Raw genomic sequence first — 72,089 nt, 5'->3', positions numbered from 1 at the left:
TCACATGGATTTCAGGAAAGACAGCCAGAGGCAAAGTTACTCTGCAAAAGCTGTCTCCAGCATCCCATTACTCATCTTTTTGTACTATTCCCTCTCCCAACACACATCCCCTCCAAGCCCCTTTACCTTTCTGATGCTTAGTGATCTATTTTTCCTGCTTCCACTGTTATCAGGAAAGAACCAGCTATCAGTCATTTAAACCCTACTATGTTAGTATTATGTGAAAATTTTGGTAGAAATAAGTAACCAGTCTTACCAAGATTTTCTGAAATGTTAAGTGCTCAGAATCACATATTATTTAGTCTGTTCCATTTACTCTGTGTGTGTGTGTGTGTATGTCTTTCAAACTATTCTATAAATACTTTGAGAGCAGGGGCCATATTTTCTACATATCTTAGAGATATACTATTGCTGGGGGAGGGGAAAATATATGCTCAGTACTTGGTTGACTGAATAATAATGTTAATTTTTTTCTCAAGTCTATCGGATCTTTGTTTTCATCCAGTTGTATTCAGATATAATTGACATACAGCCCTATATAAGTTTAAGGTGTACAGTATAAAGATTTGACTTACATACATCATGAAATGATTATCACTTATTAAAGCTTAGTGACCATACACTATCTCATATAAATTCAAAATTAAAGAAATTGAAAAAAAAAGTTTTCTTCGTGATGAGAACTCAGAATTTACTCTTAACAACTTTTATATATAACATATACTGGGGTTAATTATATTTATCATGTTGTACATTAGATCCCTAGCACTTATTTATCTTATAACTGGAAGTTTGTACCTTTTAACTACCTTGATCCAATTCCCCTCCCACCACACCCACCTCTGGTAACTACAAATCTGACCTCTTTTTCTATGAGTTGGTTCGTTTTTGAAGTTTAACTGACCTACAACACTAGGTTAGTTCCTGATATACACAAAGTAGTTCAATACTTCTATACGTTTCAAAATGAACACCACAATAATTCTAGTTACAATCTGATACCATGCAAAGATATTACATAATTACTGACTATATTCCCCACACTGTATATTTCATAAACTGATTCATTTCTTTTTCAACCCGAAGTTTGTACCTCTTAATCTCCCTCACTTATTTCACTCATCCTCCCACCCACGTCCCTCTGGCAACCACCTGCTTCTTCTCTTTATCTATAACTCTGTTTCTCTTTTGCTATGTTTGTTCATTTGTTCTGCTTTTTAGATTCCACACGTAAGTGAAATCATACAGTATTAGTCACTCTGCATCTGACATACTTCACTTAGTATACTACCCTCTAGGTCCCTCCATGTTGTCGCAAAGAGCAAGATTTCTTTCTTTTTATGGCTGAGTAATATTCTATTCTGTGTGTATGTATGTGTGTATATATAAATACGCCTCACACATCTTCTTTATCCATTCATCTATTGGTAGGCACTTAGATTGCTTCCATATCTTGGCTACTGCAAATAATGCTGCAATGAACATAGGGGTGCATATACCTTTTTGAATTACTGTTTTCATTTTTATTGGATAAATACAGAGGACTAAAATTGCTGGATCATATGGTAGTTTTATTTTTAATTCTTGAGGAATCTTTTTATTGTACTCCACAGTGGCTTCACCAATTTACATTCCCACAAAAAGTGCATGAGGGTTCACTTTTCTCTACATCCTCACCAACACTTACTTTTTGTTTTCTTTTTGATAAGAGCCATTCTGAGAGTTGTGAGGTGATATCTCACTTTGGTTTTGATCTGCACTTCCCTGATGATCAGCGATGTTGAGCATCTTTTCATGTGTCTGTTGGCCATCTGTATGTCTTCTTTAGAAAAATATCTATTAAGGACCTCTACCCAGTTTTCAATCAGGTTGTTTTGTTTTTTATGTCAAATTGTATGACTTCTTTGTATATTGTGGATATTAACTCCTTATCAAATATATCGTTTACAAATATCTTCTCTCATTCAAGAGGTGGCCTTTTCATTTTATTGATAGCTTCCTTCCCTGTGCAAAAGCTTCTTTAGTTTGATGTTTATTTTTCCTTTTGCTTCCCTTGCCCAAGGAGACATATGCAAAAAAGCATACTAAGACATATGCAAAAAAGCATTACTAAGACCAATGTCAAACAGCATACGATTTATTTTTTCTTCTAGAAGTTTTATAGTTTTGGGTCTTACATTTAAGTCTGTAATTCATTTTTAATTTATATTTGTGCATGGTTTGAGAAAGTAGTCCAGTTTGATTCTTTTTGCATATAGCTGTCCAGTTTTCCCAACACCATTTATTGAAGAGGCTGTCTTTTCCGAATTGTATATTCTTGCCTCCTTTGTCATAGATTAATTGCCTATATAAGTGCGGGTTCCTTTCTGGGCTCTCTATTCTGTTCCACTGATCTATGTGTCTGTTTTTGTGCCAGTCTCATACTGTTTTGATTACTGTAGCTTTGTAGTATAGTTCAAAATCAAGGAGTGTGATACCTCCAGCTATGCCCTTCTTTCTCAAGATTGCTTTGGCTATTTGTGGTCTTTTTGCTTCCATGCTAATTTTAAAATTATTTGTTCTAGCTCTGTGAAAAATGCCATTGCTATTTTGATAGAAATTGCATTAAATCTGTAGACTGCCTTGGATAGTATGGTCATTTTAACAAGATTAATTCTTCCAATCTATGAAAACTGTGTATCTATCCATTTGTTCATGTTGTCTTCAATTTCTTTCATCAGTGTTTCACAGTTTCCCGAGTACAGGTCTTTTCCTCCTTAGTTAGGTTTATTCCTATGTATTTTATTCTTTTTGATGCAATGGTAAATGGGATTGCTTCCTTAATTTCTCTTTCTAATAGTTCATTGTTAGTGTATAGATATGCAAGAGAGTTCTGTATATTAATTTTGTACCCTGCAAATTTACCAAATTCATTGATAAGTTCTAACAGTTTTTAGTGGAATCTTGAGGATTTTCTATCTATATACAGTACCACATTATCTGCAAACAGTAAGTTTTAGTTCTTCCTTTCCAATTAGGATTCCTATTAATTCTTTTTCTTGTCCAATTGCTATGGCGATGACTTCCAAACTATGTTGAATAAAAGTGGCAAGAGTGGGTGTCCTTGTCTTCTTCCTGATCTTAGAGGAAATGCTTTTAGCTTTTTACCATTGAGTATGATGTTATTAGTGGGCTTGTCATATGTGGCCTTGATTATGTTGAGGTATGTTCCCTCTATAACCCGTTTGTTGAGAGTTTTATAATAAACAGATGTTGAATTTTGTCAAAAGCTTTCACTGCATGTATGAAGATGATCATATGATTTTTTTTCCTTCAATCTGTTAATATGGTGTATCACATTGATTGATTTGCAGATACTGAACTATCCTTGCATCCCTGGGATAAATCCCACTTGATCATGGTGTATGACCCTTCTAATGTATTGTTGAATTTGGTTTGTGAATATTCTGTTGAGGACTTTTCCATGTATGTTTGTCAGTGATATTGGCCAATAGATTTTTTTTGTGATATAGTTGTGTGGTTTTGATATCAGGGTGATGCTGGCCTCATATGATGAGTTTGGAAGTGTTCCTTCCTCCACAATTTTTTGGAATAGTTTGAGACAGGTAACTGTTAACTCTTCTCTAAATCTTTGGTAGAATTCACCTATGAAAAGATCTGGTCCTGAACTTTTGTTTGTTGGGAGTTTCGTTATTACTGATTCAATTTCATTACCAGCAATTGGTCTGTTCTTATTTCCTATTTTTTCCTGGTACAGTCTTGGGAGATTGTAAATTTCTAAGAATTTGCCCATTTCTTCTAGGTTGTCCAATTTATTGGCATATAGCTGTTCACAGGCATATCTTTTGATCCTTTATATTTCTGTGGTGGTGGTGTAATTTCTCCCTTTTCATGTCTGATTTTATTGATTTGGTTCCCTTTTTTTTTCTTGATGAGTTTGGCTAAAGGTTTATCAACTTATCTTTTCAAAGAACCAGCTCTCAGTTTCATTGATCTTTTCTATTGTTTTTTAGTCTCTAGTTTATTTCTGCTCTGATCTTTATGATTTCTTTCCTTCTACTAACTTTGGGTTTTGCTTGTTCTTCTTTTCATAGTTCCTTTAAGTATAAGGTTAGGTTGAGATTTTTGTTTCCTGAGTTAGGCTTATACCATTATAAACTTCCCTCTTAGAACAGCTTTTGCTGTGCCCAATAGGTTTTAGATCATTCTGTTTTCATTTTCATTTGTCTCTAGGTAATTTTTGATTTCCTATTTGATTTCTTTAGTGACACACTGGTTGTTTAGTAGCATATTGCTTAACCTTCATGTGTTTGTGTTTTTGCAGTTTTTTTCTTGTAGTTCATTTCTAGTCTTATAGCATTGTGGTCGGAAAAGATGCTTGATATGATTTCAATCTTCTTAAATATATTGAGACTTCTTTAGTGGCCTAGCATGTGATCTAACTTGAAGAATGTGCCATGTGCACTTGAAAAGCATGTGTATTCTGCTGCCTTGGGATGGAATGTTTTATAAATATCTATTAAGTCCACTTGGACTAATGTGTCATTTAAGACTAGTGTTTCCTTATTGATTTTCTGTCTAGATGATCTCTCCATTGATGTAAGTGGGGCAGTCCCCTGCTATTATTGTGTTATTGTCAATTGCTCCCTCTGTGTCTGTTAATATGTGCTTTAGGTACTTAGATGCTCCTATGTTGGGTTCATATATATTTACAATTTTTATATCTTCTTTTTAGATCAATCCCTTCATCATTATGTAATGTCCTCCTTTTCTCTTGTTACAGTCTTTGTTTTAAAGTCTATTTTATCTGGTATAAGTATTGCTACCCCAGCTTTCTTTTCAGTTCCATGTGCATGTAATAACTTTTTCCATCTCCTCACTTTGCGTCTTTAGATCTGAAGTGAGTCTCTTGTAGGCAGCATATAGATAAGTCTTGTTTTTGTGTCCATTCAGCCACTCTATGTCTTTCGATTAGAGCATTTAGGCCATTTTCAGTTAAAGTAATTATTATTATTATTTTTTTAACTAAAGTAATTATTGATGGGTATGTACTTACAGCCATTTTGTTAACTGTTTTTCAGTTGTTTTTGTAGTTTTTTGTTCCTTTCTTCTTTCCCACGCTTCCATTGTTATTTGACGACTATCTTTTAATGTTATGTTTGGATTCCTTTTTCTTTTTTATGTATCTATTATTTTGTGTATTTTTTTCATGTATCTATTGGTTTGTGGGTACCATGAGGTTTATATATAGCAATCTATATACATATATACATGAGTATTTTATGTTTCTGACCTCTTAAATTCAAACACATTTTAACAACCCTGCATTTTACCCCCCTTCACATTTACTGTTTTTGACATAATTTACATCTTTTTGTTTTGTGTATCCCTTTCTACTTACTGTAGATACAGATGATTTTACTACTTTTGTCTTTCAACCTCCTACTAGCTTTATACTTGTTTGACTTACTACCTTTAATGGATATTTGCCTTTACCAATGAGCTTCTTCCTTTTGTAATTTTCATATTTCTAGCTGTGGCCCTTTCTTTTCTACTTAGAGAAGCACCTTTAACATTTCTTGTAAAGCTGGTTTTGTGGTGCTGAACTCTTTTAGCTCTTGCTTCTCTGTAAAACTTTTGGTCTCTCCATCAAAACAGAATGAAAACCTTGGCAGGTATTCTTGGTTGTAGGTTTTTCCTTTCATCACTTTAGATGTATCATGTCACTCCCTTCTGGCCTATAGAGCTTCTGCTGAAAAGTCAGCCAATAGCCTTATGGGAATTCCCTTTTACGTAACTTGTTGTTTTTCCCTAGCTGCTTTTAATCTTCTCTAATTTTTTTTCCATTTTAATTATAATGTGTCTTGGTGTGGTCCTCTTTGGGTTTTTCCTATTTAGGACTCTCGGTGCTTCCAGACCTAGATGTCTGTTTCCTTTCCCAGGTTAAGGAAGTTTTTCAGTTATCACTTCTTCAAATATATTCTCTTCCCCTTTCTCTCTTCTCCTTCTGGGACCCCTATAATCTCAATGTTAGTACACTTGATGTTCTCCCAGAGGCATAAAACTTTCCTCATTTCTTTTTATTCCTTTTTCTTTTTTCTGTACAGCTTCAGTGATTTCCACTACTCTGTATTCCAGCTCACTGATCTATTCCTCTGTATCATCTAATACTGTTGATTCCTTCTAGTATATTTTTTATTTTGGTTATTGTATTCTTCATCTCTGTTTGGTCCTTATTTACATTTTCTAACTGTTAAACATTTCTAACTTCTCACTCTGTTCATCCATTCTTCACCAGAATTCTTTGAGCATCTCTATGATCATTACTTTGAACTCTTTATTAGGTAGATTGCTTAATCTCCACTTCACTCAGTTCTTCTTCTGGGGTTTTATCTTGTTCCTTTGTTTGGAACATATTCTTCTGTCACCTCATTTTGCCTAGTTGGCTGTTTTTACTTTTATGTATCTGGTAGATTGGTTACATTTCCCAATCCTGGAGAAGTAGGCTTTTGTAGGATGTGTCCCAGCAGCACACTCCCCTCTGGTCACCAGAGCTATATGTCTAGGGGTGCCCGTGATGTAGGCTACATAAGCCCTTCAGTTGTAGCAGGTTGACTACTGGGGGTAGTCGGGTAGGCATGGCTGTCTCCCCAGTCTGGTTGGTTGTCAGGCCCTGCCTTGTGTGGAGGCTGCTGGCCACTGGTCAGCAGGACTGAGTCATGAGGTGGCTGGCTGTGGAGACCCGGGGGTTCCAGGGATAGCGATGGCCAATGGTGGGCAGAGCCAGTTTCCAGGGTGGGTGGTTGCAGGGCTAGGGATCCCAGATCTATTGTCAGCCTGCTTATGGGTGAGATAGTTCTCAGACATGGCTGGCTGTGGTGTCTATGGTGTCCCAAATGTGGTGTTGGCCTACTGGTGAGTGGGGCAGGATCTTGGGGGTCTAGGGGTTCAGTGGTCAGCCACTGGTGGGTGGGGCCAAGGCCCATGTTGTCCTGGAGCTAGTGCCAGCTCACTGGTGGTCAGATTCAGGTCCCCAGGCCTCTGGTTGTAGTTCCTTGTAGGTCCAGAAGTTAGTTTCAGCCCACAGGTGGGCAGGCCTGGGTCTTAGGCTGATGGTCCCTGGGGCTAGTGCTAGCACATTGTTGGGAAGGGCCAGGTCCTGGGCCTCCTGATGGGTGGGGCTCAGGGGGTCTTAATGCAGCAGGCCTGCTGGTGGGTGGGGCTGTGTCCCCACCTGGCTAGCTGCCTGGCCTGAGGTGTCGCAGCACTGGTGCAGATGGGCTGGTGGGTGAGGCCGGGTCCCAGAGCTAATAAACTAGAGGGTGGATTCCAAAATGGTGCTTGCCAGCACCGGTGTCCTCATGGTAGAACAAGCTCCCCAAAATGACTGCTGCCAGTGTCTATGTCCCCAGAGTAAGCTCCAGTTCCCTCCTACCTCTCCAGGAGGTTCTCTAAGATCAGCAGGTGGGTCTGACCCAGGCTCCTTTCAAATTACTGCTATTGCCCTGCATCTTGGAGCATGTGAGATTTTGTGTGCTCCCTTAAAGAGTGGACTCTCTATTTCCCATAGCCCTCTGGCTCTTCTGAAAATAAGCCTTGCTGGCCTTTAGAGGCTCGTCTTCCCAGGGCAGGACCCCTGGGTTGGGGAGCCCAATGTGCGGCTCAGTCCTCTCACTCCTTGGGCAGAACCTCTGCAATTGTAATTTTCCTCCCATTTGTGGGTCACCACCTGGGGGTATGGGTCTAGATTATATAGCATCTACACCTCTCCTACCCTTCTCATTATGGTTCCTTCTTTATATCTTTAATTGTAGAAGATCTTTTCTGCTAGGCTTCAGGCCATTCTCATCGATAATTGCTCTGCAAATAGTTGTAATTTTGGTGCGCCCATGGGAGCAGATGAGCTCAGGGTCTTTTTACTCTGCCATCTTGGGCTCTCCCTCCATATCTGTGTTAATTTTATCCTAATTATATTTCATGGTATTCCCCAGGGAGACAAAAGTAGGTTTGACTTATGCCCTTCACCAAAAACCAGAGAAAATTATGATAATTCCCTTCTCACCATAGTTATGATTTTTAAATTCAAATTTGGCAATTATAGTTTCATTTTTATCATACCAATTCTTTATCCCTGGTATGGTCAAACTTAGGGACTTGCAGATATACTGCACCATTCCCTCTCTCAGAGAAAGGCTTCTTGTATTTCTTAAAGTCTATGCTGTTGAACTAGAGCAAATGAGTGCTGTGCCCCTTCAAGAATGCAGATCTCCATAGGTATGTTTTCTAAGACTCCCTTTAGGGGACAGAGTAGGAAGGAAACTATGATCACTGTATCTTCAAAATTCTCTTGAATAAAAAATAACTATCTATACACAGTAGGCCAAGTCCTACAGTTCTTTTTTAGGCAAAGTTCCCTTTGTGCTCAGTAGGAGCTTTCTCTGAATGAGGATTCCTAGCTTAGTAGAGCTTGAACTTAAAATTAAAAATCCTTCACCCCTACAGGCAAACCCTCAGACTCAAGGGTATAGGGAAAATTAGAAACAAGGAGTTTCTGGTGAAAAATACCCTTGCTCTGGTTGAAGATGCTGAAACTCATAATGGAAATTACCACCTTAAATATGTATACAAAGAAAAGTCCTCAACTCAGAGCTTTCCAGGAATGCCAAAGGTAAGGGAATAGGGCTTATCTGTTGGAAAGGCACAGCAGATGACCACCTGCGTCGCTTAGAGGATCATCAATTGGAACCCTTACCCCTATAACTACTTTCTACCTGGTCTCTCTGCGTCTAAAATGCTTGCAGCATTGGGTTCCTAGGAAGGAGAAATCTGTGAAGGCAGGAGTGTGATTAATATTAACTGCACATTTACCACGTTCAAGGCATCAACATTTCAGTCCTCACAACAACCTAATGAGGTACAGATTACTACCCCTACTTTTAAGATGAGTAAACTGAGGTATAAGAAAGTTCAACAACAAGTCTAAGGCCATACAACTAACAAATAGCAGGTACCACATTCAAATATCATGTTCCAGATCCTATGCTGATAACATAGAGGCCCCCAAATATCTTCAGACTATTGCTGAGAGTAAGCCCAAGAAGAGAAACGGTGAATTCTCCTATAAGTTTGAAATAGCTGATTTGGCAGGTGAAAGTGGGAAAATGAAAATAAAATATTTAACTTATTTTTTAAAGAAATATCCCTTCAAAGTGTTCTGAGCCTTAAAAATTAACTTAATGTAACCTGCTCTGCAGAGGACTTTGCGGATGCTGAGAGCTTTTGTTCATGTAACACCATAAGAAGTTGTGCCTTCTGCACATTCTATAGCTCCTGCTGACTTGCAAAGGAAATATTTATCTCATTTCCAACCTCCAATAAATATTGCTGTTAGAAGTTTCTGGAGTTTTCTTTAGAAATGACTCAGCACAGAATACTAATTTTTCCTTAAAGTTATATCAACTCATTGCCAAATGGACAATTTCAGGAAATTTGCCTGTTCTCACTTGCAAGGCAGGTATTACCTCACTTCCCATAAAATATAATATCAACTCAAGGCAGACAAATAACATTTTCCATCCATCAGTCAAGTGCTTTCATTTCGCAGTTTTATCTGCTATCCAAAAAGCTACTTGTTTACTGGGTATTCTTATCTTTTCTCTGCATGAACTGCCCTTGCAATAAAGAAAGCCTAGAATTTAGACAGTGCATGGAGATTTGGTTTTGATTTGAAACCAAGTCAAGATTTCACTTTGACTCCCTTCTCTTAGATGCTTATATTTCATACAAAGCCATAATAACAAACCTGGCCTGAACTGTGAGCATCTCTCTCTATTATGGGAAGAAGTAGAAATATCTCCTGAGTAGCTCACCAACAATAAATTAATCTCTGAGTTTGTCAAGGGATTTTCTCAGAGTAATAAATGATCTGATACGACTGCAATTGCTGACACCTAGTCAAAGCAATATAAAAAGGGAACAGTCTATTGACTCTTCTGAGCATTTCACTTTAGAAATAACACTTAATAGATGTCAAAGGGTAGAATGAAAGCATCATATTTTTCAATTGCCAAATGACAAAGATGCTCTATTTAGGAGGAACTGAAAGGCCCATCTTCCCACAAATCTCTCCCCACCATATCAGGTTTCCTGAACATTCTGCCATTACTATCTCCTCTCAGAGAACTGCTAGAGGGAGATATAGTCATTTCACTCATTTAAGTTAAGATTGTATTACCTGAGAAAGTTAGGTTATCTCTCTTCTATGACATTTATCATGGCTGTGTCATGCCTCTTTATATTCTGACTCTCACATAAACTCTTAGATCCTTGGGAAAGGGGACCAAATTAGGCTGCATTTCCAGTGCCTAGAACAGTAACCAAAGTCTAGTAAGTCATTTATTTGCATAGTAAATATTTCAGAAATACATAACCGAATGGAGAGAGGAAGAAGTAAAGAAGATATGAATTATAAATTACAATGACAGGAATATATTTATGTTATTAAGTCATTATCACCCAGAGCACAAAGCAAGCCCCTAAAACAAAGGTGGCAAACTGGTCACTTTTCAAGTTACATGTAGCCCATGGATAAGCTTTATGTAACTCATACAGTATAATCCAGAACATTCTTTTAAAAAAAAAGTGGTTGCCAGCATTGAAAAACTAGGAAATTTCATATTTTTTCCAAAAATACATTTAGTTTTTCATGACAAGTTAGTAGATCAATATATCAATCAATGTAAGGTCAATAATCCTATATGGCAATAATCTGTTGTCCCCGTTAGATGGGGCATGCGCCTTCCTTTTGTTTACAGTCCCTGTGACCCATTTTCTTTATGTTAGCTGCCTAGCCAATATAACTATTTGAGATTGTGCCCTAAAGGAAGAAGACACAAGACAAGCATGTCATCCATGAACATTAGGAGGGATAGAAGAGAATAAGTCACTAAATTAGAAGGGTATGAGTGAATAGGAACCAAAGTGAGAACCACCACCACTTCATGAGGGCACTTGGCATCTTGCACAAAGGAGCAGCAGTGCTAAAGAAAACCTCTGCATCACTTCATAATTTTTAAAGAGTCAATCCTATAAAGAGGGATGATCATAGGACCAAACGCTAAAATATCCTCTTCCTTTATAGATTATGATGTAATATTTAGAGTACCTTAGAACTTCACATGACAAACATTATTTTCACTGAAGAGAAGGTTTAAGTTAATGTCAAGGCTGAAAATAAATAGAGAAAGTGGTTCAGATGGTGTTTGCCCAATTAAAAGAGCCAATCAGTAATTTCTTTTCATGAACCTTGGAATATAATTTTGCTTTCTTACATTCACATGCAAATGCATTATTTCAAGTGCACAAAAGATGCACAAAGAAAGAAATTCAAACATTATGTATCCTAATACTAGGGGTATAACATGCCAAGTGAATTTTTTTTTATAAAGCTTTTGTTTCAGTTTTTGTTGAATAAGACAGCTGTTTCTATTCATCTAGGATTTTTTTTCTTTATTTCTTTCTTTCTTAAATTTTTTTGAGGAAACTGGTGACTGTGATCATAGTAGAATGTCTTCCTAAATCATATGCAAAATAACAAAATTTTCTTTTAAACTATCATTGACAAATGTAAAGTGTTTCTACAACAAAGTTAAATTTTATAAACCCAAATGTTTGTTAGAAGCAATGAGCACTACGGAAACCATTTCTAAATATTGGGGGTTTTTTTTTCTGCCTTTTAGGCCAAAAAATTTCACCAAAAGATGGCAAACTAAAAGACATTACAAAGAAAATTACAATAAAAGTTTGCACTAACAAGATTTTGGGATACTTCCATGTACCATTAAAACCAGTGATATTTCTAAATTATTTAAGAACTAAACATACTACTTCCAATGTGAAATGCTTTGACTAGTTTCCTCTTTACTATCAGAGGCTATACAAAACAAGAAATGTGAGGTAGGTGAATAAAAATGCTTGAGATGAGAAAATATGTATAAAGAAAAATAAATTCAAGTTATGGAAAGATTTAAATGGGTTTTAAACATCCCACTTTTTTCTGTTTTTTCCAAAAAATTAATAAGTTTTAACCTAAATAACTGAATAAAAGGCTATTCCCCACCACTGTATTTTTAGGACTTGAATAAAAAACCAGGGATACCTTTTTGACCATATTATTGTGATTTTTGGTTTTAATTTACAAGGACTTATTGATTTCAGTGAAGGACATCCTATTTGTCATGGTTGAAGTAAAGAATGTTCTTTCAAAATCCCATATGTTTATTGAATGCCACCTATGTTCTAATAATAAGAGAAGTAATATTTATTGAACACTTACTAGGTACCTTGTTAATTCTGTTTTCTAACTTTTACATAAATTAATTCATGTTCTCATGGTTCTAGGTACTTCATAGCTATCTTCTCACTATAGATAGATAGATAGATATGATTTATATCTATCTATCTCATAATGTGCCTACATACATAGATACATATCTCAAAATATGTATAGTCACAGTTTCTTAAGTGTAAAATGGGTATAATAATATCTACATCATAATGTGGCTATACACACACACATACACACACACGACACACACGAGAGAGAGCTGTACACATAATTATTATCCCCATTTTACACATAAGAAAATTGAGACAGAGCACTAAAGTAGCTAACAAAATATCACATCACTAATCAATGGTAAAAATAATATTTTGATCCACGCCTCTCAAACTCCAAAGCTCATCCTCATTCCATTTGGCTACACAAACTTACACCGTGATCAATGGCTTCCATCTTTTAAATATGAAGGTGCTGTTTTCCAAGTAATGAGACTGAATTTTAAGAGAGTCATACACTCTTTTGTTTTATTACCTTTGTGACCAAGAGAGTAACAGAATCTTTATGGAACAAATAACTATGTCAAGATACACTACTGGGTTAAGTGAGATGATTTGGATGAGAGCTGTTGGTCCATGTCTTTAAAAGGCAAAGCAAAAAGAAACGGATTTAAACTTGGGCCTTCCAGCAAGCAGAAACTCCTTATACCAGACAAGTTCAACTGACAGTTACCTGGCCAAACCCCCCAAAATTGAATCTTGGCTTCTAGAAATGTGTGACAAACCTGAATTACTCTTTCTAAAGGCAATCTACCAAACTGCATAACTGTACTGCAGTTGCCTTTTTCTCAGGCAGGTAGAGCCTGAGACCTCACCTCCTTTGTCTCACTCAGAGAAACAAACAGATGATGACCAACAGGAAAAATGAATTAAAATTACCTTAGTTAGATTCATCGACAAAGAGAGATTTGTAAATATGATGATGAGCTATCAAAGCAAAGCTTTCCATTTCTTCATTTTTCATCTCATTCTTGAGAAGATCAATATCTTCCTTCAATCATCTAATCTACGGCAACTCATAAGATTTCGATAGAACTGCATTCCCTCAGTTTGGCAGTATGTATTAGTAGGAATACATCCTTTCGAGTCTAACAGTTCAAATTCCATCTTTTGTTTGAGACTCAAGGTCACAGCTAACGATTTCCTCATCTCTAAAATTAACATAATACTAAGTTCATGGGGAAGTTATGATCCCCATAACTTAGCAAATGAGATAATGCAGTGATTTGCAAGTATTTATTTTTTAGCCCCAAAAACTTTCCTTCAAATTAAAGCTCTATGGGGAAGCCCACCTTATACAACAGATAAATGCAGAGTTGCTCTTGAAACCTTCTGGGTAGAGGAGGAATTCAAGAGGAAATTTGAAAATCATTGTGACTATGTATACAAAATTTCTAGTACTTTACATATAATAGCAAAAAATAAATGACAGCAATTATTGCTTGATCACTGTCCTTTAAATTAGCAGTTAAAAAGAAAACTTGAGTCATGGACCACTTGAGTCATGGCTATAAGGTTGGAAGCAAAATATCTTTTGACCCTTTTGCCTCACTATAACAAGTTTAGTCTGGAAAATGGTGACTTCAAACCCAATTCTTTCAAATCAGACTACAATTTGAATGCACTATGGCAGTTTACTATTTATTTAACATAATTGTATCAAAAATTTACCATTAGCACAAATTATTATCTTTAACATGTTTTTTGTGTTGAAAAACCTATGAGGTATAATGAAGAGTGTATTGGACCAAGTATTAAAGGACATGACTTTTAATGTGAATTCTGCTACTAACTACCAAATGAAAGTCTTTATAACTTCTAAATTTATTGTTTTTCTTCTATCACAGAGGTCAGCACACTTTCTCCATAAAGGACCAGATACTAAATACTTAATGTTTTATGGACCATAAAGTCTCTGTTGTAACTACTCAACTCAGCTGTTTTGGTACAGAAGCACTAATAGACAATGCATAACCAAATAGGCATGGCTGTGTTTCAATAAAATTTTATTTACAAAAACAGGTGCTGGGTTGGATTTGGCCCACCAGCAATAGTTTTCCAAAGTCTGCCTCGGAAATAACAGGGTTGGACCAGATTATTAATTTCAAACCTGGCTAGGCATCAAAATAATTTGGGAGAACTTCTGTAAATTACAGGTTTCTGCCCCACATCCCACCCCTGTAACCTACTGAATCAAAATCCCCAGGGTTAAGACCCAAGAATCTCTAAGATGCAGGCTCCTAGGGTAATTTAAACACGGGTCTGTAGACAATGTTTATTGATAACTGGATGATGATTTCTAACAACTCTAACATTCCAAACTCTAACATTCTTTGATAAATAGGGATTCTCACCAGTGGTTTTGATCAGTTTGACATACTTAAAAATACAAAGCATTATATATTGAAATAATATCACTGCTTTTGATGAGAGAAACTTTGAGAATAATTTATTAACACTTGGAAGATATCAACAGATTAGTTTATATCAGAAAAATATGTAGAAAACATGAACATGCTATAAACATTACTACTCTAAAAAAAAAAAAAACAAAACCAGAAGTCCTTGGGTTTCACTTTCTGAAATATTTTTCTTGCAGCCGTGGTTTTTAAACATTTTGGTCTCAAGAAGCCTTATCATTCTTTAAAATTACTGAGAACCTTAAAGAGCTTTTGCTTATGTGGGCTTAGGCAAAGCTTGTGCTTATCTATTTATATTTACCATATTAGAAATTAAAACAAAAATTTTAAAATATTATTTTAATAATAATAATAAACCTATTACGTGTTCTTGTCCTTCATACAGATGAAAAAATGTGTGTCTCCAAACACAGGGAACACATAAAATCCCATCACCTAGATTAATATTCATGGTGTGATATAAATGTGGTTATACTCTGATCTATAAGTGAAAATTTTAGCTGTCATCTATGTTATCCATATAAGATACTAGAGATGATTTGCATATCTGTGGTACCACTAAATACCAATGATTACCCAGGTACCATTTCCTCAAATATGAGAATAATTCAATTCCAGAATCTTATTTTGGAAGTGTTTCCTGGATTCACTTCTAGTACCAATTACTCTCTCAGTTAAGGACCCAGAAAAAAGCAGAGGACACACTTAAATTAAAGGGATAGTGCACTATCCTTAGATCCCAAACAGATAAGGGAAGAAAGTAGTAATAGGAAACCAGAAGGAAAAAAAAAATAGAGAGAGAAGGCTGTCTTGAGAGGAGTTTTGATCTCTTTTTCAAGTGATGAGACCATCCAGAGGCAATCCTACAGGGAGGGAATCAAGAGAATAACTTCTCTGACATTATTCTCCTCCCACTCTCTGCTATTCTGCTAAATCCAACCAGAAGATGTAGGACAAGGGGACCTATTGTTGTAGTCCATACAGATCAGCTTCATGAAGCAAGAAAGAGAATGCATTCAGACGGGACAAACTGAATATACTTGGCTCATCAGACTCTTTAATACTTGCCCATCAGAGGGGTTTTGCATGATATTGTTGCTTTAATTAATTACTGCCTCGCTCAGTAATTCATTCAAAAGATTTTCACATCTTTTATGGGTATTAAAGTTTGCTCATCTGACGTTTTCCCTATCTATTTTCTTTGTTCACTTTTCCATTGTTTTCTTTTGTTTTTTTGTATTAACACTCAACTTTCAAGACTCAGATCATGCATAACTTTATAAGTCTTCCTGACTTCTCACCTGCCCAGCAGGAACCCCTACCTCCTTTGTAGTCTACTGCAACACTGCAACATAAAGCAATAACTTAGAACATACAGCACTTGATTGAACTTACTGGCTTAAATCTTTGTCTTCTCAAATAGTGCTTACACAGTACCTAGAACCTAATCTACGCTCAATAAATGTTTAAATAAATGGTCAACAAATAGTCTCAGGGTATTTGTCCTCTGGTTACCCAGAGTGCAGAACTGAAATTGGAGCTAGAGATAAAAATTTTGGAGTCCAACTGTTTTTAGATCTTAATTGAATTTGTGAAGATTGAATGAAGAACAGAGTCAAGGTTAAAAATTGGGAAATCTATTACCCCAGTGACAAGAAGAGGCAAAACAAATAAAAAGGGAAGAAAAGAATGGAGAGAGAAGAAGAAAGAAAAGCAGGAGAGTGTACCGTCATGGAAGCCAGATGACAGAGGAGTACAGAGGAAGAAAGAGAAGGAGGAGGAGGAGAGGCTGCAGAGAAAGAGGGTGTAGATGGGGAGGAAGAGGGGGTAAGAAGGGGAAGAGGAAGGGGAAGGAGGAGGAAGAGATTACCAATATGAGATACTAAATACAGTATCTACTTATATAAACATTGTGATCAGCCATCCCATTCAGAAAGAAGCCTTTTGCAGAAACGAATTCTAAACAAGTGCAGAGAAAACTTATGGTGGCTACCTAAATAACTGAATCTAGATATTCATGTATAAATATGAATGAACACATTCATTAGACCATGACAAAAACCAACACCATAAAAAGGACAAAAATAAACACAAAGAACAAATGACTCTAAAGGAGATAGGCAATTCAGAAAAATAATTTGCAATTCTTTTTTTTTCCTTTTGCAAAAAATCAATTAATGTAATATACACAAAAGTGAATTAAAAACATGTACAGCTTAAAAGTTATTAAAAAGTAAATGCCTATGTTACCACCATCTGAATCAAGAAATAAAATATTGCTGGTACACTAGAAAGCTCCCTCCCAATATCCTTTCCCTGTCCCTCCTTGGAGAGGCAACCAATACCTTCATTCATATGATTATCATGTTTTGCTTTCTTTATAATTTACCATATATCCATTCATTCCTAAAAACTACAGTTTAGTATTTTTAGTTCCTGAAATTTATATAAATGGAATAATACTGTATATATTTTTGGTGACTTGTTTGCCCAATATTATATCTGGGAAATATATTCTCATTGTTGTAGGTAAGAGTAGTTATCCATTTTCTTTCCTGTAGAGTATTATAGTATATGAATACACTATGATTTGTCTAGTCTACTAGTGATAGACATATGGATTATTGCTCCCATTTCTCATTCCATAAGTTGCCTCTCACTTTGTCAATTATTCACATTAATGTGCAGAAGCTCTTAAGTTTGATGAAGTCCCATTTATCTATTTTTGTTATTGTTGCCTGTGCTTTTTGTGTCATATCCAAGAAATCATATCCATATCCAATGTCATGAAGATTTTCCCCTATTGTTTCTTATAAAGTTTTATACTTTTAAGCCTTATTTAGGTCTTTAATCCATTTTGAGTTAATTTTTGCATATGGTATAAGAAAAGAATCCAATATCATTTTTTTTTCATGTGGATATCCAGTTTTCCCAGCATAAATTTTTGGGCAAAGAACAGTATCTTCATTGTGTGGTCTTGGCACCCTGGTATAAGACCATTCAACCATATACAAGAGGGTTTATTCTGGTCTCTCTGTTCTGTTCCATTGGTCTATAACTCTGTCTTTATGAAAGTACCACATTGATTTGATTACTGTAGCTTTGTAGCATGGTTTGAAACCATGAACTGTGAAGCCTCCTAACTTGTTCTTTTTTTCAAGACTGTTCTGACTATTCCAGGTCCCTTGAGATTCCATATGAGTTTTAGGATGGAATTTTCTGTTTCTGCAAAAAAAAAAAAATGCTAGTGGAATTTTGATAGGGATTACATTTAATCTGTAGATTGCTTTGGGTGGTACGGACATTTTAAGAATATCAAGTCCTCCAATCTATGAACACAGGATAGCTCACCATTTGTTTTTATTTTCTTTAATTTCCTTAAGCAATGTTTTTATCATTTTCAGTTATACAAGTCTTTCACTTTCTTGGTTAAGTTTATTCCCAGGTATTTTATTCCATTTTATTCTATTCTGAATGGGATCATTTTAATTTCTTTCTTGAATGGTTAATTGTTAGTGTATAGAAATGCAACTAATTTTTGAGTTGTTTTATATCCTGCAATTTGATTAATTTGTTTATTAGTACTAACAGGGGTTTTTGTAGATTCTTTGGGTTTTTCTACATATAAAATCATGTCACCTGCAAACAAAGATAATTGTACTTCTTCTCTTCCAATGTGGATGCTTTTTTTGTTTTTCTTGCCTAAATGCTCTGGCTAGGACTTCCAATACTATGTTAAGTACAAGTGGTGAGAGTGGGCATCTCTGCCTTGCTCTTTATCTAAGGAAAAAAGCTTTAAACTTTTAACCACTGATTATGACATTAGCTATACGCTTCTTACATATGGCCATTATTATGTTGAGGTAGTTTGCACTTCTACTCCTAGTTGGTTGAGCCTTTTGATAATGAAATGGTCTTAAATTTGTATAATGCTTTTTCTGCATCAATTGAGACATTAATGTTGGTTCTGTCTTTCATTCTATTACATTGATTAATTTTTCTATGTTGAACCAACCACGCATTCTAAAAATAGATTCTACTTGGTCATGGTGTATAATTCTTTTAATGTAATCTTGAATTCGATTTGCCAGATTTTGCTGAGAATTTTTTTCATCAATATTCATCAGGTATATTGGCCTATAGCTTTCCTTTCTTATAGTATTTTTGTCTGGCTTTGATATCATTGTAAAGTTGGCCTCATACAATCAGTTTGGAAGTGTTTCCTCTTCTTCAATTTTGCTGAAGAGTTTGAGAAGGATTGGTGTTAGTTATTTAAATGTTTGATTAAATTCTCCAGTGAAGCCATGTGGTCCTGGGCTTCTATTTGTTGGGAGGTTTTTGATTACTGATTCATTCACCTCACTAGTTATAGCCCTCTTCAGAACAGAGTTTGTTTTTTATTTCTTCATGATTTATTCCTGGTAGGTTGTATTTTTTCTGGAAAAGTTTCCATTTTTTTCTATGTTATCAATTTGTCAGCATATTATTATTCATAGTAGTCTCCTGTAATCCTTTTTTTTCATTTGTGGTTCATCAGTTGTAATGTTCCATCTTTCATTTCTGAATTTAGCTATATGAGTCCTCTCTCATTAATTAATCTAACTAAAGGTTTGTCAATTATGTTTATCTTTTCAAAAACTGAATGCTTAGTTTTATTTTTATCTGTTTTACAATTATCTATTTCATTTATTTCTGCTCTAATCTTTATTATTTCCTTCCTCCTGCTGAATTTTGGGTTTAGTTAGTTCTTTTTCTAGTTCCCAGATGTAAAGTTATGTTGTTGATTTGAGAACTTTCTTATTTTTAATGTAAGCCTTTTCCACTATAACCTCCCTCAGTACTGCTTTTGCTGCATGCCATAAGTCTTGGTATGTTGTGTTTTCATTTTAATTTCTCTCAAGATATTTTCTAATTTCCCTTTTGATTTCTTCTTTGACCCACTGGTTATTTAAGTGTTTTGTTTCAAGTCCACATATTTGTAGACTGGCCAGTTTCCCTTCTGCTACTGATTTCCACTTCATTCCACTGTGGTCAGATAAAATGTTTGGTATGATTTCAATCCTCTTAAATTTTAACATTTATTTTGTGGCCTACCATGTGGTCTACCCTGGAGAATGATCCATGGGCACTTAAGAAGAATGTGTATTCTACTGTTTCCCTGTGGGCCATTTTTCCTTATTTCTTTGTATGCCTTGTGATCTATTGTTGATTCTAAATCTATAAGTTTTTAAATGTAACATCTGTGATTATGTCCCAGTTTTTATTCCATATAATTGTTATTTTGCTTTAACTATTTTTTCGTCAATAACCGACATTTTGTAAATTTTATTAGTCATTTTGAAGACCAAATTCTGATCATACTGATCTTCTCTATTGAATTATTATTTTCCTTTTCATTAAATACTTCTCTTAATTTTATTATTCCCTTCCATCTACTTTATTTGGTGTAATTTTGATGGTATTTATCTAACTTTAGACATGTATCCATAGATTATAACTTTGCAACCAATATTTATTCTTCTGTAATATATACACTTAAGGTGAAAAATTTCCTTTTAAATTCCAATTGAGCTGATTCTCATAATCTTTAATATAAAATAGTTTGTTTTCATTCAGTTCAAAATACTCTCTGGTTTCCACTGTAATTTCTTCTTTTACATGTGGATTTAGAATTTATTTTTAATTTCCAAACATAAGAAGTCTTTCTAGCTATCCTTTTGCTATTTATTTTTAGCTCAATTGCACTGAGATCAGAGAACATGCTCTGTATGACAAAAGTTCTTTAAAATTTGAAACATGCATTGCAGCTCATTATATGATCAATTTTAAAATATTTTGTGTATGCTTTAAAAGGTTGTACTCTTTATTAGTTGGATATAGTGTTCCATAGATGTCTATTAGGTCAAGTTTGTTAATCATGCTATACAAATCTTCTATGTTCTTCATGATTTGTTTAACCTATCAATTTAGAGAGATGTGCTATAATGTCCTATCATGACTGTGGATTTCTTCCACACACTGTTGTTCTGTAAATTTTTGCGTTATATACTTTGAGGCTATGTAACCAAGTGTTACATAACACCCTAGTGTTACTTTCCTGGTGGAAGCAAGACTTCTGTTATAGTAACTCTACCTTTAGATAATTTTTGTCCCTTTATAGATTATTTTTGGTAGCAGTGTATCACTATATTAACTCTTTTGATTAGCATTTGCATGATATAACCTATTCTACCCTTTTACTTTAACCTTTTTACATACTTACGTTTTAAGAATGTGCCTGTTATAAACTGAATATAGTTGAACTTTTTAATACATTCTAAGAAATTTAGTCTTTTAACAGGAACACTTAGTCCATTTACATTTAATGTATATCTAATTTACATTTAGTGCATATTGGGCTTATATATGACATTTATTTTGTCCTGTTTCAGCTAATTTTGTTTCTTTTTTCCTTTCTTACTTTCTTTGAAATTGATTTTTTCTTGTTGCTATGTTATTCTTTCCATTAGTTTAAATGATATACACTCCATTTCTATTCTTTTAGTGGTTTCTCTAGAAATTATTGTGTGCATATTTAACTTATTCAATTCTAAAGGGGATGAACATATCTTCCCTCCTTCTAGATCATATGAAAAATGCAGAACACATTAATTCCTTTTACCATCCACTCAGTTTGTGTTTCTCCTTCAGTTGTGAAAAATGTTTTCATTGAGTATATTCTTCTAGGCTGTGCATTAGTTTATTTTGGCCCATTGAGACTATTATTCTACTGGCTTTTGGCTTCCATCACTGTCATTGAGAAGTCAACTGTTAATTCAATGGTTGTCCTTTTCATGAATATGTTTTTTTGTTCGGAGGTTTCCTACATTTTCTTATCTTTAGTGATCTGTACTTTCATTAAGATGTACTGAGGAAAAAAAAAAGATGTACTGAGTGTTCAATTTATTTTTATTTCTCTTTCTTGGGATTTTTAAGGCTTCTTAAGTCTTTTTTTTTTTATCAGTATCTTTAATTGGTTTTGGAAAACTCTTAGCTATCATCTCCTTAAATTCTGCCTCTGGCCTTTTCTCTTCCTCCTCTGTTAGCCTCATTAAGTGACAGCACCACTTCCAAAGATGGGATGAAGAGCATTATTCTTTAAGTGAATTGGCCTTTAAACACAGCACAAACAGACTTACTAAGGAAGAGGAAAAAACAGAAGCAAACTATAATGTTGACTCCTAACCATCCTACATTTAGTTCTGATGAAAGGATAAGGTCCTTGAATCAAAAGGAAAAAAAATATGGCCACAGCTTCACTCTGCTCCAGGCAGACTATGAAAAAAGCCAATGGTGGAGAAGGTTGTTGATAATTTTTATAGCTGGCTGGGTGAATAGGGTGCTGAGAAACTGAGTAATATGTTTTCTGACTGAAGGAGGAACAGCATTATAGTAGTTCCTGTGATGATTAAAAGCAGAAGTATGAATTGCTTTTTAGGGGCTTGCTGAGTGTGGTTCTAGTTATTGGCAACTAAGGTGAGGCCTCACTAGTAAAGATATTAAAAGGTGTTCGGAAAAAAACAATCACATTCTTACATTTCAAATATCACCTTTGTAATTATATCAAAATGGCTGAATTATAATAATGTTGCATCAGCCTGTTTTACATTTAAGACCTACAAGCTTCAGCTAATTTAGGAGGAAACCACCTGATGTCAAAAGGAGAAAGCCCTACTATAAAGTGCCAGATGTAAGGGTAATACAGGTTTCAAAATGAAATTTTCTGTGTAAAGAAAAAATAATGTTAGGGACAGGAAAAAATCGAAGTGTAATACCAGCAGATACTTGCTATAATAATTTTTTGAGTATACTATAGCAAAATAAAAAACGAGTGCAAGAGGTAGAAGAAACAGTAGTGAGCAAAGAAACCTATAAAACTTATTGGTAAGATTCATTCATTTGGATGCTTATTGTAAAAAACAATAACAATCATGAGCTAAATTGCTAATAATTACAAATAGGAAGTGGAGTGTGTGTGTGTGTGTGTGTGTGTGCATGTGTTTTGTTGTCTGTGTATGTGTCTGTGTCTATACCTGTATGAATGTTGGTGTGGGGTAAAGGGGTTCTGCAACCTATTAACTGGTTCCTGGAGTTCATCCTGATGAATGCTGAATTTTGTAAAATAAGTTTCTCTATCTATTGGTTGTATGTTTTTTCCTCCTTTATCTCATTAATGTAGTGAATTACATTATTTTAAATGTTAAAACAACCTTACATTTCAGGAATAATCTGTATTTTAAAACCTTTCAATAAAAAACTTTCAAGACACAGTGTACCAACAAAGAAATTCCTCTAAACATTCATGAAAGAAAAAATGAAAATCTTACCCAAAAAATCTTCCACAGATTAGAGAATGTGAGTTATTTCCAAATTCATTCTATGAGACAAGCAAAACCTTGATTCTAAACCTAACACATTTACAAGAGAAAAAAATTACATGAGGACAAAAGTCCTTAACTTACTAATAAAAGCAAAGCAAATCCAGAAATAAACTAAAAAGTTAATACATTACAACTAAGCATGGATTGTATTCTACTGAGAGATTTACAGCATCCATGGAGGTTATCATACAATTTTTCTTCTTAGATCTATTAATTTCTTTCTCTAATGGGGTCAATTTTATTAAATTCAGTTTACCTAGGAACATCATCCATTTTATATAGGTTTCCAAATTTATTACACCGAAGTCTGCAAGTAGTCTGTTGTGACATCTTTACGTATTTAATTTCAGTACTTCTTTCCCCCATTGCTTTTTCTCATATTTGCAATTTCTCCCCCACCCCTCTTTTTTTCCCTTGGATTAGGTTAGTTAGTAGTTTATCTTGATAATTATTTTTTAAAAGCAGAATTTTAATATATTACTTAAATCTACTATTTTTCTCTTCACTGTATTATTTATTTCTGCTCTTCTTGGTATTATTTCATTACTTGTACTTTCTTTTGGCTTATTTGTTATTCTATTTCCAGGTTTTTGACCTGAGATTTTAATTCATTTTTTTTTCATTTTTTCATCTTTATTGTTAAGGTATTTAACCTCTGATCACCTGTGTAAATATGCACCATAGATTTTAATATGTAGTATTTTAAATGTCATTATTTTTTAGAAATTTGGGGATTTTGATTTGTATTTCTCCTTTCACACATGAGGTGCTTAATAGGAATTCCCCATCCCATTCACCATGGAATTATCTATTATTTATGTTCTTAATTTATTATTTTATTGCATTGTGTTCAGAAAGTGTTCTTTTAATAATTCTACTTTATGGGACTTACTGATATTTACATTATAAGCTAATACATGACAAATATTTCTAAATTTGCCATGTGTTCTGTTGAAGAAACCACTTTCTCTATTATCAGGGTGAAAAATTTGATATATACCCATAAGATCTACCATATTGTTTATGTTGCTTTGGTCTTTCATTACTCTCCCCTATCCCCATGTTTTCTAGTCTACTGTTATATCTTGTCTATGTCTTAACTGGATTAAATTTCTAGTTATTAGTGTATATCTACCTATGTGTCCATTCACCTCTTATAGTTTGTTTTGTAAAGGTGGTTGTCTCACTTGGTGCATAGATATGCATAATTGTTATAACTCTTTATTATAACCTGAGGGTTACAGCCTTTTTAAAAAATGTCCTTTCTTAGGAAAACTGTCAAATATGTGGAAATTAAACAACATGCTCATAAGCAATGAGTCAAAGATGAAATCAAAAGAAAAAATAGAAAATATCTTTACAAAACTGAAAATGAAAACACAACTTGCCACAACTTATGAGATACAATAAAAGCAATACTAAGAAGGAAGTTTACAGCAATAAACACATACATTAAAAAATAAGAAATAGCTCAAATAAAAAAACCTAACTTTAAACTAAAAGAACAAACCAAGCCCAAAGTTAGCAGAAAGAAATAATAAAAATTAAAGAATTAAAGATTCTCTATAAATGAAATAGAGACCAGGAAAACACTAGAAAAGATCAATAAAACCAAGAGTTGGTTTTCTGAATTTTAACAAAATTTTAGCTAGATTAAGAAAAAAAGAACAAAAACTCAAATTAATAAAATCAGAAATGAAAGGACATTCCAACTGACTCCACAAAAATAAAAACAATCATAAGAGACTGCTATGAATAATTATACACCAACAAATTGGATAATCTAGAAAAACTGGAAAATTCCTTATACATAGGACATACCATGCCTGAATCATGAAGTAGTAGAAAATCTTAACACACCAATAACAAGTAAGTATATTGAAATTGAGTCTGTAATCAAAAACATTCCAATAAAGAAAATTCCAAGAACAGGTGGTTATACCAGTTAATTCTACACAACATTTGAAGAAGGATTAACACCAATCCTCAAACTTTTCCAAAAATTGAAAAGGAGGGAACAATGCCAAACTCATTTTATGAGGCGAGCATTACCCTGATACCAAAGCCAAATAAGGACACGGAATGAAAAAACAAACAAAAATCAAAAACAAAAACAACTACACACCAACCTTCTTTATGATTATAAATGAAAGACTCCTCAGCAAAATACTAGCAAACTAAATTCAAAAGCACATCAAAAGGATCATACATCATGATCAAGTGGAATTTATCCCTGGTAATGCAAGGATGCTTCAATATATACAAATCAATAAATGTGACACACTACATTAACAAGATGAAGGATAAAAATCACATGATCATCCCAATACATGTAGAAAGAGCATCTGACAAAATTCAACACCCTTTCAAAACACTCAACAAACTAGTTATAGAAGAAATGTACCTCAACATAATAAAGGCCATATATGACAAACCCACAGCTAACATCTAATCAATGATGAAAAATTGAAACCTTTTCATCTAAGCTCAGGAGCAAGGCAAGGATGCCTGTGTGAATCCAGACACTATTATTTCAATTAAAGAATGTACTCACCACACTGCTGTATGAAATAAACTATGTATATACATGTATAAAAGCAAAGAACATAAAACATGATGTCAAAAAGAACTGTAAATACATTAGAGATCACAACAGAAGACAACGGATTAAAGATGTCTATAAAAAGCAGAGTGTATCAGTTACGATTAAAAGAACCAAGAATAGAAGCCAGCTGTCCAATATATAATTATTTATAGTAGCAAGCTTTGAAACCTAGATGTGCCTCAATAGAAGTGTGAATAAATGCATTATTGTATATATACCACAGTAGTTATAAAGAATAAACCAAATCTTACAAGTAACATAGAAAAATCACCAGGTAAAGCAAGCTACAGAATAAAAGCCATAAGTGTGTGCATGTATGCAAATGATTATACACATAAACTCATGGAAAATAAGTTGAGGGAAACATTTCTATGGGGAAGAGAGGGGAACTGAGGAAACTGGGGAAGTGAGACTTTCCCTTTTTATTCTTTTTTTTGTGTTTTAATTTTTATGAGGAAAATATATTCATATATTTAAAGAGATATACAATTTCAAAAGCAATGTCACATTCTCTTCCTTTCAGGATTTTACAGAAATCATTTTTTTTCTCTTTTCAGACTTAATTTTCCCAGACTAAATAATCCTCACCTTGTAGGTATGCTTTCACACCTCAGCCTACTGATCATTTGGATTTTTTAATTTATGTGATAGACTCTTTTACCCAGGAGGATTATGAAGCACTGGAAAGTGCCTAGAGGAACTCAAATGAAATGACAAGCACCATTAATATCTGAGTAATTGGTCTAATTCTACTTTCACCCTATTTCTTCCTGCCAAACTAGTTTTCTATGGCTTGCAGAGTGAACAGATGTAAAATACACTCATAGTTCTAGGCATTGATTGCTTTTTCAGAAGGGAGTAAGCAACATTCTCTGCTATTCATTCTTTTCTTTGAACATACGTTCCCTGAAACTGAGGAGTTGCATGAACTTAAAATTCTCAGGGGCCCTCAGCAAACCATTATGAAATTTGTCTTCCTGAGGCCACACCACCATAAAACTCAAGTTGTATTCTGAAGTGACGTTTCACAAAAATATATGTTTCATGAACATATTAAAAATGCAAAGGATACTTTGAGTAATACATGAGCCTAGCTAGAGTAGCCTTGTACATAAAAGGACCAACTTGGGGCTTTAGTGTAATTAGTTTATAGAGGCAGAAGCAAATGTTCTTTACTTTTTCCATTACAAAACACCAATTGGTTTCTGGTTGACAAGCTGGCTTTAGTATTGACAAGAGTGATTGAGTTCTGTCCTCTGAATGATACAGGCAGATCTGTCTAGGAGCCATCCTACACAAGTAAGGATGCAAATGAAACTCGTCTAGGAAGACATTGGACAGGGTAAGTATAGAAACACCAAAGAAGTAATGAGGAACATAGCCAAAACCTAGGGAACACAGCAGAAACCCAGGGGTTAAATTACCAAGAAAATGAAATTATGTTGTAACATTTCACATTCTCATTATTAAAAATGTCAGAACATCGCATTTAGTTTTATTATATTTTCTATTTTTATTGTAGTGATTGAGTGTTCACAAAATTGGACATGTTTTATAGCAATTTCTACATCTTTTACAATAATTGACAGGGTAATATATAACCCTGAGAAAAGGTTGATCATTAAAATACAAGATAGCTCATTCTTAACACAAAGGTTACAAACAGGAAAAAAATGACATTAAGTTAATCTAGGTTTATTTTATCATTTCAAGTAGCATATTTCTATGATAACATGTTTTAATATTAGTCTCAATCCTCAAATGTATATGTGTGTGTGACAGTGTAACTGTGTAAATATCTATACATGTCCACCTTGTAATTTTTCTAAAAGATATTGTCTGTACACTTACACATACACTCACACATAGATGCATAGTTTTATAATTGGAATTTTATCAGTATATTAAATATGCTGAAGTAATAGATTCTTAGGAGGAACATAATTGGAACAGATTTTATAATTCATTTGGTTTACAGCCGCATCATTGGCCATGAAGGATATCCTCTGAGGTACTTTTAAAAGATGATCTAGGAGGCTTCTTACTTGACAAAGTGACCTGTCCTGCCTTTGAGGCAATTCTAATTATTTGAAATTTAGGACAAGAGTTTCTTCCATATAAATCCCATCTATACATTTTGATTCTTCCTTATATAACAGTACAATTGACCTGTGAACAACACAGGGGTTAGGGGTACTGACCCTCCGCACAGTCAAAGATCTGCAAATAACTTACAGTCAGCCCTCCATATACAGCCCTCCTCAGTTCCTCTGTATCCACAATTCCACAACTGCAGATTCAATCAACCATGGATCATGTAGTATTGTAGCATTTACCACTTAAAAAAATCCACGTGTAAGTGGAACCACGCAATTCAAACCCGTGTTGTTCAAGGGTCAACTGTAATTCTCAAAGTAGAGTGACCACATGCTAGTGCATGCACAAAATGATCCACTGGGATAAAGTAAGAAAACATTCTAATTTACATATATATGTGAATTTTTTAAAATGACAGAGTGGGAATAGCAGAATAAGGACCTCTAAAAAATTTCACCTTAATAAAATAAAAATAACCCTGGTAAAAATTGTCAGAATAAACTTGTTCAGAATTATGGAAATTAAACAAAGTCTTGCAGCAGTTGGGGAGAATTTATTCAAGAAAAAAGCTGAATCTCAGTAAAAACAGGAAGATTTTTGGCTTCTAATTTGTTCCATTCCCATCTCCCCTTTCCCAAGCTGGGTGTTATCCTTGAAAATAAATAACCTGCAATGACTGTGAAAACCAGTGGCTTGGTAACCAATGGAATGAGAACAGGGTTGGAACTCTTTCAAAGTCACATTTCCAGAGAATTATCATTATTTCACCAGTCTGGTGGTTTCCTGGAATACCTCATTCACAAGACCTCTCTTTCTTTGAACTGAATCAGAGCTTGCCCAGTGAGAAGAAATTTTCCCTTGCAAACATTTGTCAGAAATATTCAGTAGCAATGGGTTAATATCACGGCTGCCGAGAGGATAAGAACTGGTGTAAACAATAGGCTAACCAAAACGCTTAAAAAGAAAGCTAGGGAATGAGATGTCCATAGGGGGCTTTTTCTTGGGAATCTAAAAGGCCATGTGCCTGTGTGGTACTCTGCTCAAGAAAGACATGAGAAGTCTGTAAGTTCTCACTACTGGCTAAACTTAACGCTCTGCACAAGCAGGAAGTAAACACTGAGGCAATGAAATAAACTACCTGGCTAATGGTTTAAGACATGCCTTATCAATTCAGAGCTCCTCAGAAAAGAAAAGGAGACCTACCATTTGCATATATCCAAGGAAATCTCTATTCAATATTAGTTGACAACAAAGCTAACTGAGCTGAGACTTCAGTGGCCACACAAGACAAAGAATTAATACATTACTGAATTAGTTCAGAAAAGTCTGTAAACTAGCAACAACAACAAGCAACAATAACAACAAACCCTGGAGAGGGGAAAGAATTTGATGTCTAGAGTTACCAAAATACATTATTTTAAAATGTTCAGTTTTCAACAAAAAAAATTAAGAAGAATGCAAAAGAACAAGAAAAGATGACCTGTAGATAGGATTTTTAAAAACTAACAGAAACTGTCCCTGAGGAAGACGTACTAGACAAAGACATTAAAATCAGCTATTTTTAATGTGATCAAAGAACTCTTAGAAACAATGCCCAAAGAACTAAAGGAAAGTATGAAAATACTGTCTCACCAAACATAATATCAAAAAAATATACAGAACTAATTTTAAAAGACTCAAAGGAAATTCTACAGTTGAAAAGAACAATACCTGAACTGAAAAATCACTAGAGGGGCTTGAAAGCAGAATTGAACAAGCAGAAGAAAGAATCAATGAACTTGATGATGAGTCAACTGAGACTGTTGAATCTTAGGAAGAGAGAAAAAAAAAACTTAAGAAAATTGAAGAGCCTAAGAGATGTGTGTGACACCAAAAAGTATACCAACACAGGCAAAAATGGGAGTCCCAGGATAAGACAAAATGGAGCAGAAAGTATATTTGGAGAAACAATGGTTGAAATCTTTCTGAATTTAAAAAAATACATAAATTTACTCATCTAAGATGCTCAAACTCCAAGTAGGATGAAATCAAAGAGATCCTCAGAGACATAATCAAACTGTTGAAAGATGAATAGGGAATTTTGAAAGCCACAAGAGAGGAGGAGTGACTCATCATGTACAAGGGATCCTCAGTAAGACTAACAGCCAATTTCTCATCAGAAACTGTGCAGGCCAGTATGGAGTGGTACAAAAGTTTCAAAGTGTTAAAGAAAAAGATTGTAAATCCAGAATCTATATGTAGCAAAACTACTCTTCAAAAATGAAGGGGAAATAAGACATTCTCAGGTAAAAGCTAAGAGACTTTGTCACTAAGAGACTTAACCTACAAGATATACTAAAAGGAGTCCATCAAATTGAAATTAATAGATGCTAGGCACTACCTTGAATCATAAAGAATTAAGAGCACTGGTAAAGTTAACTACATAAGTAAATCTAAAAGATAGTATAAATGTATTTTCTGGCTTATAACTATTATCTTCTATTAATTTAAAAGGCAATTGTATAATGCAATAATTATAACTATATATTTGTGTTGATGAGCATATAAGGTATAGACTAGCAATTTATATGATGATAAATTTATGACATCACAAAGGAGGGAAAATAAAATGGAGCTATATAAGACCAAAGCTTTGTATGCAATTAAAATTGCATCATTAATATGAACTAAATTGTTATAAATTAGTATGTTAATTGTAACCCCTAGAAAAACCGCTAAGAAAATAAAAATATAGCAAAAAAATGATAAAAATTATATGATGGCTAATTTTATGTCAATTTCATTGGGCCACAGGTACCCAGATATTTGTTCAAACATTATTCTCAGTGTTTCAGTGTGTGAAGGTGTTTTGAAATGAGATTAACATTTAAATCATTAGACTAGGTAAAGCAGAATGCCCTGCCTAATGTGAGTGGGCCTCATCCAATCAGTTGAAGGCCTGAATAAAACAAAAAGGCTGACCTTGCCCAGAGTAAAAGAGAATTCTTCCTACCTGATGGCTTTTGGATTCAAACTGAAATATCAGCTCTTCCTATGTCTCAAGCCTGCTAGCCTTTGGACCAAACTCCACCATCAGCTCTCCTTGGCCTCCAGCTTGCTGACTAAGATCTTAGGACTTACCAACTTCCATAACTGTGTGAGTCAAGTCCTTATAATAAATCTCTGAAGAATCTTGACTAACACAAATTAAAATGGTGTACTAAAAAATACCTATTTAACTCAAAGAAGGCAACAAGGCATTAATAAATGAACAAAAAAAGAGATATAAGACATGTAGAAAACAAGGAAGAAACTGGGAGATAAATTTCCTACCTTATCAGTAATTACATTAAATCTAAATGGACTAAAGACTCCAAGAAAAGGACAGAGATTGACAGAATGGATATAAAATATAATTCAACTACATGAGCTTAAGAACAGGTAGACTTTAGATTCCAAGTCAGAAGAAGGTGAAATGTAAAAGTAGAGAAAAAGATATAGCATGCAAACAGTAACCAAAGGTAGGCTGGAGTAGCTACAGTAATACAAAACAAAACAGACTTTAAGACCAAAACCGTTACAAGAGACAAAGAAAGACATTTCATAATGATAAAAGGATCAATTCATAAAGAATATATAACAATTACAAGCCAATGTGCACCTAACAAGAGGGTTCCAAAATACATGATGTAAAAACTGACAGAACAGAAATATACAAATCAACAATAATAGTTGGAGACTTCAACACCACACTTTAATAATGGATTGAACAAATAAGCAGAAGGTCATGAAGGAAATAGAAGACTTGAACAACACTATAAACCAACTAGATCCAAGAGATATCTATGGAACACTCCATTTCACAACAGAAGTGTATATATTTTTTTTATGATCTAGCAAAGGTTTATCCCTGAAATTGTTCCATGTATGCTTGAGAAGAACGTAGTCATCTACATTAAAAAAAAAACTCAAGTAAATAACTTAACCTTCCAACTTAAGAAACTGGAAAAATAAGAGCATACTAAACTCAAAGCTAGCAGGAAGAAAGAAATAATGAAAGAGTAGGTATAAATGAAACAAATAATAGAAAAGTCAGTTCTTTTAAAAAAAATTAACAATATTGACAAACATTTGGCTAAACTGAACAAGAAAAACTGTAGAAGACTCAAATTACTAAAGTCAGAAATGAAATAGAGGACATTAGTACCTACCTTACAGGAGTAAAAAGGATTACAAGGGAGTACCAAGGGCAACTATATGGCAATAAATTACATAACCTGGATGAAATTTACACATTCCCCAAAAGACACAAACTACTGAAACTTACTCAAAAAGAAATATAGCTTTATATATGTAATTATATATTTATAAACAAGTAAAAAGATTGAATCAATAACCAAAAAGCTTCCCACAAAGAAAACCCCAATATCAGATGACTTCACTGGTGAATTCTAGGAAATGTTTAAGGAATAATTCAAATCAATTCTTCACAATCTCTTCCAAAATATAAAAGAGGAGGAAATATGTCCCAATCCACCCCATGAGGCGACTGTTACCCTAATACCAACACTAGACAAGGAAAAACCTATTAATATTCCTTATATAAAGGTGCAAAAACCTTCAACAAAATATTAGCAAACCAAATCCACCAGCACAGCAAAAGGACAAACTGGGATTTATTGAAGGAGGACAAGGTTGTGCATCACGATGCAAAATCAATCAATGTAATACATCATATTAATACAATAAAGGACAAAATACACATATCTCAACAAATGCATAAAAAGCAATGGACAAAATTGAATATCATTTCAAGATAAAAACACTCACACATGGAGGATAAACAATCCACAACTTAATAACCAAGAGATCACTGAAGAAATCAAAGAGGAAATCAAAAAATACCTAGAAACAAATGACAATGAAAACACGACGACCCAAAACCTATGGGATGCAGCAAAAGCAGTTCTAAGAGGGAAGTTTATAGCAATACAATCCTACCTTAAGAAACAAGAAACATCTCAAATAAACAACATAACTTACACTTAAAACAATTAGAGAAAGAAGAAGAAAAAACCCCCAAAGTTAGCAGAAGGAAAGAAATCATAAAGATCAGATCAGAAATAAATGCAAAAGAAGTGAAGGAAATGATAGCAAAAATCAATGAAACTAAAAGCTGGTTCTTTGAGAAGATAAACAAAATTGATAAACCATTAGCCAGACTCATCAAGAAAAAAAGGGAGAAGACAAATCAACAGAATTAGAAAAGAAAAAGGAGAAGTAACAACTGACACTGCAGAACTACAAAGGATCATGAGAGATTACTACAAGCAACTCTATGCCAATAAAATGGACAACCTGGAAGAAATGGACAAATTCTTAGAAATGCACAACCTGCCTAGACTAAACCAGGAAGAAATAGAAAATATGAACAGACCAATCACAAGCACTGAAATTGCAACTGTGATTAAAAATCTTCCAACAAACAAAAGCCCAGGACCAGATGGCTATACAGGCGAATTCTATCAAATATTTAGAGAAGAGCTAACACCTATCCTTCTCAAACTCTTCCAAAATATTGCAGAGGGAGGAACACACCCAAACTCATTCTATGAGGCCACCATCACCCGGATACCAAAACCAGAAAAAGATGTCACAAAGAAAGGAAACTACAGGCCAATATCACTGATGAACATAGATGCCAAAATCCTCAACAAAATACTAGCAAACAGAATACATCAGCACATTAAAAGGATCATACACCATGATCAAGTGGAGTTTATTCCAAGAAGGCAAGGATTCTTCAATATACACAAATCAATCAACGTGATACATCATATTAACAAATTGAAGGAGAAAAACCATATGATCATCTCAATAGATGCAGAGAAAGCTTGCGACAAAATTCAACACCCATTTATGAAAAAAGCCCTGGAGAAAGTAGGCATAGAGGGAACTTTCCTCAACATAATAAAGGCCATATATGACAAACCCACAGCCAACATCGTCCTCAATGGTGAAAAACTGAAACCATTTCCACTAAGATCAGGAACAAGACAAGGTTGCCCACTCTCAACACTATGATTCAACATAGTTTTGGAAGTTTTAGCCACAGCAATCAGAGAAGAAAAAGAAATAAAAGGAATCCAAATTGGAAAAGAAGAAGTAAAGCTGTCACTGTTTGCAGATGACATGATTCTATACATAGAGAATCCTAAAGATGCTACCAGAAAACTACTAGAGCTAATCAATGAATTTGGTAAAGTAGCAGGATATGAAACTGATGCACAGAGATCTCTTGCATTCCTATACACTACTGATGAAAAATCTGAAAGTGAAATTAAGAAAACACTCCTGGGCTTCCCTGGTGGGGCGGTGGTTGAGAGTCTGCCTGCCAATGCAGGGGACATGGGTTCGAACCCTGGTCTGGGGGGATCCCACATGCCGCGGAACGGCTGGGCCCGTGAGCCACAATTACTGAGCCTGCGCGTCTGGAGCCTGTGCTCCGCAACAAGAGAGGCCGCGATGGTGAGAGGCCCGCGCACCGCGGTGAAGAGTGGCCCCCACTTGCCGCAACTAGAGAAAGCCCCCGCACAGAAACGAAGACCCAACACAGCCATAAATAAATAAATAAATAAATAAATAATTAAAAAAAAAAAAGAAAACACTCCCATTTACTATTGCAACAAAAAGAATAAAATACCAAGGAATAAACCTACCTAAGGAAACAAAATACCTGTATGTAGAAAACTATAAGACACTGATGAAAGAAATTAAAGATGATACAAACAGATGGAGAGATATTCCATGTTCTTGGATTGGAAGAATCAACATTGTGAAAATGATTCTATGACCCAAAGCAATCTACAGATTCAATGCAATCCCTATCAAACTACCACTGGCATTTTTCACAGAACTAGAACAAAAAATTTCACAATTTGTATGGAAACACAAAAGACCCCAAATAGCCAAAGCAATCTTGAGAAAGAAAAATGGAGCTGGAGAAATCAGGCTCCCTGACTTCAGGCTATACTACAAAGCTACAGTAATCAAGACAGTTTGGTACTGGCACAAAAACAGAAATATAGATCAATGGAACAGGATAGAAAGCCCAGAGATAAACCCACGCACATATGGTCACCTTATCTTTGATAAAGGAGGCAAGCATATACAGTGGAGAAAAGACACCCTCTTCAATAAGTGGTGTTGGGAAAATTGGACAGGTACATGTAAAAGTATGAAATTAAAACATTCCCTGACACCATACACAAAAATAAACTCAAAATGGATTAAAGACCTAAGTGTAAGGCCAGAAACTATCAAACTCTTAGAGGAAAACATAGGCAGAACACTCTATGACATAAATCACAGCAAGATCCTTTTTGACCCAGCTCCTAGAGAAATGGAAATAAAAACACAAATAAACAAATGGGACCTAATGAAACTTCAAAGCTTTTGCACAGCAAAGGAAACCATAAACAAGACCAAAAGACAACCCTCAGAATGGGAGAAAATATTTGCAAATGAAGCAACTGACAAAGGATTAATCTCCAAGATTTACAAGCAGCTCATGCAGCTCAATAACAAAAAAACAAACAATCCAATCCAAAAATGGGCAGAAGACCTAAATAGACATTTCTCCAAAGAAGATATACAGATTGCCAACAGACACATGAAAGAATGCTCAAGATCATTAATCATTAGAGAAATGCAAATCAAAACTACAATGAGATATCATCTCACAGCGGTCAGAATGGCCATTATCAAAAAATCTAGAAACAATGAATGCTGGAGAGGGTGTGCAGAAAAGGGAACACTCTTGCACTGTTGGTGGGAATGTAAATTGATACAGCCACTATGGAGAACAGTATGGAGGTTCCTTAAAAAACTAAAAATAGAACTGCCATACGACCCAGCAATCCCACTACTGGGCATATACCCTGAGAAAACCGTAATTCAAAAAGAGTCATGTACCACAATGTTCACTGCAGTTCTATTTACAAGAGCCAGGACATGGAAGCAACCTAAGTGTCCATCGACAGATGAATGGATAAAGAAGATGTGGCACATATATACAATGGAATATTACTCAGACATAAAAAGAAACGAAATTGAGTTATTTGTAGTGAGGTGGATGGACCTAGAGTCTGTCATACAGAGATACAGAGTGAAGTAAGTCAGAAAGAGAAAAACAAACACCGTATGCTAACACATATATATGGAATGTAAAAAAAAAAAAAAAAAGGTTATGAGGAACCTAGGGGCAAGATGGGAATGAAGACGCAGACCTACTAGAGAATGGACTTGAGGATATGGGGAGGGGGAAGGGTAAGCTGGGACAAAGTGAGAGAGTGGCATGGACATATATACACTACCAAACGTAAAATAGGTAGCTAGTGAGAAGCAGCCACATAGCACAGGGAGATCAGCTCAGTGCTCTGTGACCACCTAGAGGGGTGGGATAGGGAGGGTGGGAGGGAGACGCAAGAGGGAGGAGATATGGTGATATATGTATATGTATAGCTTATTCACTTTGTTATAAAGCAGAAACTAACACACAATTGTAAACAATTATACTCCAATAAATATGTTTAAAAAAAAGATTAAAACACTCAACAAACTTAAGTATAGAAGTGATTTTTCTCAACCTGATAAACGGCATCTACGAAAAAAACACAGCTATTGTCATACTTAATGGTAATAAGATTGAAAGTTCCTCCCCACCACCCCCAGTACCAGGAACAAGACAAAGATGTCTGTTCTTGCTGATTCTATTCAACATTGTACTGGGGGTCCTAATTGCCAGGGAAATTAGGCAAGAAATATAAGGAAAGAAATAAGAAGAAATAATAGGCATCCAAATTGGAAAGGAAGAAATAAAACTGTATTTCTAATGATACGATCCTATAAAGGGAAAATTCTAGGGGATCCACAATGAAACAATTAGAACTAATATTAAATGATTTTCAGCAAAGTTTCAGGGCATAAGAGCAATATACAACTCCATTTCTATATACTAGTAATAAATCTGAAAAGAAAATTAAGGAAAAAATTTCCATTTACAATAGCATCAAAAAGAATAAAATACTTATGAAAAATTAACAAAAGAAGTGTAAGACTAGTATATTGAAAACTATAAAACATGATTGAAAGAAATTAAAGAAAAACAAGTGGGAAGACATCCAGTATTAATAGGTTGGAAGATTGACAATGATAAGACAGCAATACTCCCAAACTAATCTACAGATTCAACTAAATCTTGCCAGGAGCTGGGGGAGAGTACAATAGGGGAGACTGCTATATGGTACAAAGTTTCATTTTGGGGATGATGAAAATGTTCTGGCATTAGGGAATAGAAATGGTTACATACCTTTGTGATTATGTTAAAAAAAACATTGAATTATAGAGTTTAAAAGGGTGAATTTTATGCTATGTGAATTATATCTTAAGAAAAAATAAACTTTAATAATTGACACACATACACACAGTGAATGTGTGCTCAAACTATTCTTACTAACATCAAAAAATGTTTTACAGCAGCCATATTTTATCAATAGCTCATATTTACTTTGTGATTAACTTACCCAACACTTACCATTACCTCCCCAATCTTTTCTACTATTACCAGCAACACCACTACCAGATGGGGTCTGTGTATACAGATGGAAGCAAACAAAAAAAAACTTTCCTTGCTATAAAGAGTAAGCAATTGAACAAATGAGTCAGAAATCAAAGTGTTAATTGTTACTGTTCCGAAGATAAATTAACATCATCTGTGGCAGAGCATGGCTAAATATTCAACCAAACCCATTTCTTCTTCCTGGGCACACAAACTATATTTTCCTGTCCGTTTACATTTAAGTGGAGCCAGTTAACTAGTTCTAGCCAATAAAAGGTAGGCGAAAATAATATATGACACTCCCAAAACGTGCTTGTTGAAATGTCCTACGTGATCCTTCATGTTCTTTCATCCTGCTCATTGATGAACAGATGTAGAGAATCCAGACTCACACCAAAGCCCTAATGAATGCTGAGCCACTAGATTGAAAGAATCACAGTGCTTCAGTGTTATGGACTGAATATTTGTGCACCCCCAACCCAACCAAATTCATAGGCTGAAATCCTAAACCCCAAGGTGTTAGTATTTGGAGGTGGGGTCTTGGGAGGTGATTAGGTCATGAAGATGGAGCCCTTACAAATATGATTAGTACCCTTATAAAAGAGACCTCAAGAAGGTCTCTTGCTCTCTCCACCATGTGAGGGTATAAGGAAAGAAGTCATCTGCAATCTGAAAGAGGGTCCCCAACAGAATCCAGCCATGCTGGCACTTTAGAACAGATTTCCAGTTTCCAGAAGTGTGAGAAATAAATTTCTGTTGTTTATAAGTCACCCAGTCTATGCTAATCTGTTATAGCAGCCCAAACTAAGACACTGAGTCATCATTGATGGAGAGCCACCAAAGAGAGCCACCCACACCAGAATTTCCACATTGGACTCTTTATGAATGAGAAATAAACCTTTATTGTGTTAAACCACTGAAGTTGGTTTACTATAGCCACTAGTGTAAATTATCTTGATTAAATACATCATCTCTCAGAAAAATTATATGAGGAAGTTAGGGGCTTCTCAAAAGTCACCCCATCAACATGCATAAAGCTTAGTAGTATAAGAATAATAAATATAAATTTACACCTGTGAAACATTTTTGACCCTGTCAAAATGTCCAAAATTTTTAATGGATCTTTTTTCTACTTAGACCGGAGAGATAAGTCAATTTTGGATTGAGCAGTAATTACAGAGAAAAATAGTTGAAACTTATAGAGTAAGATACTTACATTTGTGTCAAAATATGTGTTTCTTTAAAACTTTTAATATTCATGTTTATTATCTTAAGAGTCCATTTTATGAAAAAATTAAGGTCAAGTAGAAAAATACACCAGTGTTTATCCTCAATTACTCACATAAAGAGAAAACCTAGCCAGCTGGTATAGAGAGAGCCGTAGCCAAGCATCCCAATTCACCTTGTGGCTCCTATCCGCTTCGCAGGTATGATTCCCAAGGAAGAAAAAGCCTAGATGTATAAGCAGAGTTGTGTCTTAAGAGAATTAGGGGTTTGCTAGATTACTGGAGAGACAGGACACTGAAAAACCAATTAGAAGGTTTTTATAACAATCAAGACTGATCCTCAATTAGAAAGGTAGCAGCAAAATAGACAATAAGGAGTAGGCAGAATCATGCACTATAAATATCATTTCAAAATCTGCATTATCTTCAATAGTTTCAGATGGAGATTGGAAGAATGATAAATAGAAAAACAGAACTTGGAAATAAGATAGAGAAGACATATTGGTAGGGGCCAAGATAATGAATTTAGAAACCATTTACATAGAAATGATATTTGAAGTTATGAGAGGGTGAGCTTTTTGAGAAAATCAAAACAAAGGGCTGAACATACAGTTACCCATGAGAAACTGGAAAGCAAAATATCAGTAAGGAATATAAAACAGAGGAATGGGAGAAAAAGAAGATGAATCTAGAATATAAAGTCTCAAGGAAGCAAAGGGAGACATTTTAGGAAGTCGACAGAGGTTGCTTAACTCTTTAAGAGATAGCTAGTAGCAAATAAATCCACATACCTTATTCTATCGCTTTTCTTCTGGACACATTTTACCACTAATATAGAGGATAGCAGATTATATTGTGATAATGTTCTAACAACAGTGAGAGAGAGAGCCAACACCAGTCCTATCAAGAACGGACTCTAAAGTTTGGTTAGAGGAAGTCAGAGCTGTGAGCAAGGTAAACATAATTCTCAAGTCTTCAGTAGCTAAAGAGAAAGCCTTTAAGTGTGTAGGATTCCTACTGCTAACAACTAAAAGTCAGCCTGAGGGTATTACCTGGAGCTTGAATTAACTTCTTAATATTGAAGAGAGAAAGTATGCAAGCAACTATGTCTGCTCTTATACTATGTCATGATTTAAACAAATGAGAACTTTGATGGGTAATGGATTTGAAAATGGCATCCGATCATACCATACCAATATCATCCTATATCATAATTCAAGCTTTTTTAAAAATGTATCTGTATTCATAAAGCAGAGAAAGTACACTCAAGCCATATGTTTCTGAGAAAGGTTCAACAGATAAGAACATATCGTCACCCATTTACCCTTTTACTTTCTGCCTTGCATTAATAATAAAAACAACAGTAATTGTAAGTGAAACATGGGAGTGAGAGCAAGGTATCAAGAAAACAAAATTAAAGCTCCTCTCTGGGAAGGAAAGTCAGAAACATTGACAAGAAATGAAAAAAATTAGCCATCTGTATTTACTGTTTTAAAATTGTGTTTTAAACTGAAATTTAATATAGCCATTTCTGCCTAATTCCCATCTTTGAGGTTCTGTGACACTCCCCCACTTTTGGAGATTGATAAGGAAAAGAGTAAGGCAAGATAATTTCAAAGCCTCACCAGTTCTGAGGCAGGTAAGACCCCTAGTGAATGTCTCTTTTAGCAGAGCACATTAATGAGTCTTTGAATACAAAGAGATACCCACTAGCCAGTAAACAGAACTATATACTGTTCTGCATAATCAGGTAAAGGGAATTGGGTTACTTTTGTTTTTCTTAGATAGAGGACCATGGGGATGTGAAGAGAGTGAGGGAGTAGTCAAGAAGACAGAAGGATTGTGCCTGAGGAAAAATGTACAAGGTGAGATATATAATTGGTGGAGTGGCATGGACTTTTAGGAAGCATGATCCATCATATTCAAATCTAAGTTATTAGCACTGTTGCAAAGAAAACTTCCTGCTCATTAAGTGAAACCTTTTTAAAAGTCTACAACTCATACAAATAACTTGTGTGTGTGTGTGTGTGTGTGTGTGTGTGTGTGTGTTTCTATGCACACATCCCGGGAAAATAAAATGTACAAACTTAAGTTTGACATTTAGGTGAGCCCAGCACTGAGAACACAGGACATCAATTGTAGGTGAGATATGAGAAAGACAAAGTTCAGTGGAAGCAGAAAGTTCGTGCAGGAGTGACCATGAGAACATATGACTGAGGAATTCTCAGGAATTTTGCAAAGGATACATTTCTTCTCAGGATATGAAAGTTTATTAATCTACCAAAGAGCAAGGTTTCTTCAAGGAATAAAAAGACAATGGTAGCTAAGAAGATCCAGGGGACATCCAATTTCAATTTTGGTATGTGACTTGGATTTAGTCACAGGAGAATACAACTAGTTTAACACATCTAAAGCTGTGGCCTGATAATTTGAACCATATAAACCCACAGATACATATATGTATACAGATATATGTACAAAAAATTTCACTGATGTTTTTAAATTTTCTTTGTTCACTCAATAGTATGTCAGAAGCATTATATCATTTCAAACATAGTCCTAAAATATCATTATTAATAGCTTCATATGTTCTATTATCAAGTTATAGAATGAACTGCAGTAATGCACAGTCATCGTACTTCTAATTCAATCACTCAAAAACATTTGTCCAATGTGTCTTTTGTGCCAGACAACGCTAGATCTTTGGGAGACAGATTATCTCACGAAGTCTACAAACCAGAGCAATAATATTCAAGGGTAGGGTCATAAGTAAATCAATTCTTACTGTCATTCCTTTCAGAGCCACTGTCCTTATTTTATGTTTGTTTTATCTTTGATTAACCTCAATGTTACCATAAAATATTACCATAAAATAAAAGTTAAAGAAAATCCACTAACTTTAAAAATTCAAACCTAATATATTGAGAAACACTGATCTAATAGAAGAGAGAAAATGGTTATCACAAAATGCTTATGCAGAAACTTACACTTCAGGATACTCTTAATTACTTCAAAGTTTGCTCATTTCCCTGCCTGGCTGTAACTCCATGGGATGTCTCAGTTACAAGGAAGAAGATACAATGTGCGAAAATGTTTCCTTGTTAATAAATAGAAATGATTATATTAGGGAAACAATGGCAGGAAATGGTTTCAAGGTTATTAGCTCTTACATTAAGATAGAAGTCTTTATAACACTGAAAGTTTAATAGTACACACACCCTCATGGATCTTCAGCTACAATGACCAAAATCTGCAGCAGACTTAGGTCTGTGTTTGGTAATTGCACAGTTGCTAAATGACTGTGTAACCAAGGGTACTGTCGATGCCTCTTATCATAAACAATAAAATAGTCTCTATTTAATTTGTAATAAAATGAACAATTTCTGAAGAGCCTCACAGATAATACAAAAGTAGGGGGAGGTGTTTATCTGATTCTCAACCAAGTTATTTATAGTTTAGGACCAGCATTTCTAAGCACCTCAAATTTTTCTGACATTCAAAGTCATTGCTACACTACACTTTAGGAGGACTTTCAAACTTCAAATATTTACAAAGTATTTACAGTACAATATAAAATTTAATCCCTGACTTCAAACTAATGGAGGAAACTAGGCAAATTTAGGATCCAACTTCAAACTATACAGTATAATATATAATTAAGTTCTAAATTATATGATACAGGATATAAATAGTGGTTCAGAGAAATCGAAGAAAACAAAGAAGTCAGGAATGATTTAAGGAAAAAGTGAAACATGGGCATTGGGTCCTGAAGCATGAGTGGCATTCAGATGGGCAGAAGTTGGCTCAAAAATCACCAAGGCCACTGAAAAAAAACAACAGGAATCTAAAATTACTACTGATTTTCCTGTGAAAATAGGAGATGTTTAACCATGATTCTGATCCAGAAAATGCCTCTGGTTGATTGTATTCTATTGTTCATTTGCTGCTTTTGTTGTCCTCCTATTTCTGCAAACCTGTTGTCTCCTGGAACTGCCTCCACTTTCTCTTCCACTATGCTTATATTTTAGCTCAGTTCTCATTTTATAGAAAGAATAGCCTCAAGCACTTATTCAGATTAATGCAATACTTACTGAGCTCCTATTGCATGCCCAGAATCACACCAGGCGGAAAGAAGATATAAATATACAATCTATGCCATTAAGGACTTTATAATTTTATTCACGGAAAGAAGACTAATGGAGATGAAGCAATGGTATATCATGTTTGAAATCAAAGATCATAAAATGGTACATATACCTCTAGAGGTACATGAAAAATTTTCCAATGGGTTTGTGGGAAAATGGAGATTTTTAAGATAATCAATTTCAGACTTTCAACTTCCATACGAATTATCTGCTAATAGTTATCTGTCTGAGACTACACCTGCAATCTGCAGATTCTCTTTCTCTAGCTCCTCATTCACAACTCCCTTCTCCCACTTCAAGAAAAAAAAAAAAAAGCATACCTCTCAGCCAACACTGATTTTACTATAGTACATTGCCACAGGATGGAAAAGCCTGTGGTGTGCCAAACAAAAAGATAATGTGAAATTATGTTAATGAATTCAGTTGATCAAATGAATGACTAATGGCTGAGTATTATCCTACTGCAAGTTAGGTAATTTCTAATTCTTTGTTTTTAACAAAATTGAAGGGGAATCTAATTGAACTGTCAGCTGACATCATTAAAAATAATTTTTGATGATAAATTATCTGATTTGTGGCATATAACTCAAAAGAAGTTCAAAGGATTAAGAAACACTTCTATAACAAAATTTTTCCCATTCACATATAATTGTGTATGAGAATGAATTCCTCTATGCTTACATACTCCAAAAAAGTTTTAAATTAAAAAAATTAGATAAAACCTGTCTTATTCTTGTAAGAAATAAAATTCATCTACAAATTGAAAAACACTAATTGAAAAACAGTCCACTATCATTTCATTAAGAGATGTATTTCGAATAGCATTTTATTTTTTAATTATCTGTCAAAACATTGATATTCTTAAGTTGTTTTGATCAGCTGTGCTCTAAAAATTTGTAATGATAGCTCATTCCAGTAGAAAAACTTCAAAAGAACTTTATAGAGAAAAAAATTAAATTCATATATTTTACCACAGAATTATAATAGATGATCAGCAACCCAATCAAAAAATGGGTGGAAGATCTAAATAGACATTTCACCAGAGAAGACATACAGATGGCCAAGAGGCACATGAAAAGCTGCTCAACATCACTAATTACTAGAGAAATGCAAATCAAAACTACAGTGATGTATCACCTCACACCAGTCAGAATGGCCATCATCAAAAAATCTACAAATAATAAATGCTGGAGAGGGTGTGGAGAAAAGGGAACCCTCCTACACTGTTGGTGGGAATGTAAATTGGTACAGCCACTATGGAGAACAGTATGGAGCTTCCTTTAAAAACTAAAAATAGAGCTATCATACGATCCAGCAATCCCACTCCTGGGCATATATCCAGAGAAAACCATAATTTGAAAAGATACATGTACCCCAATGTTCACTGCAGCTCTATTTACAATAGCCAGGACGTGGAAGCAACCTAGACGTCCATCGACAGAGGAATGGATAAAGAAGATGTGGTACATGTACACAATGGAATATTACTCAACCATAAAAAAGAACAAAATGACGCCATTTGCAGCAACATGGATGGACCAAGAGATTGTCATACTGAGTGAAGTAAGTCAGACAAAGACAAATATCATATGATATCACTTATATGTGGAATCTAAAAAAATGGTACAAATGAACCTATTTACAAAACAGAAATAGAGTCACACATATAGAAAAGAAGCTTATGGTTACCAAGGGGGGAAGGGGGTCTAAATTGGGAGATTGGGATTGACATATACTATACACACTACTATATATAAAATAGATAACTAGGGACTTCCCTGATGGCGCAGTGGTTAAGAATCCACCTGCCAATGCAGGGGACACGGGTTCTATTCCTGGTCCAGGAAGATCCCACAAGCTGCAGAGCAACTAAGCCCGTGCACCACAACTACTAAGCCTAAGCTCTAGAGCCCGTGAGCCACAACCACTGAGCCCATGTGCCACAACTACTGAAGCCCGCGCACCTAGAACCCATGCTCCGCAACAAGAGAAGCCACCGCAATGAGAAGCCCGCAGACCACAACAAAGAGTAGCCCCCACTCACTGCAACTAGAGGAAGCCCACATGTAGCAATGAAGACCCAATGCAGCCAAAAATTAATTAGTTAATTCAAAAAATAGATAACTAATAAGAACCTGTTGTATAGCACAGGGAACTCTACTCAATACTCTGTAATAAACTATATGGGAATAGAATCTAAAAAAGAGTGGATAGGGGCTTCTCTGGTGGTCCAGTGGTTAAGACTCCATGCTTCCACTGCAGGGGGCACGGGTTTGATCCTTGGTCAGGGAACTAGGATCCTGCATACAGCAGAGCCAAAAATAGTAATAATAATAATAATAATAAAATAAAAAGAGTGGATATATGTGTATATATAACTGATACAGCACTTTGCTGTACAGCAGAAACTAACACAACATTGTAAATAACTATATTCCAATAAAAATTAATTTAAAAAATAATTTAAAAAATGAAATAAAAAACAAATGGTGACAGTAGTAATCAAATCACTATGGTATTTAGATTTGATTGAAAACATTTAGAAGAGGGATACAACAATTTTTTTTTAAATTATCAATATCTACACTATAAGAAATCACATCCTGTGCAACTATTTAAACTTCTGATGAACACTTTTTAATATTATACTAGGTATCTTCCCTTTGCCCACATAGATCCATCCACTACTCTTTTCCACCCTCTTCTATAAACAGGCCCTATGTATAGATTCATTCCATGAAATCAGGCTCCTTACACAAGATAGCCTTCCTCACTTGTATAAATAGGCAATTCACACACACACAAATACACACACCAACATATTAGTAATAAAAGAAATATGAATTTTAAAAATACTATTTTATTATCTTAAATTCATATCCCCTTTTTTTAAACAGTAATAGCCACTGTAGATAAGTGTGTAGAAAAATGGGTACTTTCATACACTATCAGTAAGAATGTAAATTAGTAACTCTTCCTAAGAAATAATTTGAAAAAATGAATGAAAAGCTTAATAATGCCCATTCTCTTTGACACATAAATTTTAACTGTGAGATTTAGCACTAAGAAATCACCATGGAAAATCACTAATATTTAACTATAAGTGTTTATCAAAACTACATGTATATATATTATGAAAAAAAATTTTAAATCTAAATATCAAAAATAAGAAATTAAGGAGAGGGATCAAGATGGCAGAGCAGGGGAATAAGGAGCTCACTTCCCCCCACAAACATATAAAAAATACATCTACTTATGGAACAATTCTAAAAGAAAACCAACTGAAAACTGGCAGAAGATCTCCTATACATTCAAAGCTGCAAGAAAGATCTCCACCAGGTAGGATGGGGGAAAAAAAGGCATTAGGGCAGAAGCAGAGCCCCTGGGAGGGATCTGTAAAGGAGAGAAGGTCCATACAGGCAGACCTTCACTCTGGGAGCCCCTTGCCTGCTGGGAAATCCACTGGGACAGACAGAAAGTCTGGAGAAGCCTAGGCTCAACTTGTGAGGAGTACATCCATGCTGGCTTGCTAATAATCAGGGTGGAGAGAGACCAGCACTGGCAGCTGCCACCTCATGGCACTTTCCAATCCAAAGTGGGCAAGGGGTGGGGGCACAAATACATGCAGTAGCTAAGCCTGTCAGGCAGACAGGCCGTGGGAGAGGACTCGAGCTAGTTGTGCGGAGACAGCCTGGAGGGCCCAGGGTATGGTCTGGGACAAACCATGGAGCCCACTGTCAGTGCGCAGATATGAGGGGGCTGGTCCAGCCACAGAGCCCACTGTGAACAGGCACACAGTGGGGGTGGGTCCAGCCACTGAGCCCACTGTCAACATGTGCACAGCAGGGGTGGGTTTGGATGCAGACTTTGTCAGTGCACACACCAGGAGGCCCAAAGAAACACACAGCAGCTGGGTGCTGAGTCTCTGGTGGACTGGCCCTAGGCAGGAGTACTCAGCAGTATTACCCTGATACCAAAACCAAGACAAAAACACTACACAAAATGAAAATTACAGGCCAGTATCTAGGAATAAATTTAACTAATGAGGTGAAAGACCTATATGCTGCAAACTATAACACACTGATAAAGGAAACTGAAGATGATTCAAAGAAAAGGAAAGATAACCCATGATCTTGGATTGGAAGAATTAATATTGTCAAAATGGCCATACTACCCAAAGCAATTTACAGATTTAATGCAATCCCTATCAAAATACCCATGACATTTTTCACAGAACTAGAACAAATAATCCTAAAATTTACATGGAAGCACAAGAGACACAGAATTGCCAAAGCAATCCTGAGGAAAAAGAACAAAGTTGGAGGCATAACCCTTCCAGACTTCAGACTATACTACAAAGCTACAGCAATCAAGTGTGTGTGGTATCGGCACAAAAACAGACGTATAGATCAATGGAACAGAATAGAGAATCCAGAAATAAACCCATGCACTTATGGTCAATTAATCTATGACAAAGGAGGCAAGAATATACAATGGAGAGAAGACAGTCTCTTCAGCAAGTGGTGTTGGGAAAGCTGGACAGCTATATCTAAAATCAATGAAATTAGAACACTCCCTCACACCACATACAAAAACTCAAAATGGTTTAAAGACCTAAATATAAGACATGACACAATAAAACTCCTAGAAGAGAACATAGGCAAAATGTTCTCTGACATGAATCACACCAATATTTTCTTAGATCAGCCTCCAAAGGCAAAAGAAATAAGAGCAGAAATAAACAAATGGGACCTGATCAAAATTAAAAGCTTTTGCACAGCAAAGGAAACCATCAACAAAACAAAAAGACAACCTAAGGAACAGAAGAAAATATTTGCAAATGATGTGACCAACAAGGGGTTAATATTCAAAATATAAAAACAGCTCACACAACTCAATATTGAAAAACCAAACAACCTAATCAAAAAAATGGACAGAAGACCTCAATAGACTTTGGAACAAAGAAGACATACAGATGGCTAACAGGCACATGAAAAGATGCTCAACATCACTAATTATTAGAGAAATGCAAATCAAAACTACAATGGGGGGACTTCCCTGGTGGTGCAGTGGTTAAGACTCTGTGCTCCCAATGCAGGGGGCACGGGTTTGATCCCTGGTCAGGGAACTAGATCCCACATTCATGACGCAACTAAGAGTTGGCATGCCACAACTAAGGAGCCAGTGAGCCGCAACTAAGGATCCTGCCTGCTGCAACTAAGGCCCAGCACAACCAAATAAATAAATAAATATTTTTTAAAAACTAATTAGGTTTATTAAATTAAAAAAAACTACAATGGGGTATCACCTCACACCTCTCAGAATGGTCATCATCAAAAAGTCTACAAATAATAAATGCCGGAGAGGGTGTGGAAAAAGGGGACCCTCCTACAATGTTGGTGGAAATGTAAATTGGTGCAGCCACTATGGAGAACAGTATGGAGGTTCCTTAATAAATCAAAAATAGAGCTACCATATGATCCAGCAATCCCACTCCTGGACATATATCCAGAGAAGACAAAAAATCTTAATTCAAAAAGATACATGTACCCCAATGTTCACAGCAGCACTATTTACAATAGCCAAGACATGGAAACAACCTGAGTGCCCATCAACATATGACTGGCTTAAGAAGATATGGTGTGTTACTCAGCCATAAAAAAGAATGAAATAATGCCATTTGCAGCAACATGGATGGACCTAGGGAATATTATACTAAGTGAAATAAGTCAGACAGAGAAAGGCAAATATTATATGATATCACTTATATATGAAATCTGAAAAATAAAGAAATGAATTTATATAGAAAACAGAAGCAGACTCACAGATATAGAAAACAAACTCATGGTTACCAAAGGGAAATGGGGCGGGGGGGATAAATCAGGAATACAGGATTAACAGATACAAATTACTATACATAAAATATATAAGTAACAAGGATTTACTATATAGTGCAGGGAACTATATTCAATATCTGAAAATACATACACACACATATGCATATATATATATATATATATATATATCTTAATCACTTCGCTGTTCACCTGAAAATAACACAATATTGTGATCAACTATACTTCAATTTTTATAAAAAAGTTTTTAAAAAGAAATTAAGGTAATACCTCCAAATAGGGGAATATTGTGTATTCACAAATCAGGCCACAAACAACATATACAACATGATGCCACTTTTGTAAAATGTGCTCAGGTGTATATATGCAAATGCATATGCATTAAAAAATAATCTGGAAAGATAATCACCAAAACATTAACACTGACTAGCTCTGTGTTAATTTCCATTTTGATTCCTTTTAACTGCATTATTTATTTTTATTCTCCAATGAGCATGAATAACTTGTATTTTTTTTAAAACAAGTATATATTTTAAACCTCCATCAAAATAAATTCATATATATATAAATATAATATTCCAAGAAATGTTACATCAAAATATAAACAGTATTTATCTCTAGGCTGTGAGATTATGAATCACTTTTTACATTCTTCTTGCCATTTATCTGTGTTTTCTAAAACTACTATGTGTCATTCAGGTATTTAAAATAATACAAATTATAAAATATACTCATTTACTCTGAGAACTATGACTTAATAATATTCAGGACTCATAATTCTATTCAAACAGATTTAGAAGCTCCCACTCCAATATTTTGTTGTGGTGGTGATGGTGGTAGTTTAGGGTTTATTTCTGTACAAAAAGAAAACGGTACATCTTGCATCAGAATTTGAAAATATTTAGGTGAGATATTTTTCACAACCAGCTCAGGTATAAGGCCATCTTGCCATCCTAATTGTACAGAACACAAACTCAATTCCCTAATCCTAGAGGTGAAATGCTGGTGCAGACAGGAACAAAAGGCTATGATTACCAAGGTAAAGGAAAGAATTGCTCCCTTCTTTGGGAAAGGTATGAAGAGCTGGGGCAATGCATTTACAAACACTTTTTTCATTTAAACACTGGGGCAAGACTCGAGTTAGAAGGGAAAGGATCATATAAGCTACTCTAATCACTGTTTTGTCGTGTGGAGGAAAGGATAAACAAAGCAAATATAATCAAACACTTTAGAAAACAAATGAGAGGCCAACACATAGTATAGTTGTTTAACAACATGAGCTCTAAAACCAGACTTTCTGAGTCTAAATCCAACTATTATCTCTTATTAGGTCTATAACCTTGGTAAGCTGTTTAACTTCTGTGCCTCAGTTTTCCTAGTTGACAAATGGAGATAATAGTAGTAGCTACCTTTTAGGAGAATTAGACTCAATAACCTCTCAATAAATGCTAGCTAATAATAATGAGCTTTGTAAAAAGGAAAAATGTAGTATCATATTTATGAGCCCAAACTTTAGTTTAGTTATCTGTGTGACCCACGTCAAATTAATTAGACTCATTATGCTTCAACTTCTCATCAGTAAAATGGGTCTAAATAAAATATTCCCTTAAAGAGTTATTATAAAAAAATTAAATGAAATAATATATAGAAGGAGTCTGGCACATCATACACATTAAATAAATAAAATTGCAGGCCCAGATTCTCTCTGTAGTCTTCTCTATCTGGCTTTATGCCTCAGGAGCCTGATCATTGAAATCACCTGCCCCTTGGCTTTCAGTTGGGTTCAGCCAATGGGGAGCATCAGCAGAAGACCAGAGGGAAAGAGGAGAGTAAGGTCAGGGTATTCATTCCCCTGGTTCCTTTCTTGTGAGGTTTTACTCTGGCTGGCTGTATTTCTCAAAAGAAAGTCACTGCTCTTTAAGCCAACTTTACATGAACCCCCTCTCCATCTGGGTTCCAGGAACCACTCTCTCCCTTTGTCTCTCAGGACTAGGGATGGTGACAATGTCAGCTTCCCTTGGTTCTTGCACTATCTCTTGTGGTTCCCATATACTTTGTCCACACATTTGTGAACAGCCCCTTTGTAAATAAACCCTCCTCAAATTATTGTAATATGAATATTTCATTTATTTCCTGCTGAGGTCCTGACTGACTGAGAGAGTATACTGTGACAGAGAATGAATCCTTACCATTTTATTATCCAAAAATTTGAAGATTTTGTGTTAGTAATGAGATACAGGCATTTAAGAGGGCTTGAAAATCCGTTTGTCAGTGTTCTTCCTTTATGAGAAAAACAAGCAAGAGATGCCCATGGATCCCAAAACAGAATCAGTTTAAGGTGCAGCAGTGATGGAGGGTGGGGATAACCTGAAGCCTCTAGGCCAGTTATCCCACGGCTTGGAGGATTTCATGGGCCTCTTACTGAAAATACCTACCACAGTAAAACATATCCACTACATGGAAGATTACTTCTAATACACAGACCATATCTCATCAGAAACATCTGAGGACACTGACCTTATTAGTAAGCAGAGACACTTTAAGTTGCTTCATTATATAAAAATAAAGAAGTGCAGTTGATTTTATATGTCCTGGTTTCCTTTTATTCCCACTCTCTGGGAACCCTTTTCTTATTTTCATCCTTGTTGAAGTAACACTAGAGAACAAAGTTAAAGTGGCTTCCATAGCAAGGGACCCAAATTTTAGGCATGCTCAGTGATACGTTCAAGACATCAACCTTTGTCCTTGATGTGGTACCCAGAGAAGAGCGCTTCCTTCAGAACTTTGTTTTTCATATGCTGCTAAGTTAGTCAATGCCTTTAAATGCATTAATAATTAGTAAACCCCAGTGTGTCAAATTATCTTTATATAAATAGTTGGTGGGGATTACACTTGCCTTGTGGATGTGGATCATAAGCTCCTCAAATACATATACATTTTTCTCTTATTCCATGTAGCACTGCTAGGATTTAATAATTGCAATTTTATGTGCAGGCAAGTAACCTTAATGCTGCATAAAAAGCCTCGAAGCCTCTAAGGTTCCTAACCAAGGTAACTGCAATTGGCAACCCGCTTTTGTGCATAGGGAACAATTTGGTGATTTTCCCTGATTGATGCATTTCCAGACTTCACTAAAAGCCAGGAACTCATGTAAGTAGATGTCTGAATAAGGAAAATCTGACAGAAAAGTGTGCATTCCACAAAAAATGAATTAGCACAAAGTATGCATGGGGAGCATCTGAAAGGCAACATTAAACGGAAGTAAAAGATGAAGTCCTTTGACTTTCATGTACGTTAAATGAATATTAATTAGGTATGCTTTTGGCAAATTGACTCGTATAACAGCTGCCATCTGGAATCATAAATGCAATCCTAAGCCTAAACAAAGAATAGTACACTGCATGATTCAAAGCATAGAACCCACAGTTAATAGCATTCTCTTTTATGTATGATTTATAAATGAGCACCATAATAAAAATCATTAAATTAAGGTACAGTTAAATGTACTTTTATAGAAAATATAACTTCTGGATAACTTTTTTTCTTTAAAGATAACTAGAAACCTCCAAAGTCAATAAAACAAATGCAGAACTGTCCATCATTTCAACTTTGATTTCTGAGATATTTAAATGCCACTTTTACTTGCTATTTTTAGACAAATTTTTAATGGATTTTCAAGGGCGGGGGACTACATATGTTTTTACGAATATTTGTTGGATTTTGTAATCCAAATGCTTCACTGGTTCCATGGCACTTCTTAACTGTAATTAAACTGTGTCCCGAATCATACTATACCTGGAAAATTGAACTATTCATGCTGCAAATTGAATTCCTCAAAGTGAATCCTTTATAAATAATGTACATTAACATAAAAAACTACCTAAATTAAATAAGGTCATTTCTATTTCTCAAAGGAAGCTTGATTTGCAACTCCATCAACTCCAATAAGATATATCAGAAAATGCAAATGGCAAGATGAACCTCAATCCTATGAAAATTAAAATCTAGCTCTTTCTTAAAGGGAAATAGTACTGCACAACTACTGTTTACTAAATTTTAGAGGCTTAACGAACTTTAGAAATCATACATATGACATCTTCCCCATACTACACATCAAAGGACTGAGAACAAAATAAATCAGGGAAAGTGCATATGTATAACATCTACCTAACCCCCACAAAAACAAACAAAAAGAAACAAAAATGGAGACTAACAATACTAATGTAAAAAAAAAAAATCCAGGAAAGTATACTACTGCATGTCAGAAATGGAATGAGAAATAATGAGTTATGAACCTAGTAGACAAAGCAAACTGGGAACAGATAAAGAAATCCCATGTTCATGATCATATCCATGCATACACAGCAACATGGTCATGCAAGCAGCTGGAGATGGCCCTTGAGGGAACTGTGAAGAGCAATAAAAGTATAAACAGAGGGTTATAGCAACATAGAAAACTGAGCTAACATGGAAACCCCACCTCAGCTAAAAACACATGGAACTGTAGGGTAAAATATATATTTAAAAAGTTAAATTCCCAAGTATCAAAAAAAGAAAGTAAAATTCCTACTTGTAAAGAAAGTAGACAGAACTTAAAAAAACAAGAGCAATTAACCTTTGAGCAGAAGCTTAGGAGGTCCAGGGCGTTAGCTTACTAAATTATAGGTCCTAGGGTTTAGGGTTTAGGGTTGTAATGCTTATTGAGGAATAAGAGATGACCTTGGGCCCACAGCATGAAGATAAAAACATGGTAGCAATTTCCTTTGAGTTAAAGGTGGACTAGAAAAGCTCCATTCATCAGCTATGGGGAGAAAAATTGGAATTTTGATTAACTGGGGTTCAGGGTGGGGAAACAGTCTCCTGTAAGAAATCAAAGTCCCCATACATGTGCCATACAAGTATCAGATCTGAATTTAAAACACAAACATAGTAGGGGAAACCCTGAAACATGAAATTAACACGATGAAGGTTTTAAAATGGAGGAACTCCTGGGCTCTGGACAGAAGCAAATATAACATTACTCTGATACAACACTTCTACAATCAGGGACACATGGAACCTCCATGCTTCCCATCCCCTACACCTTCAAGTAAACCAAAGATGAGCTTTTAATAAAAGAATTAAAACCACATGAAGAAACAATCTATTAGGAGAGATATATCAGTAAAAACACACAGAAAGATTAGTACCTCTAAGAAATTGAAATGGAGCAATCTGAGAAAAACCATAAAATAAGTATGTTTAAAATGACTGAATAATTAAAAAAAGGGAATGAAGAGAAGAGCTTCAAGATGGCGGAAGAGTAAGACGTGGAGATCACCTTCCTCCCCACAAATACATCAGAAATACATCTACATGTGGAACAACCCCTACAGAACACCTACTGAACACTGGCAGAAAACCTCAGACCTCCCAAAAGGCAAGAAACTCCCGACGTACCTAGGTAAGGCAAAAGAAAAAAGAAAAAACAAAGACAAAAGAATAGGGATGGGACCGGCACCAGTGGGAGGAAGCTGTGAAGGAGGAAAGCTTTCCACACACTAGGAAGCCCCTTCGCGGGAGGAGACTGCGGGTGGCGGAGGGGGGAAGCTTCGGAGCCACGGAGGAGAGCGCAGCAACAGGGGTGCGGAGGGCAAAGCAGAGAGATTCCCGCAGAGAGGATCGGTGCCGACCAGCACTCACCAGCCCGAGAAGCTTATCTGCTGACCCGCCGGGGCGGGCAGGGGCTGGGAGCTGAGGCTCGGGCTTCGGAGGTCGAATCCCAGGGAGAGGACAGGGGTTGGCTGCATGAACACAGACTGAAGGGGTCTAGTGTGCCACAGCTAGCCGGGAGGGAGTCCGGGGAAAAGTCTGTACCTGCCGAAGAGGCAAGAGACTTTTTCTTGCATCTTTGTTTCCTGGTGCACGAGGAGAGGGGATTACAAGCGCTGCTTAAAGGAGCTCAAGAGATGGGCGCGAGCCGCAGGTAACAGCACGGACCCCAGAGACGGGGCATGAGACGCTAAGGCTGCTGCTGCAGCCAACATGATGCCTGTATGCAAGCACAGGTCACTCTCCATACCTCCCCTCCCAGGAGTGAGTGCAGCCCGCCACTGCCAGGGTCCCATGATCAAGGGACAACTTCCCCGGGAGAACACACGGCGCACCTCAGGCTGGTGCAGTGTCACACCAGCCTCTGCCACCGCAGGCTTGCCCCGAACTCTGTACCCCTTCCTTCCCCCAGCGTGAGTGAGCCAGAGCTCCCTAATCAGCTGCTCCTTTAACTCTATCCTGTCTGAGCGAAGAACAGATGCCCTCAGGCGACCTACACACAGAGGCGGGTCCAAATCCAAAGCTGAATAACGGGAGCTGTGCGAACAAAGAAGAGAAAGGGGGGCTTCCCTGGTGGCGCAGTGGTTGAGAATCTGCCTGCTAATGCAGGGGACACGGGTTCGAGCCCTGGTCTGGGAAGATCCCACATGCCATGGAGCAGCTGGGCCCGTGAGCCACAATTACTGAGCCTGCGCATCTGGAGCCTGTGCCCCGCAACGGGAGGGGCCGCGATAGTGAAAGGCCCGCGCACCGCGATGAAGAGCGGTCCCCGCACCACGATGAAGAGTGGCCCCCGCTTGCCGCAACCAGAGAAAGCCCTTGCACGAACTGAGGACCCAACACAGCCAAAAATAAATAAATAAATGAATAAATAAAGTAGCTATAAAATTTAAAAAAAAAAAGAAGAGAAAGGGAAGTCTCTCCCAGCAGCCTCAGGAGCAGAGGATTATATCTCCACAATCAACTTGATGTACCTTGCATCTGTGGAATACCTGAATAGATAACGAATCATCCCAAATTGAGGAGGTGGACTTTGGGAGCAATGATATATATTTTTTTTCCCCTTTTTCTTTTTTTGTGAGTGTGTATGTGTATGCTTCTGTGTGTCATTTTGTCTGTATAGCTTTGCTTTTACCATTTGTCATAGGGTTCTATCTGTCTGATTTTTTTTTTTTAGTATAGTTTTTAGCACTTGTTATCATTGGTGGATTGGTTTTTTGGTTTGGCTGCTCTCTTCTTTCTTTCTTTTTTTTTATTGCTTTTTAAAATTTTTTTAATAATTATTTTTTGTTTTTTACTTTAATAACTTTATATTATTTTATCTTCTTCTTTCTTTCTTTCTTCTTTTTTCTCCCCTTAACTCTGAGCCGTGTGGATGACAGGCTCTTGGTGCTCCAGCCAGGCGTCAGGGCTGTGCCTCTGAGGTGGGAGAGCCAAGTTCAGGACATTGGTCCACAAGAGACCTCCCAGCTCTATGTAATATCAAATGGCAAAAATCTCTCAGATATCTCCATCTCAACACGAAGACCCACTTTCACTCAATGACCAGCAAGATACAGTGCAGAACACCCTATGCCAAACAACTAGCAAGACAGGAACACACCCCATCCATTAGCAGAGAGGCTGCCTAAAATCATGATAAGGCCACAGACACCCCAAAACACACCACCAGATGTGGACATGCCCACCAGAAAGACAAGATCCAGCCTCATCCACCAGAACACAGGCACTAGTCCCCTCCACCAGGAAGCCTACACAACCAACTGAACCAACCTTAGCCACTGGGGGCAGACACCAAAAACAATGGGAACTAAGAACCTGCAGCCTGCGAAAAGGAGATCACAAACACAATAAGTTAAGCAAAATGAGAAGACAGAAAAACACAAAGCAGATGAAGAAACAAGGTAAAAACCCACCAGACCTAACAAATGAAGAGGAAGTAGGCAGTCTGCCTGAAAAAGAATTCAGAATAATGATAGTAAGGATGATCCAAAATCTTGGAAACAGAATGGAGAAAGTATAAGAAACATTTAACAAGGACCTAAAAGAACTAAAGAGCAAACAAACAGTGATGAACAACACTATAAATGAAATTAAAAATTCTCTAGAAGGGATCGATAGCAGAAAAACTGAGGCAGAAGAACGGATAAGTGACCCGGAAGATAAAATAGTGGACATAACTACTGCAGAGCAGAATAAAGAAAAAAAAAACGAAAAGAATTGAGGACAGTCTCACAGACTTCTGGGACAACATTAAACACACCAACATTCGAAATATAGGGGTCCCAGAAGAAGAAGAGAAAAAGAAAGGGACTGAGAAAATATTTGAAGAGATTATAGTTGAAAACTTCCCCAATATGGGAAAGGAAATAGTTAATCAAGTCTAGGAAGCACAGAGTCCCATACAGGATAAATCCAAGGAGAAACATGCCAAGACACATATTAATCAAACTATAAAAATTAAATAGGAAGAAAAAATATTAAAAGCAGCAAGGGAAAAACATCAAATAACATACAAGGGAATCCCCATAAGGTTAACAGCTGATCATTCAGCAGAAACTCTCCAAGCCAGAAGGGAGTGGCAGGACATATTTAAAGTGAGAAAGGAGAAAAACCTACAACGAAGATTACTCTACCCAGCAAGGATCTCATTCAGATTTCACGGAGAAATTAAAACCTTTACAGACAAGCAAAAGCTAAGAGAATTTAGCACCACAAAACCAGCTTTACAACAAATGCTAAAGGAACTTCTCCAGGCAGGAAACACAAGAGAAGGAGAAGACCTACAGTAACAAACCCAAAACGAATAAGAAAATGGTAATAGGAACATACATATTGCTAATTACCTTAAATGTAAAAGGATTAAATGATCCAACCAAAAGACACAGACTAGTTGAATGGATACAAAAACAAGACCCGTATATATGCTGTCTACAAGAGACTCACTTCAGACCTAGGTACACATACAGACTGAAAGTGAGGGGATGGAAAAAGATATTCCATGCAAATGTAAATGAAAAGAAAGCTGGGGTAGCAATTCTCATATATGACAAAATAGACTTTAAAACAAAGACGATTACAAGTGACAAAGAAGGACACTAAATAATGATCAAGGGATCAATCCAAGAAGAAGATATAACAATTGTAAATATTTATGAACCCAACATAGGAGCACCTCAATACATAAGGCAAATACTAACAGCCATAAAAGGGGAAATCGACAGTAATACAATCATAGTAGGGGACTATAACACCCAACTTTCACCAATGGACAGATCATCCAAAATGAAAATAAATAAGGAAACATAAGCTTTAAATGATACATTAAACAAGATGGACTTAATTGATATTTACAGGACACTCCATCCAAAAAACACAGAATACATTTTCTTCTCAAGTGCTCATGGAAAATTCTCCAGGATAGATCATATCTTGGGTCACAAATCAAGCCTTGGTAAATTTAAGAAAATTGAAACCGTATCAAGTATCTTTGCCAACCACAACGCTATGAGACTAGATATCAATTATAGGAAAACACCTGTAAAAAATACAGACACATGGAGGCTAAACGATACACTACTTAATAACCAAGAGATCACTGAAGAAATCAAACAGGAAATAAAAAAATACCTAGAAACAGATGACAATGAAAACACGACCACACAAAGCCTATGGGATGCAGCAAAAGCAGTTCCAAGAGGGAAGTTTATAGCAATACACTCCTACCTCAAGAAACAAGAAACATCTCAAATAAAAAACCTAACCTTACAGCTAAAGGAATTAGAGAAAGAAAAATGAAGAAAACCCCAAAGTTAGCAGAAGGAAAGAAATCATAAAGATCAGATCACAAATAAATGAAAAAGAAATGAAGGAAACGAAAGCAAAGATCAATAAAACTAAAAGGTGGTTCTTTGAGAAGATAAACAACATTAATAAACCATTAGCCAGACTCATCAAGAAAAAAAGGGAGAAGACTCAAATCAATAGAATTAGACATGAAAAAGGAGAAGTAACAACTGACACTGCAGAAATACAAAGGAGCATGAGAGATTACTACAAGCAACTATATGCCTATAAAATGGACAACCTGGAAGAAATTCACAAATTCTTAGAAATGCACAACCTTCTAAGACTGAACCAGAAGAAATAGAAAATATGAAGAGACCAATCACAAGCACTGAAATTGAAACTGTGATTAAAAATCTTCGAACACACAAAAGCCCAGGACCAGATGGCTTCACAGGCGAATTCTATCAAACATTTAGAGAAGAGCTAACACCTATCCTTCTCAAACTCTTCCACAATACAGCAGAGGGAGGAACACCCCCAAACTCATTCTACGAGGCCACCATCACCCTGATATCAAAACCAGAAAAAGATGTCACAAAGAAAGAAAACTACAAGCCAATATCACTGATGAACATAGATGTAAAAATTCTCAACAAAATACTAGCAAACAGAATCCAACAGCACATTAAAAGGATCACACACCATGATCAATTGGGATTTATCCCAGGAATGCAAGGATTCTTCAGTATATGCAAATCAATCAATGTGATACACCATATTAACAAATTGAAGGAGAAAAACCATATGATCATCTCAATAGATGCAGAGAAAGCTTTTGACAAAATTGAACACCCATTTATGATAAAAACCCTCCAGAAAGTAGGCATAGAGGGAACTTACCTCAACATAATAAAGGCCATATATGACAAACCCACAGCCAACATCATCCTCAATGGTGAAAAACTGAAACCATTTCCACTAAGATCAGGAACAAGGCAAGGTTGCCCACTCTCACCACTATTATTCAACATAGTTTTGGACGTTTTAGCCACAGAAATCAGAGAAGAAAAACAAATACAAGGAATCCAAATCGGAAAAGAAGAAGTAAAGCTGTCACTGATTGCAGATGACATGATAGTATACATAGAGACACCTAAAGATGCTACCAGAAAACTACTAGAGCTAATCAATGAATTTGGTAAAGTAGCAGGATACGAAACTGATGCACAGAGATCTCTTGCATTCCTATACACTAATGATGAAAAATCTGAAAGTGAAATTAAGAAAACACTCCCAGTTACCACTGCAACAAAGAGAATAAAATATCTAGGAATAAACCTACCTAAGGAGACAAAAGACCTGTATGCAGAAAATTGTAAGACACTGATGAAATAAATTAAAGATGATACAAATAGATGGAGAGATATACCATGTTCTTGGATTGGAAGAATCAATATTGTGAAAATGACTCTACTACCCAAAGCAATCTACAGATTCAATGCAATCCCTATCAAACTACCACTGGCATTTTTCACAGAACTAGAACAAAAAATTTCACAATTTGTATGGAAACACAAAAGACCCCGAATAGCCGAAGCAATCTTGAGAAAGAAAAACGGAGCTGGAGGAATCAGGCTCCCTGATTTCAGACTGTACTCCAAAGCTACAATAATCAAGACAGTATGGTACTGGCACAAAAACAGAAATATAGATCAGTGGAAGAGGATAGAAAGCCCAGAGATAAACCCACGCACATATGGTCACCTTACCTTTGATAAAGGAGGCATGAATATTCAGAGGAGCAAAGGCAGCCTCTTCAATAAGTGGTGCTGGGAAAATTGGACAGCTACATGTAAAAGAATGATATCAGAACACTCCCTAACACCATACACACACAAAAAAACTCAAAATGGATTAAAGACCTAAATGTAAGGCCAGAAACTATCAAACTCTTACAGGAAAACACAGGCAGAACCCTCCATGACATAAATCACAGCAAGATCCTTTTTGACCCACCTCCTTAAGAAATGGCAAGAAAAACAAAAATAAACAAATGGGACCTAATGAAACTTAAAAGCTTTTGCACAGCAAAGGAAACCATAAACAAGACCAAAAGATAACCCTCAGAATAGGAGAAAATATTTGCAAATGAAGCAACTGACAAAGGATTAATCTCCAAAATTACAAGCAGCTCATGCGGCTCAATATTAAAAAAACAAACAACCCAATCCAAAAATGGGCAGAAGACCTAAATAGACATTTCTCCAGAGAAGATATACAGATTGACAACAAACACATGAAAGAATGCTCAACATCATTAATCATTAGAGAAATGCAAATCAAAACTACAATGCGATATCATCTCACAGCGGTCAGAATGGCCATCATCAAAAAATCTACAAACAGTAAATGCTGGAGAGGTTGTGAAGAAAAGGGAACCCTCTTGTATTGTTGGTGGGAATGTAAATTGATACAGCCACTATGGAGAACAGTATGGAGGTTCCTTAAAAATCTAACAATAGAACTACCATATGACCCAGCAATCCCACTACTGGGCATATACCCTGAGAAAACCATAATTCATTAAGAGTCATGTACCACAATGTTCATTGCAGCTCTATTTACAATAGCCAGGACATGGAAGCAACCTAAGTGTCCATCATCGGATGAATGGATAAAGAAGATGTGGCACATTTATACAATGGAATATTACTCAGCCATAAACGAAACGAAATTGAGTTATTTGTAGTGAGGTGGATGGACCCAGAGTCTTTCATACCGAGTGAAGTATGTCAGAAAGAGAAAAAGAAATACCGTATGCTAACAGATATATATGGAGTCTAAGAAAAAAAAAATGGTCATGAAGAACCTAGGGGCAAGACGGGAATAAAGACGCAGACCTACTAGAGAATGGACCTGAGGATATGGGGAGGGGGAAGGGTTAGCTGGCACAAAGTGATAGAGTGGCATGGACAAATATACACTACCAAATGTAAAATAGATAGCTAGTGGAAAGCAGCCGCATAGCACAGGGAGATCAGCTCGGTGCTTTGTGACCACCTAGAGGGGTGGGATAGGGAGGGTGGGAGGGAGGGAGATGCAAGAGGGAAGAGATATGGGGATATATGTATATGTATAACTGACTCACTTTGTTTTAAAGCAGAAACTAACACACCATTGTAAAGCAATCATACTCCAATAAAGATTTAAAAAAAAAAGGGAATGAAAACTATAAGGAATAAATAGGACATCAGCAAAAAAACTGGTCATTTTAAAAAATAACGAAACAGAATCCTACAAATTAAAAAAAAAGTTATTACAATTAAAAACTCCATGAGTTAGTTGAATGCCAAATGAGAAAGACAAAAGTGAAGAAAAAATTTGTAATATGAAAGCTAGACCTGAAAAAATTATCCAAAATACAACACAGAGAAACAGAAAGGTAGAGATTTTGAAAGGGAGTTTGAAGGATGTGAAGCACAAATTAAGAAGGTCTAATATGAATCACAGAAATATATATTAGAAATAATGTAAGATAGGCAATATCTGCACAGATATTGGTGGCAAGTTTTCCAAAATTGAAGAAAATCGTATTTGAATGGTACAAAGATAATTTAAAAGTCCACACCTAGACATTAAAGGTATTTACAGACAAGGGAATCTTAATTTTGTTACTCATAGACACTCCCTGGAAAACTACTAAATAATGCAATTCAGCAAGAAAGGAAATACGGCCCAAAGGGAAGGAGTAAAATACAAAAGGCAATAATAAACAAAGAAAATGGTGAAAAACAAGAGTTATTGTAAATAAAATTAGCTATAAGCAATACACATAACAGCCAATTCTAGTTTAAAACAAAGTGAAAATAATGTATTAAATAACTATTACATAAGTGATGGGAGGAATTGACTAAACTGTTATAAGCTCCCTCAATTGTCTGGGAGGAAAGTAAATATTTTGCTTGAATATTTAATATATTGAAAGTTGTACAATATTCATTGATGGAAATATTCAATACCATGAAGTTATATCTCCTTCCCAAATTAGTCTATAAAATCAATGCTATCCCAATTTAAAATCATCAATAGAATTTCTCCTGGAGCTTGAGAAGCTGACTTTACAATTTGTAAGAGATAGCCAAGACACAATTTTGAAGAAGAACAAGGAGTAAATACGAAGTTCTGTAATACATCATGATTTACGATAATGCTTCATAAGTCAGTGTGATATTGGCCCCAGGTACACAAACTAATGGGACCAAAAAAAAGCAAGAAGTACACTCAAGTACATATAGAAATATGGTTTATGATAAAGAAGGCATCACAAATCAGTGGAAAGAAGATGGGTTACTTATTAAAGTAAGACTACTGGTTATACATATAGAAAATATAAAATTTGAGCCCTAGCATGCATCATGAACACATAACTATAGGAGAATAATTATAACACTGTTGCAGATAAGAATTTCTTCAATAAAACAAAGAAAAAATCATATTGATAACACAGAAAAAGATAAGTATTAGATGGAGAGAAAGGTAAATGCTTATAGACCTCAGGTGGGGGTAAACTGATATTGATATATATCGATAGATAAAGATATAGAGCATTATCTAGTAAAATTGAAGACATTCATACACTATGACCCAGCTCTTGCATTTCTAGGAAAATACCCTAGAGAAACTCTCCCATTTCTGCACATGTACAGAAATGCTGATTGTAGAATTTTTTGGAAAAGAAAAGGTTTGGAAAGAATCAAAATGTCCACTAGTAAGGATCTACATGTGTCAATACATTTCCAAATCACTGGACTTGCCAATAAAACATAACTAAAAACATTTGATGTGAACAGGACATATAACATGACAGGTTACAGGTATTCTACAATCACTTCAGCACAAAATGATACAACAATGCATTCAAATATAGCATTGGTAATAAAGGAGGAAAATGCCAATTGAGGAGCTATTAATATAAGTCTGGCCTAGGGGAAAATATCCAATAAATATATGCATATACATATTCATATATTAATACTTATCAAAGTGTTGGGATTGAGGAGAACAATTACAGTGTAACGCTATCAGGAATGAAGACTACCATACCATTTTTCGATTTCCTATGTCAGATCTAAGAAGAGAGATTCAGCAAATGATACTATAAAAATCTTAGGCCAAAACATTCAGCTACTAAGCTCCCAAATCCTATAGATATGTAGATACATTTTCTGCATGATTCCAAATATTCAGCCTGGCCTGTATGGGCCTTGAATTAGCCAGATGGTTCAATTTGTACTACTGTGTTTTATAATTGCTTTTAAGCCCTATTATGGATTTGTTTTCCCAATCCAAGGAAAAAAGTTCTTTTCTGGTAAATAAAGAACCAACTGTGTATTGACAATCACTAGCAGGAACTCAGTAAGTGTTTGACTTAACCATATTACTTCATTAATTTATTCAATAAGAACTTATTGAATGCTTCTCATGTATCAACTGCTATACTAAGCACTGCTTCCTTTCTGTTGTATTGTTTCGGTAATCCTTCTCACACCTGTCACTGGGTATAATTTCATGACATATTACTCTTGTAGTCTATCAGAGGAGGAAGAAACTGTCCACATTTTATAGATCCTCTAACTCCAGGGTACCAATACCAAATGACGCAGCATGAAATCTTAGATAATACTCACCATACTAGGAGAAATCTATCACCACCACTGGCAGTCACAAAATAAATATCAACTTACCAAAAAGAGGTGTATGTATATATAAATATATATATATACATATACACAGACACATACACACACCCACACTGTCTAAATTCTCACAACATAGGAAAATATGGGCTCCAGTTCTTAGGTTTGAGAAATAAACATAAAATTACATTCTTCCTAGGGAAAGCAGCAGAAGCTTTATGCCAATCTCTTCCAGGGTGGTTGAATGTTTTGATTAGAGTAAAAAGACTGTGGATTTCCTGAGGTGATTAATTAGCAGAGCAAGCAATGCAATTTGCTATGATTTCAAAGCAAGTACATCTTTAATTTATGTATCTCAATAAACAGGAACAAAGCAAAAATCCAAGTGTCAACAGATCTAATGCTAATATTTCCTATTATTACACAATTGTAATGGCAGTATTTTCTGATACAGGAGTATAGCAGTTATGGGTCCAATGTCCATCTCTAAGCCTTCTAGAGCTCTATCCTACTAGGTATGAGAGTCAATGTTTGCAACTTTAGAACACAATAGAAATTTCACCATAGTGCATTGTGCAACATTATCTGGAGAACTACCTGAAGGTAGTTCTCGCTCCTGCTCCAACTGGTCATCAGGTTGGACACTACACAAGGAGGAGTATCTGAGGTCAGGCTTATTCACCCTAATACTTCCATTACCTTCTACATGGGACATACATGAGTAAATTACTACTAGAACTTTGGGCCTGCTTGATTTGCATTTCCATAACATTTTAAGGAATTAAAACAAAAAAACATAACCTAACATTACTTTTAAAACTCCCCTGTGAGGTGAACTCAATAATCTCTGCTACCCCTTACAACTCAGAGACTAAGCACTCCCATGAGAGTGGGACATTTTTAGGGCCAACCTTGGCATTTTGACAGCCCTGAGGATTTCATTTGACTCCAAACCACAGAGACCCTCCAGAAACTAAAAAAAAAAAAATCCTCCTACGTAATCTTCAAGAGGAAGAATATTATTTTAGAACAGTCCTTTTAGCATAGGAGGGTCTTTCACCAAGAATAACCCAAGGCCAAATTTATGTCCTATTATTTATCAGAGAGCTTTTAATATCCTTGTTATTCATGGACAGAAATTAGAAATGTAAACGAAGTTGTGGGTTGACTTTCCTGTCCCTAGCACTAACAAAGGGGCAAAGAGGCCTCTAAGATGAAAATGAGGGAATGAAAAGCAGACTTTCACCTTCTCCAGTTCCATTTTGAGCTCATAGCTCTGTCAGCAAGAAGCACAAAACAGAACTACCTCCAAAGACTCGTGTCTCCAGGATTAACCATGCCCAAGAGAAATATAGGGAAACTGAAGCATTAACAGGAAGGAAAAGATCATAGAACAATGCCAGTCAAACAAGATGTGAAAAAGTCAAAATAAGAACTCTCAGGTTTTTGTAAACTCCTCTAGGAAGTCTCACCTAACCACATGCACCCTACCACTTTCAACACATTGTTATCAGTTGATACAATGCGGATTGACACTTACTTACACAGATGCTGACTAATATGTTTGAAAGAAAGTTAACTACTATTGGTTGTGTGCCTAACATATGAAAACCCTGTTAAACACTTTAGCTTATTTTGATTTGCCTTTCCAGATTCATTTTCATCTATTATTTAATGAGTCCCCACTACATTCCAGGTACTGTTCTAGGTGCTGGGGATACAGCATGGAACAAAACAAACAAAAGTCCCTGCCATGTTGAATTTACATTCTGGTTGAGAGAAATAGACAATAAAAATCAAACATGATACAGATTTAGAGACCAAGTGTAGACAACTTTAAGGAGTTCTGCAGCAAAGAAGAACAGAGAAATTAGGTGGAAGGTGGTGGAACATAGGGGAGTAGATTCAAGAGACTGGTTTCTTTTAAAATGGGATGAAGAGCATATTTGTGTGCTGAAAGGAGTAACCAAGGAGGAAGAAAAATTGATAATGTAGGAGAGAGAGGAGATAATAGCTGATGTAATGTTCTTGACAATGTGAAAAGGGTTATGATCTAGTGCAAAATTGGAAAGATTGGCTTTATTAGGAGCACAGGGAATTCATCTATTCTAACTAGTAGGAAGGCAGAGAAAATGAATACAGATTCTGATAGGTGAGTAGATAATGGTGATAGGAGTCAACAGAATCTACTCTGGGGCCAAGACCATGCTTTATGTTCTTTCCCTAAGTCCTTATATCCATGCTCTACTAGAAGGTCAAATGGTACTGGCATGAAAACAGATACTTAGATAAATGCAGTGAAATCAAAAGCCCAGAAATAAACCCATGCATATATGGTCAATTTTCAATTTGCAAACCACATATCTGATAAGGAGCTACTCTCCAAAATATATGAGGAGTTAACATTCAAAATATATTAGGAACTCATACAACTCAGTAACAAAACCAAATATCCAAATTAAAAAAATGGGCAAATGATCTGAATAGACATATCTCCAAGGAAGACATACAAATGGCCAATAAGTATATAAAAAGATGCTCAACATCACTAATCATCAGGGAAATGCAAATCAAAACCAAAATGAGATATGACCTCACACCTGTCAGAATGGCTATTAAAAAGACCACAAATAACAAGTGCTGGCAAGGAGGAGGATAGAAGGGAATACTTGTGCACTACTGGTGGGCATGTAAATCAGTACAGCCACTATGAAAACTTCTATGGAGGTTCCTCAAGAAATTTAAAATAGAACTACCATATGATCCAGGGATCCCACTTCTGAGTATACATCCGAAGGAAACGAAACCACTAGATCAAAGAGATATCTGCAACCCCATGTTTTTTGCAGTAAACCCACAATAACCAAGATACAGAAACAAACTAAGCGCTTGCCTATGGATGAAAGGATAAAGAAAATGTGTATTTCTTGTATATAACACAATGGAATATTAATCATCCTTTAAAAATAAGGAAATCCTGTCATTTGAAACCCCATGGATAAACCTGGAGGGCATTATGCCATGGAAAATAAGCCAGATAGACAAAGACAAATACTACATGATTCCACTTATATGCTGAATCAAAAAAAGAAAACAGCTGAACTCATAGAAACAGAATGGTGGTTGTCAAGGGCTGACAGGTGGGGGAAATATGGAGAGACTGGTAAAAGGGTACAAACTCTTAGCTGTAAGATGAACAACTTTTTAAGATCTAATGTACAGCATGGTGACTATAGTTGATAATACAGTATCATAGAACTGAAATTTCCTAAGAGTACATCTTAACCGTTCTCACACAAAAAAAGTTAACTATGTGAGGTGATGGATGTGTTAATTAAATTGATGGTGGGACTCCTTTCAAAATGTATACATATATCAAATCATCACACTGTACACTTTATATATATTACAATTTTGTTAATTATGCCTCAGTAAGCTTGTAAAAAAATACTTATTGTCAAAAATGTATATATACTGTCCAACAAGTAGCCATCATTGGTGAAATGGAAAGAGAACTGGACTTGGAAGTAACAGTGTGTTTGAGTCCCAACTCCACAATTTACTAGTTTGTGATCCTAGGCAAATTACCTTAATTCTCTGATCTTCTGCTTTCTCAACTACAAAACAGGATAGCTAAGACAATTACTGGGAAATTGTGTGAAAGTACTTAATGACTAAAGCCAAATGATTTTGAAAATAACTTTAGCTGCAGACAGGTCATTCTGGTCAACTGAAATGCCATGCAGAAGCCCAATATATGAGGATTAAAGTAGAGATGATTTGGCTAACATGGAAGTAGGTGGCCTGAAATGCTGCCCACTCACCCCTCCCCCACTTTGACAGCCTTTGAGAGGGGTTTTCAAAAACCTCTATAGCTCTGAAGAACACAGTCTGAAAACCACTGAAACCTACAAATAGAATATATAATTATTGTTAACCCCCTGTTCATATGTTACACATACATGCCTTTCCTGCCTGGGATGACCTGACTGTCCTATTGATAAAAGCACCTCTGCAGTTCATTTACAAGCACAGAGCCCAGCAATGTCTAAAGAGCAGTGCTTAATCCAAACTCAGCCTCCCCACTGCCGAAATCTGTTTTCTTCCCTTGGTTCTTAGGCTGGTCTACCATAAGAGCCAGCTGCTGCCCTTGCTTATGGGGGAACAGGTGGGGAATAGCGTGTATCAATATATATTTCTCTGTCCCCTAAAATCCAGCAACTGGTTATCTATTTCCTATCTAACCTTTTGTCGGATTCTATTGCAAGTGGCCACAGAATTAGATTTCAACTGATACTGTTGTGATAAATGTCCTGTCAAGCTACCACTCTTTTCTCTATAATGTATAACTCTTCTTCACCTTGTCAAATCTTAATGAATTTTTTCATCATTCTCTGGTTAAAGAGGCTGTAGCCCTTTCTCCAGAAATAAATTAGTTAATTTTGGACGAGCCAAACCATGAGGTCATTTCCATAACTATTTTCATTGCCATTATTAACTTGTTTATAGACCAGCAGTATAAGAGTAGTAATTCAGTGCCTAAGTACTGGAGCTACAATTCTAGGATTCAAACTAGTTCTGCCACTTAATTATCTGTGTGACTTTGGGGGAGTTAGTTAACCTATCTACATCTCAGTTTTTTCATGTAGTTTGGTGATGATTATGATAATGATGATAATTGTAATAGTTGACACTTGCTGAGCCCTGTCATATGCCAGGTATTATTTTAATCCCTTTACATGAAAATGGTACTTACCCCACAAAGTTGTGGTTAGGATTAAATAAGATAATATTATTAGAGTTCATAGACTAATACCTGCATATAAGTGCTCAATAAATATCAGATATGATTATTTTTATTATTGTTAATTCAAGAAATGTTTACTGTGCACTGCATGGTACTCCTTGGGGAAAACGTGCTTAAAAATCAGAGTTCACACTGTCAATAAATTTGTTTGGGAGACTAACAGGTACACAAAAGTCATTTCTTTTTTTCCCCAGCTTTATTGAGACATAAGTTAAAATAAAAGTGTAATTTCAAAGTGTATAACATGATGATTCGATACACATAAATATTGTGTATGATGACCATAATAAGGCTAGTTAACACATCCATCACCTCACACAGTTACCATTTAGGTTTTTTTATGGTGAGAACGTTTAAGATCTACTCTCTGAGCAACTCTTAAGTATATAATACAGTATTGTTAACTATAATCACCATGTTGTACATTAGAGTCCCCAGAACTTATTCATATTATAACTGAATAAGTTTATACCCTTTGACCAACATCTCCACATTTCCCCCACCCCATGGCAAACATTGTTCTACTCTGTTTCTTTGGTTTTGGCTTTTTTAGCTTCCATATATAAGTAGGACCATGCCATATTTCTCTTTCTCTGTCTCACTTATTTTGCTTAGCAAAATGCCCTCAAGGTCCATACATGTTGTTGCAAATGGGAGGATGTCCTGCTTTCATGGCTGAATAATATTCCATTGTGTGACTGTGTGTGTGTGTGTGTATATATGTATATGCGTATATATATATATATATATACACACACACACACACACACACACACACACACATATATACCAGGTTTTCTTTATCTATTCATCTGTCAATGGACACATGTTGTTGCCATGTCCTGCTATTGTGAATAATGCTACAACAAACATAGGAGTGAAGTGATCTCCTCAAAATAGTGATTTCATCTTCTTCAGATGCGTACAGTTGTTCTTCGGTATCCATGGGGGATTGAGTCCAGGACTCCCTGTGGTTACCAAAATCCAAGGATGCTCCAGTCCCTTAAATAAAATGATGTATTTGCATATAACCTACACACATCTGCCCGTATACTTTGAAGCATCCCTAGATAACTCAGAACACCTATGACAATATGAATGCTGTGTAAATAGTTGTAAATACAACATAAAGGCTATGTAATTAGTTGCCAGCACATGGCAAATGCAAGTTTGGCCTTTTAGAACATTTGGAAAAAGTTTTTTTGAATATTTTCCACCCATGGCTGTGGAACTGCAAAGGGCCGACTATATTCAAGAAGTAGGACTGCTGGATCATTTGATAGTTCTATTTTTAATTTTTTAGGAACCTCCATATTGTTTTCCATAGTGGCTGTACCAATTTACATTTTCACCAATAGTACACTAAGATTCCATTTTCTCCACATCCTCACCGGCATTTTTTATCTGGTCTTTTTGTTAACAGCCATTCTAAGAGGTGTGAGGTGATATCTCACTGTGGTTTTGACTTCACTAACCATTTCCCCGATGATTAGTGATGTTGAGCATTATTTTACATACTTGATGGTTGTTTGTATGCCATCTTTGGAAAAAATGTCTATTCAATTCCACTGCCCATTATTTAATAGGACTATTTGGTATTTTGCTATTGAATTATATAAGTTCCTTATATATTTTGCATATAACCACTTATCAGATATGTGGTAGGCAAATATTTTCTCCCATTCCATAGGTTGCCTTTTCATTTGGTTAATTATTTATTTGCCTTGCAAAACCCTTTTAGCATGATCTAGCCCTACTAATTTTTGTTTTCATTGCTTATGTTTTTGATGTCATATCTAAAAAACCATTGCCAAGACCAAAGTCAAGGAGCTTTTTCCCTGTTTTCTACTGGGATTTTTATGACTTAAGTCTTACATTTAAGTCCATTTTGAGTTTATTTTTGTAAGTGGTGTAAGATAGGGATCTAGTTTAATTCTTCTGCAAGTGAATATCCAGTATTCCCAAAACCATTTAGTGAAGAGAGTTTATCCACTGAATATTCTTGGCTTGTCAATTATTACTGGACTGTATATAAATGTGTTTATTTCTGGGCTCTAAATTCTGTTCCATCAGTCTGTAAGTCTACCTTTATGCCAGTGCCATAATGTTTTGATCAAAATAGCTTTGTAATACAGTTGGAAATCGGACATATGTTGCCTTCAGCTTTGTTGTTTTTTCTCAGGATTGCTTTGGCTATTGCAGGTCTTTTGTGGTTCCATACAAATTGTAGAATTGTTTTCTATTCCTATGAAAAATGCCATTGGAATTTTGATAGGAATTGCATTGAATCTATAGATGGCTTTGGGTAATATTAATATTTTAACAATATTAATTCTTCTGATCCATGATCTCAGGTATCTTTCCATTTATTTGTATCTTCTTCAGTTGCTTTCATCAATGTCTTAGTTTCAGTGTATGGTCTTTAACCACCTAGGTTAAATTCACTCTTAAGTATTTTATTTTTTATTTTATTATTTTTTTGTTTTTTAAAGAGATATGCTCCCTGTACATTCACAGTAATTATTTTGGAATCTAGTCTTTGTTTTCAGATTCCTGGGGGATATTTTTCTTTTCTTCTTTTTTTTAAATTTTATTTATGTATTTATTTATGGCTGCATTGGGTCTTCATTTCTGTGCGAGGGCTTTCTCTTGTTGCAGCAAGTGGGGGCCACTCTTCATCGCGGTGCACGGGCCTCTCACTATCGTGGCCTCTCTTGTTGTGGAGCACAGGCTCCAGACGCGCAGGCTCAGTAATTTTGGCTCACAGGCCCAGCTGCTCCGTGGTATGTGGGATCTTCCCAGACCAGGGCTCGAACCCGTGTCCCCTGCATTGGCAGGCGGATTCTCAACCACTGCGCCACCAGGGAAGCCCTATTTTATTATTTTTGATGCTACTCTAAATGGAATTGTTGGAGTTAATTAAGATGGTGGAGGAGTAGGAGGACGTGGAGTTCATCTATCTCCATGGATGCATCAGGAATACATCTATAGATGCAACAATTCTCACAGAACACCAGCTGAATGCTACCAGAAGACCTTGGATGCCGGAAAGGACAAAAAAAAAAAAAAAAAGGAAGGGAGATGGAGGAGGAGAGGAAATGGGATGGGACCTGCACCCTGGGGGTGGGGAGCTGAAGCAGAGGAGAGATTCCCGAATGTGGGGAAACCCCCTCTCAGACGGAAATCAATTGGGCCAGAAGGGAAGAATTTGAGGCTGTCGGAAG

The sequence above is a fragment of the Balaenoptera ricei genome, chromosome X (assembly GCF_028023285.1).
Source record: "Balaenoptera ricei isolate mBalRic1 chromosome X, mBalRic1.hap2, whole genome shotgun sequence".
In the NCBI taxonomy this organism is placed as follows: domain Eukaryota; kingdom Metazoa; phylum Chordata; class Mammalia; order Artiodactyla; family Balaenopteridae; genus Balaenoptera; species Balaenoptera ricei.
The sequence above is the reverse complement of the archived record's forward strand: the minus strand, read 5'-3'. Positions refer to the sequence as shown.